The 72,089-nt window shown below is 37.1% G+C and overlaps 3 protein-coding genes and 1 long non-coding RNA gene across 6 annotated transcripts in view; 3 read left to right on the forward strand and 1 right to left on the reverse strand.

Moving 5' to 3' along the window:
* The first annotated feature begins 6,941 nt into the window (after positions 1 to 6,941).
* On the forward strand, positions 6,942 to 37,952 carry LOC131773620 (hemicentin-2-like). Its single transcript, XM_066169116.1, has 26 exons — positions 6,942 to 7,079; positions 7,220 to 7,564; positions 11,855 to 12,121; positions 12,506 to 12,766; positions 14,790 to 15,035; positions 15,765 to 16,031; positions 16,557 to 16,802; positions 17,156 to 17,422; positions 17,949 to 18,194; positions 18,548 to 18,814; positions 19,341 to 19,586; positions 20,099 to 20,365; positions 21,256 to 21,498; positions 21,752 to 22,015; positions 23,340 to 23,582; positions 23,836 to 24,099; positions 25,717 to 25,827; positions 26,507 to 26,622; positions 27,000 to 27,055; positions 28,067 to 28,215; positions 28,533 to 28,619; positions 31,408 to 31,527; positions 32,035 to 32,065; positions 32,796 to 32,970; positions 34,867 to 35,187; positions 36,236 to 37,952. Exons 1-25 carry the CDS (start codon positions 7,016 to 7,018, stop codon positions 35,170 to 35,172), a joined length of 5,154 nt encoding a protein of 1,717 aa, XP_066025213.1. The 5' UTR covers positions 6,942 to 7,015; the 3' UTR covers positions 35,173 to 35,187; positions 36,236 to 37,952.
* A 2,707-nt stretch (positions 37,953 to 40,659) lies between these two features.
* Positions 40,660 to 53,147, forward strand: LOC131789760 (uncharacterized). Its single transcript, XM_066169155.1, has 16 exons — positions 40,660 to 40,793; positions 43,993 to 44,382; positions 45,055 to 45,420; positions 45,923 to 46,189; positions 46,598 to 46,834; positions 47,322 to 47,422; positions 47,539 to 47,594; positions 47,910 to 48,118; positions 48,592 to 48,759; positions 49,222 to 49,252; positions 49,787 to 49,947; positions 50,646 to 50,919; positions 51,316 to 51,479; positions 51,727 to 51,898; positions 52,309 to 52,415; positions 53,008 to 53,147. Exons 1-15 carry the CDS (start codon positions 40,697 to 40,699, stop codon positions 52,340 to 52,342), a joined length of 2,727 nt encoding a protein of 908 aa, XP_066025252.1. The 5' UTR covers positions 40,660 to 40,696; the 3' UTR covers positions 52,343 to 52,415; positions 53,008 to 53,147.
* Positions 53,028 to 72,089, forward strand: part of LOC131789637 (hemicentin-2-like) — a 28,564-nt gene continuing 9,502 nt past the window's right edge. Inside the window, exons 1-14 of one of the 3 annotated variants that reach the window (XM_066169129.1) lie at positions 53,028 to 53,196; positions 58,700 to 59,017; positions 59,441 to 59,713; positions 62,307 to 62,600; positions 66,663 to 66,908; positions 67,129 to 67,395; positions 67,627 to 67,872; positions 68,093 to 68,359; positions 68,591 to 68,836; positions 69,057 to 69,323; positions 69,555 to 69,800; positions 69,972 to 70,214; positions 71,103 to 71,348; positions 71,824 to 71,934. In XM_066169129.1, the coding sequence (XP_066025226.1) occupies positions 53,169 to 53,196; positions 58,700 to 59,017; positions 59,441 to 59,713; positions 62,307 to 62,600; positions 66,663 to 66,908; positions 67,129 to 67,395; positions 67,627 to 67,872; positions 68,093 to 68,359; positions 68,591 to 68,836; positions 69,057 to 69,323; positions 69,555 to 69,800; positions 69,972 to 70,214; positions 71,103 to 71,348; positions 71,824 to 71,934 (3,298 nt within the window). In that variant the 5' untranslated portion in view covers positions 53,028 to 53,168. Of the gene's footprint in view, positions 53,197 to 55,157; positions 55,287 to 58,699; positions 59,018 to 59,440; positions 59,714 to 60,268; positions 60,924 to 62,306; positions 62,601 to 66,662; positions 66,909 to 67,128; positions 67,396 to 67,626; positions 67,873 to 68,092; positions 68,360 to 68,590; positions 68,837 to 69,056; positions 69,324 to 69,554; positions 69,801 to 69,971; positions 70,215 to 71,102; positions 71,349 to 71,823; positions 71,935 to 72,089 lie in introns of those variants that run through there. The other 2 variants (XM_066169128.1, XM_066169130.1) reach the window with 2 other exon arrangements.
* On the reverse strand, positions 53,678 to 55,089 carry LOC136282038 (uncharacterized). The gene is made up of 3 exons (XR_010718058.1): positions 55,018 to 55,089; positions 54,836 to 54,899; positions 53,678 to 54,360 (listed from the first exon to the last, which is right to left on the reverse strand). It is a non-coding gene; the product is annotated as an uncharacterized lncRNA (long non-coding RNA).

Genomic DNA, 72,089 nt, shown 5'->3' on the forward strand with positions numbered 1-72,089 from the left:
ATGCGAATCAACATTGATACGAAAGGTCATAACAAAAGTGGAGACTATTGCGTCCAGTCACAAAAATAACTTAGTCTGATTTTCTTATGAAATAACATTAAACAGTTTCTGAACAAGAACGAAGTAACTACTCCTACTATAAGTCGTTCGTAAAGCGTATGATAAGTAAAAATGTTTCTGTTATGAACTATTGGAACTCTCAGCTTATTTTCATTAATGTCTACGTCATAAGAAAAGTGAAGACAATTACATCGAACTCATTCTTATTTTCTAATTTTAACGATTATTAACTGTGGAGAGATCCGAAATAACACCTTAACAATTACGAAGACGTCAAGAGTGTAGCGGTCTTCAGACAACGCCCGCGCCATCCCCAATCACAAGACAAGGTAGAACGTTGCCACATGACACTAATACCCAAGATATGACCTTCAAAAAATGGGTCAAGACGGTGTAAACTGGGCGCAACAGTTCCCTCTTTATCAAAGAATTCTAAATAACGACCCTAAGGAAGTGATAGCTTGCAAAACATTCGAAATATACATTGCACGAAAGTGCAACGCCTTCAGAGAGAGCATGAGGAAAGAAATAGTAGAGTACTTAAAAAGTAATCCGTACAACAGCGATGGCTTCCCACTTTTGGAGCATTTGGCAGATGATGATTTCTCTTGCTGGGACGACTACATAACTCATATGGCGCGAGATGGGACTTATAGGGATCAGATTACGCTGTATGCAGCAGCATAACATCGACATCTGAATAGTTTCCTCTCTAGGAGTTGGTGGGCAGCATGTGTTCAGTCCGTCAGCAAGTGTTTCAGCAGCTACCGTGTACCTCACAACGACGCTGGTTAAAAAGAATACGATGCAAATGACCCAGGAGAAGGAGAAATTTTCGAGGATTATGCAAATAAAACGCATATAGAGCAGGAAGTCGTTGATTTTGAAATGGATGACACTGACGCAAAAAGTGGACCTGACAGTATCGTCAGCATTGGTGACGACACGGATATTGCTATAGATATAGCTAAGGGATATACTCATGGGAGCCGAACAAACGAGACGGAGTCTGAATTGCAAAATTAAGTCGAGAGGAGATAACGAATGTCACATTGGAAATCTTCCCAATGAAGCTCTAGAAAAAATCTTGGAAATAGTGTTTGTGTCATCGGCCATCCTGTCTGCTGGTAATGCATGCCACATATACCAGTTAAGTTAATACACGATTCAGGGCGCTGGTGCAACGTCTGAAACGATTTCTACCAAGGCTTCATGTTTCTGGTGGATTGAAGTCTTGTTTAATCGGCGCTCGAAGCCTTTTAAAAAAGTATGGTTCTTTAAGCGGTCTATTGACTGAGCTGAATAAAATCATTTCCAGTCCAAAGTGGGCTGATACTTGGCTGGAAGAGTAAGTGGATGAACTCGATTGGTACGTAATCATTAGAATTTTTTGGAAAAGAAATTGACTACAATTGATGATAAACTAGCATGCTATTGTTGATGTTATCGTTCGTGTTGAAGTTGTTGATAGTGATGCACCATTTTAGAGCGTTTGAATGACTTCGCTGTGTCACATGTTAATCCAAAGAAAGGTATTATTATCAGTAGTGCTGTTAAAATTCTGCACATCAGTGTTATTCAGTGTCAATTGATTTTAATGAAGCATTTGAGTTCATTTTTAAGAATGATTATCTTGATTTATTCAATTTTAACCTAGGATATTGCATTTCTAGCCTTCTATGGCTTCACTCCACCTCGGTAATCAGTTCATGTACCATATGACTATAAGTGGAAACTGTTGAGCTTTCTTTTTTTCATTTTTTTATTTATCTATGCATTTTCTCCCCCCACGACGGGGAGAAAAGATGAAGACAAAAAATGAGATAAAAACTTGAGATTGACTGTGATATATATGTTTTCCCGATATTTCGGTTCGGGAACTGATGAACCCGTCGCAAGGGGCTAAAGGGAAAAAAAGTGAATGGTTCATTAGACTATCAATTGACTATCGTGTGCTGTGGCTCAAGAGTTCAATTTGACTCTTGCGTGGAAAAAGCAGCATGTCGAGACCTGTGATCGTGAAATGGGATAAGATATGATTGGTCAGTGGATATCTTGCTCTGTAAGTCACTTTATCATATAGCTAACAGCGCGCGCGGGCAAGATCAAGTGAATCTTGTGTTCTGATTGGATACCTGAGCAGGCAAGATGAGCCCACCCTCGCCCTCTCGGGATTCCCCGTATTGATACCTCACGCTTGGTCAATAGGCATAGGAATATATTTCATGCAGACCCATACAAATCTGGCAAGGGAACACAATACAAAAAATGCACTTCCGAGCCCGGAATTTGTCAGACGTATAGGTCAGTGGACTTCCTTTTTCATGTAATTCGGTTCATAAAGTGTTAACTTCAGCACTGATCACACAAGTATATCGCCAAAATGTGTTACACTAAAGAGTCTGAGCCAATGATATGTCTCGACTGGGAATTGATCAATAGGCTACCAAAAATCCAGACAGAGGCGGAGTTTTCTATACTAATGTCTGAACACTTTACTGGCTTCCCCCTGTCTGACGGGACGCGTAATTATGCACACAGTGGTAAAGCGCCCTTCCGCACAAGCTACTAGACGCTGAAAAAACTTGCTTCTCTTCTCCAAAACTCATATCAAAATTTGTCCTTGCTAAATTTCAAGTGTGCTGCATGTGTCATCACCCCTCGAGTTACGCCTTTACATAAGAGGGCGGGGGTGCGCGCTGGGAATTTCGAAAACGAACCCTATAAAATTATAGAAGGTAACTGAATCTTATTTTTGTGGGAGTGGCAATAACTGATCTCTACCCCTAAAAAGTACCAATTCAAAAGCAAAAAACTGAAGAATCTCAAAAATAAAAACTCCTTGATCCATGTGCTCGAGAGGCTCAAGTCAGAACATTAAAATCGTCCTTGTAATGCTTATTTCAGGTATTTTGTTGAGCGAAAAACACCCTAAAACGTACCAGCTAGGTCTCTGGTAGTCCACTAAAGTTTGAGACACCATAAAAGGTACCAGATCGCTGATTTTGACCCCTAAAAGGTACGACAAATATCCTCACCCATTTCCAGTCGCCTTCCCCCCCCTCCCCCCGGTCAGCACCTGAAAAAAAAAGATTTGCCCTCCCCCCCCCCCAGTGAAAAGAAAGAAAAAAAAGGATCTGCCCCAGTCGCCCCCACCTCAAAAATCTAATGGTCCGTCCCTTTTACATAATTCCAAAATGAGTTTCGTTCCGGAACGAAATTAATTTCATCGGCGTTTACGGGCAAGATAATTTAGTCTGTAAAAACAAGTATTTATGTCCTTTTCTGTCTTTTTCTATGCTTCCTGCGCTCCTAAAGAGGATTCATACAGATATGAGTGTCGTACGCGTTTACATTATACAGGTACAAAAGGTCGTCCAGTGTTTCGGTGAGTGTTTCGTTCTAAAATGAAAACCCCAATAAACTTATTCAGAAATGACTCGTTTCGAATAAATTTTTACTCTGGCATTAAGTGGCAACCGGTATGAACTCTTTCTTGAACAAAGCTAGTTCCGACATCATGTAAAAGGTCCCTAAAAGTTTTTATTCCCAGAGCATCGCGCTTTGTTCTCCTGTCTGAATACTATAAATTTCAATAACGTAGAAGCAACAACCCGCTTTTAACTGCTTCGAATACAAAGAACACATATTCTAATATTTTCAATTCAACATAAACAAAAATCTTTATACAGGGTAAATATTCATTCGTGTCGGTATCAATTACTGCGTGACTAGCTTATGATGCAAATGGGGGAGGGGAAAACACAACGAAAAACCTGAGATCCTGTCAAAAAGGAATACCCAAGCGTGATATAATAATCGAAACAGCTAATAAAATCATAAATAAGCAAGATAAGAGTGTTTTGTTAGATTTTTTTACGAATTGTAGTGATTTATGCAGGTAAACGGTGGCGACGAGTAGGCACACTATGTATTTTTCATAGTCGCTAGCAAGTAAATTTTGCCGGACTTTGAGTTCGTCTCAAGATAGAACAAAACAAATACACTAGGAAAATTTGACAGTAACTTTATAACCATCCTTTTGTCTTTAAAAAGCTTAAAGCTCAGTAGATTCTGTCGTATCGGTCATTGTTAAAACTGCCTTTGTTTTGATGTTACTTTTCGACATAGGAAAAGTATGTCGAACAAAAATATTCGTCAAAAAATAAATGTTACTTTGCCAGCTTCAATAATGACAGGGGATTAAGTTTAGATGATAAAAGAAAGAATTATGTCGACAGAAATACCGCAGGTCAAGTATATCCGTTACACGAGGTCACACAACTAGGGTAATATTCATGGTGAAAATTTGCATATTTGAGTGATCGAACGAAAAAATCATTTCTCGAAAGCTAAAATACATTTTCACAAAAAAACTACACCACAATTATTAGGACATATTGGGCTACAAAATATGAAAGTAGAGTGAGGTCGACTTTTGGGCGACTTGCCAAAATATTTCAAATTTGTTCCATGGATACTGACATCCTCTCTTAAATACTTGGTCAAAAGATTTATCATTTATTGCACCTGTGCCCCATGGAAAATTTAAACATTTTAACTTTTAAGTTCATTTCATTAAAGTAATAGATTGCACTTCCTATCGGTTTACCGGCACTATAACCCACTTGCAAACTTTTCTTCGTGTTCTATTCTAAGTGGTCTATTTCCTGATTATAACACTAGAATGTGCTGCATGACTGGTATATGTAAGTGTGGTATAACATGTAACATTAACATGAAATCCTTGCACTTTTTCGTAACGAACAATGCATATCCCAAAAGAGTGCAAGCTACAGCGATAAATTCCCGGAAACCTACAAGTCAACAGGGCGAGCTCTCTGAACATGTTGGAACTCATTTGATGCATTTTAATTGTTATAGTCAGAGTTTTAGGAGTGGTAGTCGGTCGTTTAGTGTGACTGACTCGTTGATGATGCTTGTAGGTCTGATAAGGACTCTGACATTGATTGACATTTAAAATCTGGGCGGAAGTCATTTCGAGTCGTCATCAGAGCTAAAGTTAAGTCACTTGAAAAATGTGACGGTGGAGTTACATAAGTGATTTTGATTGTAAATTCTGCACTAAAATGGAGGCTCTTATCACCACTCCAACTTTTTTTTTTTCTGTTCATGACGGTCGTTAATCTCTATGCATGCATCTGGATTTACCAGGAGCTTGAAATGAGGGTTGACGAGACAAATAGATTAATCTCTGTCACACGAATTTGCTGACACATATTGATCCCTGATTAGTCAAGGGTGTCAAATTTATCTAACAGCAGTTGTTTTGATAAATAATGTACCAAGAGAGGCATTTCCACGCGTTATTCGGTATAATCTTAAAGAGCATCGATCCTACCTTACGATAGGAAATCAATTGGCAAAGAAAAAAATCATTAAACATGGACTAAGTTGAGTCTTCTGCCCGAGTCTAGGGTAAACCTCAACAGAAAAACGGGCTCCAAAATCCTGCTCTTGCGGACGCTGTGTTGCTGCTGTCGATTTCAACCCGCAGAATTTCCCTATTTTAACTAAGTGTCGTTTTTTATTTGGAACGAAGTGGTTATTGACGACACATAAATTGTAAATTATACAGAATATGCTTCGGTTGATGTCTTGTCGTTCGAGGAAAAAACATGAATTCTGAGTCGGCTTCGCCTTGTGCTTTCTCAAATTCAATGTTTTCCTCCGTCATTCTTTGACGGAGTTCTTTCATATTATTTCCCATTTACACAAAATTGTTTTGTTCAACTTAATAACTCTACAGTCATCAAGCTAAGAACTTGTCGCTCGTGTCGTCTCAGTTATTACCTATGTACCATTTCCATTAATACAGTTTTTTTACTTTCCTTTCTTACAATTTACGGTAATGAATATCAAAGAATAAGAGTGTCGCCTTACCTGCAAAGGGAACAGAAACCAATGATAGAAATAGAAATTTGACGATAGACATCATCTATTTCCTCATAGTGAGCTAAAATGGCTTCCTGTTTGAGCTGGCTTGACTGCTGTGAAAGTTAATCTATTCGGCTTGTAAAATATTCACAATGTAAGCCAATAGGTCAATAGATGAAGGTGCAGCCTACTGTTTAATTATTTCTGCCTTATCACTTCCCCACTAAAATTTGACTCTTTCTCCACCGAGTCCACCCCCCTTTCCGACCCCCCTCCTCTGTGTGTAATTGGGTTCAGCAGTAATACTCGGTAAGGAAAATAAATGAACTTTGAAGTTCTAAAAGCGTCGAAATTAGCTTTGGATTTGATGATAGTTAGATTTCAACAGTAATACTGAACCTTATGACTCCAAGTAACCCTTAGCGTCATTGGCACCATTCTATAGGTCGGTAAATATTTTTTTGTAAATGTTGATACGCAAAGTATTGTTCATTGGAAGATTTACAAAATGAATCTAATAACTTTCAACGATTTCAACACAACGCTACGCAGTTTTCTGGCCGTGATGCGTGGTAACCAGCGTTCAAGCGTGGTAAATCTATAACGCGGGTTCTGTATGCCCAGGATATCTGTACGCTTTCCACTTCTAACAGCATATCTACCACTCCTTTGTCTCGACGTATTTCACTCTTAATATTGTTTATCCTGCTCTATGTATAGTTTTGGGTAGCATGTGTTTCTCTGGTAAGCTATTGAACTGTTCTCGTTTTATTTTTGAATAGGCCGATTTATAAAGAAGCAAGACTATTGTCTTTGGCTACGCCTCGGGCAATTCTTACGCATGTTTCGTACCCTCCCATTTACTTCTTGCATGTTCCATATCTGATGGATGACGAGACACGAGGCGGTGCAGAACACAACTGAACGCGGAAGAAGCGCGATATAGCCGCTGGCTTACAGTTCGTGGGCCCCTAATTATAAAGTTTGCATATTATCGCTTTACTTCCCTACCGTCTCATCCTAAAGCGTGGTTCGCCTTCACGGCGCAGAAATTGCAATGTCTTCAATCATATCCAACGTGTCTATATTCTTATGCTTGGTTTTGTGTATTCGTAAAGCAGGTAGGTACGCGAGCTTAGCTTTACTGAGCGAGCGTTTCCCATGGCGCGAAAAACAGCTTCGCGCTGGACTGCAGGGTAATATTTCCAAACTGGTTAAAGGATCTGTGCTGTTTACATAATTTTTTTGTTTTCTTTTGTAGAACTAGTACCAACATTTACAGAAACTCCTCCAGATCCGTTCTATGTATTGGAAGGCAACAATATCACCTTTGTGTGGCAGTACAACCTTAGTGCAGCGTTTCACAGTGTTTCTTTTCGGTTCCGCAGCAGCACTTCCCGCACCATTCTGTTCAAACCTGGCTTAAACCTCGACCCAACAATTCCAAGTGGTATTTATAAGGGTCGCGTTCAAGAAAACATCAATGCTACACGAGCAGAAATTACAATCTTTGCATTGCAGAGATCTGAGGGTGGAGGATACGAAATTGAAGTGATCGACAAAACTTTCCTGCCTGCTCTTAGCGAAATGACTGTTCAAGTACAGTGTAAGTAAACCACCAAAATATTCATGAATATTATCTCTACTGGTTCTATTTGTTGAAAAATTTTTGGAATCATTCAGTAAAGGTGAATCTCGTTTCGTTGTTGGATATTTCATTTCATTTATTCTTGACGCAAACTGCTGCTATTTTTCGGGTAGCTTCGGAAGATATTCTGTATAAAGCAGCGCAAGATGGTCGCTGAATTGCTTTAACAGAACTTTTTAGCACCGATATTTACCAAATATGCGGCAAGAAGTCGAGACTAGCTGCAGTCTTATCTCGAAACAGGTTCGAGACCTATGTTTTTAAATTGCACATATTTAATTTAAACAATGAAACGCGCAGAATGCGGCACTCTTCGGCTCCTCAAGCACTGCTGCGGACATACCGCGTATTTTCGCTGTATGTCTATCATAATTTTTTTTCGTGATCCGTAAAGGCTCAAGTTACATTTTAAAGAACGCTTACAGGGTTAGTAATATTAGAAAAAAGCATACATTACACCTTTTCAAAGGATATGCAATGCCAGAATAGGTAAACAAATGTAAACCTGCGTTGCTATCTAACGCCGCTTAAATTACGTTTTATACGAAATTTTCATCGACTATTTAATGAGTGGAATATTTTCAAAGTCGTCGCTTTTTTCAAAGAGAGAGCTAAGCGTACTTAAGCTTAATATCCTCCGTTATGTGGCCAGTTCGAGAAAACTCACTTTCAGTTCATTTGCATTTAACGACTCTATACATGTTTAATGATTTCATCAGATAACTATGTGAAGTTTGAGAGTACGTATTCTATTTATTGTTTTTTCCAATCATTCAAAGATTTGCGATTTCAATTTAGCGTAAATCTTTTCTGCTGTTTTTAAGCCAGTGTGTATTTCTTGATAAGTTTCAAAGAGCTTAAGTTCTGTTTACGGGCAACGAGTGGACAATAATGGTCATTTTTTTGTCGCATGAATCATTTATATTGCCTCAATGTTTTAAGTTGTTTTGTCACGTCCCGAAATAGCGCTCTGAATGTTATGGCTACACTGTTTAGATATTGTTTGCGTAAAAAACCAAAACCATTCGTTTTCAAAAAAAGGTATTTTCCGGCAAAAGTGCAGTTTTGGAAAACGGTGTTTCTAGATTGACTTCAATCCTTTAAGGCAGTGAAGGATGACAAATTTCGTTTCAGCGCATTGCATACTAATAAAGAAAGAAATAAATTCTTCAAACCAATATGCAGTTTGTTTATAGAGAGCAATGTTTGCCAAAAAATACTTATATGTTTATCAGAGAGTATTAGAGTTCTTATTGTTTGTAACTCAACTGTTCTTAGGTTTGAAAACGAACTTCACTCTTAAAGTTTTTTGTAACTTTGGTTCCTCTGGCATAAACAAAAGCTGGATATTGGTTTGGTGATAGACATTTGCAGTGACTTAGTCCTGAATTAAAATAATTATGAGTTAATTTTTTTATTTCTTTTGTGGGAGGCTGTGTCCAATTTAGTTATAACAGACAAGCTAAAAACATCTTTTCATCAAGCACGCAACCAGCATGTAGGTTTAGTACCTCCTTTCTATTGTGTGGAATCATGACAGCTTTTGAAGTCGTGCATAGTAATGACTAATTATCACGCGGTTGTCTTGAAATACATGGAAAACTGAATTCCCAGAAAAATTATTTTGACAGTTTTTCAAGTTATCTTGGTCTCTGGAAAAATAGGTTATCGTCTTGTCTTAGTCAGCTCTTAGATGCTAGCCAGAGGTTTCAGAAAATCTGTGGATCATGTTCTTGAGAAAAATGCATGACAGCATTTGGAAAGCAAAACTGAAAGTAAAACAAATGTGATGGGACTTTGCCCCAATATGCTACCAGTAGTTGATCATGCACTCTGATATCATTAGATCAGGCATTGTTCTAATTTGTAAGACCTCTCTGTCCCATTTCTTCATGTATTTTACATATTTGTTTAAAACCTATAACTCAATTAAGGTTTACATTTTGTGAATATGCAAATCCTGGCAGAAGTAATGTTTGTGAATTCTGTTAATGCTTTTAAACATTATCAAACCAACTGTAGTCCACTATTATCATCGGAAACTGCAGTTTTTGTCTAAGATAATGACTTGTGTAATTTTACTGAATTTTTTCAGTTTTGATGATTAATTTTGACTCCAGCTGTCATAGTTCAGTAATGTATGATCCCGCACATCCTGGCAACTACCAATTATAGGTTCATGCTTGATGCTGTCTATTAGAAAGATGTTAGTCTCTTTTGTGAACATTTATCATCCAATTAGAGCTTTTTATCCACTTGTTAGCGATACCCATCCTGGGTTGGCGTGTAGCAACAAACAATAATATTGTTGAATCATATGTGAACCAAAACTGCACATGGAATTTTTCCTTTAAGGAGAACTACTTTGAAGAAGTGAAGGATATCTAAATTTCTTGCAGCACAATGGTTATTATGATGAAAAGAAATTTTTTTTTCTTCAAGACTATTTTGGTCTTGAAAGGAAAACAATTTTGTCTTCATGATGTTATGTCTCAAAAATGCTCAATTGTTCCTTTTGACAGTGACTGTGCAAATTCTCATCATTTTTCCCTCCTTGTCTATTTTGGGTCTTTATGGAGAAATTGCTTAAGCTTAATGTTATTTGCATTTTTGGTTCCTATGGGGTAAACAAAAGCCTGATATTGATGTGACCAACAGACATCTGCTCTGATGTAGCTAATATTACATTGACAGAAACAGTTATGCCTTTATTTTGAATTTCTTTTGAGGGAGCTTTTGTGCAAATTACTGCAATGAAAAGATAAATTAAAAATGTCTATAGTCACAAGGTACCCATCTGTGAAAGGTTGCAGTGCCTCTTTTGTCATGTAGAGCAATTAAAACAAAATTTTTTCAAATTAATGACTAATTAACTTTACTGTAGGTTGTTTTCAAAAACTCCCACAGAAATTCATTCTTGGTCATATTGGTCTTTGGGAATAAATTTTTGTTGTCTCTCAATTCATGGCAGAGGATTCTAGAGCTTTCACAACATGTGGGAGTTGTTTATTGGAGACAAGTCATTTACAGGGTGGTATTTTAGAAGAACATCTGAATTTCAAATAAATGTACATGAAGGACTTTGAGCTGATATATTATTTGTGGTCATGAATCATATTATACTCACTCTGTATAATTCATTGATTGTTCAAAGTATAGGAATCACAGACTTCATCTCTGCCTCTATCTCTCATTAAGTTAACGTGTTTTCATTAAAACTTGAACTGAAAAACATTGCATAATTTTTATAGATTTGAATAAAATGTATGTGGTGTTTTTTGAAAAGCCATAATTAGAGTTTCTGAAATGTTTATTTGATATTTTGAAATTGCACCAAACCAACCACCAATGTTATATTAACAACACATACAATATATTTTCTAATCCACGAGATAAATCACTATTAGCAGATACAGTGTGTAGTATAATGTAGTGTATTTTACTAACTCTTGTCTGGTGAATTGTGGTTTATCTGCCAGATGGCAAGATACAGTTTTTATGGATAGCCACTCTGAGTTACAATACTACAGATACATGTTGGCACATAAAGCATTGAAAAATAAATCATTCTTTAAATATTTAAATCATCAATCTTCAGTTATTTAAGGAGTTTTGCTTTTAGTTCATTACTTAAGGTTTGTCCTTTTATTCTTTACCTTATCCACTGTACATGTACACTGGTGTATACTTCTTTAATCAGTGATCAACATTAAAAAAAAAGTATTCTTCATGCAATGAAGGGAAAAAAAAAATATGTGTACATGTAAAAATATCCAATGGCAAATATTACTGGCAATTTTATTTGATAAGCGAGCACATGTATTTGTGAAAAGTTATCTGGGATTGGACAGGTTTGCTGTGATTTCTCTCACATGCAAATCTTGTGCAATTCTTTCAACCAATCATTGGCAGATTTAAACATTCATGCTATTTGTTTGCTAAATAGAAGTTTCCATGTTTTCACATTGTATTCATTGTCAAAGACATATGTTGGCATTTTCCTTTGTGCTGTTTGGTTGTTGTGGTTATGTACTTGAAGATTAAGTTTGGGTTTTGTAACACTCATCACTGGAGAAGCACTGTAACTTCAGTTGTTTCCAAGAAAGTTATGTGACTCTCTGCTTTAAACATCTGTGTTTTTAATAAAACTCAGGTTATTTTTGAAAAACACATCTATAGCAAGTGTATGGTATGTTACGTTACTCCAAACATGTGTACAACATTTTCTGTTTGTCATTTATTTAACAGATCCACCAGAATTCAACAGCTTTAGTAGTGATGTAGTTGTTGTGGAAGGTGACCCAAGTGTTACATTAGAGTGTATTGCAGATGGTGAACCAACACCAAACATCACCTGGACCAAAGTCTATACCAATGGCAATGACAGTGGTGTACTGGGAACTGGGAATCAATTTGTCCTTGAAACCAACAGAAATAACAGTGGAACATATCGCTGTACAGCATACAATGGAATAGGAACAGCACCAAATCGCACAGTGAAAGTAGAAGTTAATTGTAAGTAGATAATTGTATATTGTACCTATGGTTGATTTTTTATTTTTTACAGAATGTTAGAATGATTGTCATGGTAGGTTAAGATAATTAAAATGAAACTCCAAAAATGTGGGCACTTTTATTAAAGTTGTGAGGATGCAAGCAGGGTATGAAAAAGCCATGCAGCCTGGCAGAGGGTGTTGTGAGATTCAGGGTGAATAATAATATTAAAAAAGAGCTGCAAGTCAATAAGAAAAAAAAAGGAAAGGAAAGGAAAGGTGGAGCAATCAGTCACCTATGGCATTGGACTGGAAAGAAAAATGTTTGGCTCTTGCAACATGATGTACAATGTCACATGCTTTGATACCAATGCGTTATCAAATATTGTTGTTTTCTTCTCTTTAGTCAAACCAGAGAATGTCAAGTTAATGGTGAATGACTCAGTTGTTTGTAAAGGTGATGTTATCAGTATCACCTGCTCAGCAGATGGTAAACCTGTAGTGCACACTTATCAACTGTTTGAGAATGAAATACCAGTTAATGATGGAAACAGCTCAGTTGGGGTATGGATGAGAAAAGATTTAATAGAAGGAGACTTTAGCTACAGTTGTGTGGCTAATAACACTGTTGGTACAACTGAGAAGACTGTAAATGTCACAGTGAAAGGTACAATATGAGAAGTTGTTGTTATCTGTCACAGCCATTAGCTTACATATGGTAAATGAATACTGGTGTAGGGTGTAATGCTTTAATACCATTTTCCCCATGATGTATTGTGTATTTAGCTTCAAGTAGCAACAGCAAATGAGTATTTTTGTTGGTGAGGTTGCTTTTGATATTGTGTATTAGTACCATAGTTTCATTTAGTTTACATTATAATGAAAATAATAGTTTAACTACAGTACATGTAGGTGTCACTTACATGTGAGTCAAAAAAATTCAACACCTGTCCACTTCAAGTGGAAAGCAATCACTGCAATCTACAGTTTTGTCTTATGAAGGCTTTTGTATTCTTACTCTGTTGAAACAATCCTGTTTCTTCAACCGTTAATTGATGGCTGTCTGGACTCAATCCTATCCAGGGTTCCAATTGATAATTGGTCACCATAAAAAAATAAGAAAAGAGAAAAAAAATTTGATCACCCCATCCACATTCCATATTATTCTGCATGAAAGTCTACTAGTCTTATGATACTGTACACGTGCAACACTTTTGTTTGCCAAATTGGCAAGTATGCTTGCTTGCTGATTAAGGGAAGAGAGTGAAGAATTTCAGTGTATTAATTAGCTGAGAAACATCTCTCATTTGAAGTGAGCTGAAATATTCATATTTATAACTACCATATTGAAAATAACATCTTGACTCACGTGACAGTTCATCACCAAACTTCCAAATGCAAAGTTGATGGTTAGACCTAAATGCTGCATGTACAGGATTGTTATATATAACGTAACCAACAACATAAGTGCCACTTAATTACCATTCACTTTAAGTGTTTGGGTATTTGGGAGTTATGGAACTGCAAGAGGGGAAAATAGAAAGACAGGGGATACAGGCATTTATTTCTTTCATAATTGGACCAACAATCAAGAAATTTTTTGTTTTTGTTTTTCTTTATCTGGTGGTCGCTAATAGACCACTTCTGCAGTTCAGTGATCTGGTGCTAAAATTACGGCACAAGGGTAAGGCTAAGAGTGAAGTCAACTGTATAACAAATTTAGTGCCATGGTGGTTAAAATGAGAGAAATGGGAGATGGTATGTCCAAGTAATAAAAATTTTTGATACTGGAAATTTGCCCTCACTTGTTTGTAATTTGTCTTTCAACAGCTTTTTGCAGTCTTGAGCAGAAGAGACTATTTTGATCTGCTTCATTGTTGTAGCTCTCTTGCTTAAATTAAAAAGTTCTGCTTTTTTTTCTTTGCCACCATCACTTGTAGCTGAATGCCTCTCTCCCACAAATAATTTTTTGCTCTCCCACAATTAATTTTGAGAAATTTTTTCACCACCATGGTGCTTAATTCTTTATATGGATGAAAGCAACTTCTCACTGAGCCTCATCCTTGCACTGTAATTTTGGCACTAGATCACTGAACTGTGGGAACTCTGAAGAGGCCTATTGGTATCTTTTGTTGAAATTTTAGTCCAAAAGATACATTTATTTTCACTTAAAATAACTTGGGCGCATCTTAGGCCCTGTTTTAGTGAGTTTTTTTATGTGCCATTTCCTTTATTTACATGCTATAATTATATTCCCATGGTACACAGCCCTCCCAATCTCATGGCAACTGTGGCTGAAATGCACATGTACAGCTAGAAATCACATTTTTCTTAGCCAGTGTATTTAGCTGGAAGCCAGCACTTACTGAAAACCCTAATGAAGGAAAGAGAAATTGAAACACATCTGAGTCTTAGAATAAGTTACATGTAATCTCAAAAGTCATAGGCTCAAATTTTGATATTACATTTATTTTTAATTATTTTATTTGTTTGTTACTGGGACTAATGATCCAATAAAGAATGATTTTCTTCTTGTGAGATGAACTCAAACTATAAAATGTCCTTAGTTCTTTAGAATGCTTTTGCATTTTGAAAATGCATTTTAAAATAAATGAAGATCTGATGAGTGCATAGGTTCATAAACATGTATGTGTATACTTCTAATCATTTTTATCTTTTGTTCTGTGCAGTGCCCTCCAAAGTTTATCCATTGGAGAACATCACAGTTATAGAGGGTGAAAACAAAACTTTAACCTGTAATGTTTCTGGAAGTCCTTTGCTGAATGTAACATGGACAGAGGTTAGCAGCGGGAGTCAGTCCAGTGGAGTCATGCGTTATCTTACAAATATCAGTAGGAATAATGATGGTGAATACAAATGTGAAGCTACAAATGACTGTGGAAATAGCTCTGCCAGCACTTTCCTCACTGTGCTCTGTAAGTGATTGCTATTTAAATAATAATCATCAGGTAGTAATATGCATTAAGGTCTAGAGTGTTCATCTTGTAGCCCACTTTCCACTTGTTGCTAAGTGTGAAGTGCTAGATTCTTGAGCTGTCAGGTATTCCTTTCTCTTTTGAAATTAAGAAAGAGTAAAAAGCACTTAGGAGGCTGCCTTTTTTTTGAATAGATAATAAAACTAGATATAGAATTTCTATTGAAGTGTCCAACTTGATATGATTTTTATCGAGGTCCACATAAGAAGACAAATTTATATCCATAAGCAACCATGCTCTATTTTGTTTCTTATTTTAACAATCTCAGTTTGGTTATTAATCAAAAGAATTTGACAAAAAACCTTGGATTGAGAATTCTGAATGCTTTTTCAGTCATTTATCAACCTGACAGAATGGTGCAAAAGGCAAGTGATGTTTTGGCAGATTATTGGCGATATCAAAAATGTAAAAAGTTATTGTAAATTTACAATCATATACAGTTACAGCTTTCCCTAGGGCTAGAAATCATTGTAAAAATCTGCAGTTTATGCAACAAAACATTTTGCCTGACAATTCGGGAGAACTCTAAGTGACACTTATAATGCAGTGAACTGTGGCATTCCATTTCTTACAGATAAACCTGAAATGTTCAAGTTCATAGTAAGTAAAATTAATCAGCTGTGTGCCAAAGAGATATTATTTATTAATGGTCTCTGTCTTCTATTCTAGACAAACCAGAGAACGTCCAGTTAATGAGTTCTGCCATGAATGACAAAGCATGTACAGGAGAAGTCATCAGCTTTAACTGCTCAGCTAACGCTAATCCAGGAATGATGTCATACCAGCTGTTTGAGAATGGAACTGCCATTTTAAACACAAGTGCCTCTGGGATGTGGAACAAGACTTTGGAGAGTGAAGGGACTTTTGTTTACAAATGTGTGGCCAATAACTCTATAGGATCAGAATACAGCATGAGTATTACTGTCACTGTGAACGGTAAGCAAAATAGTCCAAGTTATGTTTGTTTGAGAACAATTTGAAAAACTGCACACATAAAGACAGCATTTGCATGAATGCACAGACACTCGATTATAAAAATGTTGACACTTATAAGACAGGATCCATGATTGATGAGACTCAACGGCCTTATAGGAAATGTTTGCTCAGTGGCATGCCATTATTTATGGCAAGTCTCTGTTGATGATGATTCTTTTCTATCACGAAAATGTTAAGGCTACTATCATTTGCTTCATGTAACAATATGTAAATAAGGTTATTATGCAAATTTTTAGCCATAAAGATGCTGGGTCTCGTCACTTATTGCCAACATTTTTTTTAGTGTCAATGTTTTTGCAAGCGAGTGTATATGTGCGTATTTTTATGTTCTTATTTGTAAAAGGCAATGGAGTTGAAGAGGACTAAAAGCACATTTATATTAGGGAAGCTATGATCTATGTGCTTAAGGCCACAAGCCAATGGCAGGCTGCTATTTACACCTGTCCTCATTTTCACATTTTGCAGTTCCTTCTTCAATTGTCCAAATAACACAAGATCAGAATGTAACTGAAGGTCAGAATCTGACTCTTATGTGTAATGTATCTGGAATTCCTCCACCAATGGTTTCTTGGATGACACCTGATAGTCAACGTGTTAGTGGATACAAGTTGAACGTTACAAACATTAACAGGACTCAAGCTGGTGAATACAAATGTGAAGCCAGTAATGAATGTGGCAATGCAACAGAGACAGCAAACATTATTGTGCTGTGTAAGTTTGACAGTTCCTTTTCATTAAAAGGTTACATTTATCTGTATGTTAAGTAAATCCATACACTGACGGTGGCTATTATTAGATGTATAATGTACATGTGCACATTTTGTATGAATTGTGATTAAGGTATCGGTAATTTTACAAAGATTAAGGAATGTAATTTGTATTGCAGTCAGACCTCTTTTATGCAAACACTGAAGGGTCATTGGAAAGTAATCTCTTCATCTTACGAGTTTTATCATATTACATTCAGTCTTGTTCTGCTACTTAATACTCCTTGGCTACTTTGTAATATGTAACTTACAAAGGCCAATGAAATTGTATTTATAAATTGTGTCTTTTGTCTTTAGACAAACCTGAGAATGTCCAGTTAATGAGTTCTGCCATGAACAACAAAGCATGTAGGGGAAAAGTCATCAGCTTTAATTGCTCAGCTAATGCTAATCCAGAAGTGACGTCATACCAGCTGTATGAGAACGAAACTGCCATTTTAAACACAAGTGCCTCTGGGATGTGGAACAAGACTTTGGAGAGTGAAGGGACTTTTGTTTACAAATGTGTGGCCAATAACTCTCTTGGATCAGAATACAGCATGAGTGTTACTGTCACTGTGAACGGTAAGCAGAATAGTCCAAGTTATGTTTGTTTGAGAACAATTTGAAAAACTGCACTCATAAAGGCAGCATTTGCATGAGTGTACAGATACTCGATTATAAAAATGTTGACACTTATAAGACAGGATCCATGATTGATGAGACTCAACGGCCTTATAGGAAATGTTTGCTCAGTGGCATGCCATTATTTATGGCAAGTCTCTGTTGATGATGATTCTTTTCTTTCATGAAAATGTTAAGGCTTCTATCATTTGCTTCATGTAACAATATGTAAATAAGGTTATTATGCAAATTTTTAGCCATAAAGATGCTGGGTCTCATCACTTATTGCTAACCTATTTTTTGGGTGTCAATATTTTTGCAAATATGTGTATATGTGCATATTCTACTTTTCCTATTTGTAAAAGGCAATGGAGTTGAAGAGGACTAAAAGCACATTTATATTAGGGAAGCTATGATCTATGTGCTTAAGGCCACAAGCCAATGGCAGGCTGCTATTTACACCTGTCCTCATTTTCACATTTTGCAGTTCCTTCTTCAATTGTCCAAATAACACGAGATCAGAATGTAACTGAAGGTCAGAATCTGACTCTTATGTGTTATGTATCTGGAATTCCTCCACCAATGGTTTCTTGGATGACACCTGATAGTCGACGTGTTAGTGGATACAAGTTGAACGTTACAAACATTAACAGGACTCAAGCTGGTGAATACAAATGTGAAGCCAGTAATGAATGTGGCAATGCAACAGAGACAGCAAACATTATTGTGCTGTGTAAGTTTGACAGTTCCTTTTCATTAAAAGGTTACATTTATCTGTATGTTAAGTAAATCCATACACTGACGGTGGCTATTATTAGATGTATAATGTACATGTGCACATTTTGTATGAATTGTGATTAAGGTATCGGTAATTTTACAAAGATTAAGGGATGTAATTTGTATTACAGTCAGACCTCTCTTATGCAAACACTGAAGGGTCATTGGAAAGTAATCTCTTCATCTTACGGGTTTTATCGTATTACATTCAGTCTTGTTCTGCTACTTAGTACTCCTTGGCTACTTTGTAATATGTAACTTACAAAGGCCAATGAAATTGTATTTATAAATTGTGTCTTTTGTCTTTAGACAAACCTGAGAATGTCCAGTTAATGAGTTCTGCCATGAACAACAAAGCATGTAGGGGAAAAGTCATCAGCTTTAATTGCTCAGCTAATGCTAATCCAGAAGTGACGTCATACCAGCTGTATGAGAACGAAACTGCCATTTTAAACACAAGTGCCTCTGGGATGTGGAACAAGACTTTGGAGAGTGAAGGGACTTTTGTTTACAAATGTGTGGCCAATAACTCTCTTGGATCAGAATACAGCATGAGTGTTACTGTCACTGTGAACGGTAAGCAGAATAGTCCAAGTTATGTTTGTTTGAGAACAATTTGAAAAACTGCACTCATAAAGGCAGCATTTGCATGAGTGTACAGATACTCGATTATAAAAATGTTGACACTTATAAGACAGGATCCATGATTGATGAGACTCAACGGCCTTATAGGAAATGTTTGCTCAGTGGCATGCCATTATTTATGGCAAGTCTCTGTTGATGATGATTCTTTTCTTTCATGAAAATGTTAAGGCTTCTATCATTTGCTTCATGTAACAATATGTAAATAAGGTTATTATGCAAATTTTTAGCCATAAAGATGCTGGGTCTCATCACTTATTGCTAACCTATTTTTTGGGTGTCAATGTTTTTGCAAGCATGTGTATATGTGCATATTCTACTTTTCCTATTTGTAAAAGGCAATGGAGTTGAAAAGGACTAAAAGCACATTTATATTAGGGAAGCTATGATCTTTGTGCTTAAGGCCACAAGCCAGTGGCAGGCTGCTATTTACACCTGTCCTCATTTTCACATTTTGCAGTTCCTTCTTCAATTGTCCAAATAACACAAGATCAGAATGTAACTGAAGGTCAGAATCTGACTCTTATGTGTAATGTATCTGGAATTCCTCCACCAATGGTTTCTTGGATGACACCTGATAGTCGACGTGTTAGTGGATACAAGTTGAACGTTACAAACATTAACAGGACTCAAGCTGGTGAATACAAATGTGAAGCCAGTAATGAATGTGGCAATGCAACAGAGACAGCAAACATTATTGTGCTGTGTAAGTTTGACAGTTCCTTTTCATTAAAAGGTTACGTTTATCTGTATGTTAAGTAAATCCATACACTGACGGTGGCTATTATTAGATGTATAATGTACATGTGCACATTTTGTATGAATTGTGATTAAGGTATTGGTAATTATACAAAGATTAAGGGATGTAATTTGTAATACAGTTAGACCTCTCTTATGCCAACACGGAAGGGTCATCATAAAGTAATCTCTTCATCTTACGAGTTTTATCATATCACATTCAGTCTTGTTCTCCTACTTTATCAAATTTTTCCTTAATTTTGGTTTTATTATTACACAGATTTATGTACATTTAATTACCGACTCAATGTTTTACATCATACAGAGCTGTAAAGTATGTTGTTCTATTCATTCCTTTGTCAACGCCCCATACACATTTTCATATAAACAATAATAAAAAAAAGCCGCAGTGAGCTTTCTACCGACCACAATATTTGAGACAATTTATGACTATGACTTTTGATTGTGTAACTCTTGTAGACAAACCAGACAATGTGCAATTGACAACATCTGTCATGGATAACAAAGCATGTAAGGGTGACATGATTGGCTTCAACTGCTCAGCTGATCCAGGTCCATCAGTGACGTCATACCAGTTGTTTGAGAATGACACTGCTATCTTAGACGCAAATCCTTCCGGAATGTGGAAGAGGAACATGTCAAAAGAAGGAGTGTTCATGTACAAATGTATGGCCAACAACTCTTTAGGATCAGAAGTCAGTTCATCTGTTATGGTCACAGTGAATGGTAAGCTCTTAACTTTGCAGTTTAGTTAAGTTGTGAATCATTTTTCTCTGCACACATTCGCCAATTTACATCATTCTGTTAGCTGCGCTGCATATTAGAACAAACTCGTTCGATTGTTTACTCAGGACTCTTAAAGAGTCAAGTGAGGAATGGTAATTTTAAAGGTGTGATAAGGAGCGGAAAGCGTTTGAACAGTATCTTTTTTCTTATCAATCGAATTTGATAGAAAAAGGGTAACTTTGCAATAAACTGACGCTGTAAAGCTGTTCTCTTACATATACTTGTTCTCTTACATCATCGAGTTTGCTGTACTGCATATTGGAACAAATTAGTTTAAGTGAATGTACACTGAAAACATATACAGTGTAGAGTGAGGAGTGAGGTGTTAGAGATGTGAATAAGTGCGTTTGGATATTGCCTTTTTTCTTGTCAACTGATGTCAAAGCCTTTCCTTTTTAAATAATGCGTATTTCGGTACATTTAGTTCCACCGCGGTCGCCTGAGTCACCTAATCAAAGAAACGGAGCAATCTGCAAAAGCTATGACACTAATTAAAATCAATTAAAATTGACCAAAGAACGCAAAAATGACGGATGTCTTGGATACAATCATTCAATTAAGCAATTTAAAAAAAACTGTAACACCAATTAAATTGTTTTTATTCCCAATAAGTGTTTTCGACCAAAGAAGGCAGAAATGACGAATGCCTAAGATACAATCATTCAACACATTGTTACAAGGGACCCCAGCAACGGCGATTATACATGTATTTGAAGTTAAATGTGTTTGGTAGATGTAATGTTTTGGTAAATGTAAAGTTTGATGAACACAAATATTTATTTACGGACTAAAGATTTTGGTACAGTATTTAATTTTGTGTTTGTCCACAGTGCCTTCAAATATCGAAGCAATTCAAGATCAGAATGTAACCGAAGGTGACAATTTAACCTTAATATGTGCTGCATCTGGAATGCCTCAACCAAAGGTGTATTGGATTAAGCCCAATGGTCAGAGTGTTGCTGGAAATGTGTTGAAGATTGTGAACATTAATAGGAGTGAAGATGGTAAATACAAATGTGAAGCCAGTAATGAGTGTGGCAATGCAACAGAGATGGCAACCATTGATGTGCAGTGTAAGTAGCTAACTATAGATTGAATATAAATGGTGAATGCTTGTGGGTGTTCAAGTTTTATAACTATATGTAAATTAGTCACTTAGAGGTTTTCTTATGAGCCCACCTGTCCATTACTTGTCCTTGACGTGTGTAGAAAGATGTTAAGAAAGGTTAATGATGTACATACAGCGTTTTGAGACACCAACATGTATCAAGTTGGGATTATTGGATGTTTAAACTGATGATTGTAATATTCTTGTAACTCTTGTAGACAAACCAGAGAATGTGCAACTAACAACTTCTGTGATCGACAACAAAGCATGTCAGGGTAATACTATTACCTTTAACTGCTCAGCTGATGCCGAGCCAGGAGTGACGATATATCAGCTGTTTAAGAATGACACTGCCATGACTGTCAGCCTTTCAGGGATGTGGAGCGAGACACTGACAAATGGAGGAATGTTTGCCTACAAATGTGTGGCTAACAACACTTTAGGAACAGCATCTAGTACGAATGTTATTGTTACTGTGAATGGTAAGCCTTGATCTTTGTATTAAGGTATGTTAATACTCTAGGTTTAAAATATCGATGTGAATACTCACTGGACTACTTTTATAGTTGTGGAAAATAAGAAATCATTCACCGTTTGTCTTATTTTAAGATATTGATGTAAATATAATATATTAAAGTTCACACGGCAACCAGGTGGACAATCAGACATAGTTTGATGCTACACTGGTTTGCAGATTTAATGAATGTAACCGAAGAAGTTACAATTCATAGACCCAACGTTTCGACACTCCTGTCTAGTGCCTTCATCACGGGTGATCTAAACGCTGCAACAAGAGGTCCTTTTATGTGATCACTAATTAGCGGCCTTTTTTCTGACGAGGTGTAAATAAGCGTCAGGAAGCAGACCGCCATCGTCACGATTTAAGGAGGGCTGACTGTCTACCACCATCACTCGATTCGAAGGCTGAGGAGAGGAAATATGTTTCCAATGTCCTAAAGGCAAATGGCTATACAAAAACTTTTCTCCGTAACTGCCAAAAACCAGTTACAAATAGTAACGCTCTTGATGAAAGGGAACCAGCGACTGGTTTTGCTGTTATTCCTTACATACAGGGTGTTACTGAACCCATCAAGAGAATTTTGAATCGCCACAACGTTAAAGTTGCTCAAAAACCTTTTCAGACTTTGGGGCATATTTTCGCCAAACCTAAGGATCCTGTCACGAAAGAACAACGAACTGACGCCATTTATTCTATTCCTTGCAATGACTGTGACAACGAATACATCGGACAGACCAAACGCCAGTTTGGTACACGGTTAAAAGAGCACCAAAAAGTGGTTTTTCTTTGCAAAAAGGAAAATTCAGCTTTATCGGAGCATACTTGCCTAACCAACCATACAATAGGGTGGGATAATTCTAAAATTATCACCACTAATCGGCGTTACCACCAGCGCCTTTGTTTGGAGGCTTGGCACATAAACTCCGCCCACGCTCCTTTAAATCGTGACGATGGCGGTCTGCTTCCTGACGCTTATTTACACCTCGTCAGAAAAAAGGCCGCTAATTAGTGATCACATAAAAGGACCTCTTGTTGCAGCGTTTAGATCACCCCTGATGAAGGCACTAGACAGGAGTGTCGAAACGTTGGGTCTATGAATTGTAACTTCTTCGGTTACATTCATTAAATCTGCAAACCAGTGTAGCATCAAACTATGTCTGATGTAAATATGTTGGATGAATGCAACTTTTGGTAAATGTAAAGTTTAATGAATGAAATGGTTGCAAAAATATTTATTTACTGTCTAAAGGTTTTTGGTGCAGTATTAATTTTGTGTTTGTCCACAGTACCCTCAAATATCAAAGCAATTCAAGGTCAGAATGTAACCGAAGGTGACAATTTAACCTTAGTATGTGCTGCATCTGGAATGCCTCAACCAAAGGTGTATTGGATTAAGCCCAATGGTCAGAGTGTTGCTGGAAATGCGTTGAAGATTGTGAACATTAATAGGAGTGAAGATGGTAAATACAAATGTGAAGCCAGTAATGAGTGTGGCAATGCAACAGAGATGGCAACCATTGATGTGCAGTGTAAGTAGTTAACTATAGATTGAATATAAATGGTGAATGCTTGTGGGTGTTCAAGTTTTATAACTATATGTAAATTAGTCACTTAGAGGTTTTCTTATGAGCCCACCTGTCCATTACTTGTCCTTGACGTGTGTAGAAAGATTTTAAGAAAGGTTAATGATGTACTTACAGCGTTTTGAGAGATCAACATGTATCAAGTTGGGATTATTGGATGTTTAAACTGATGATTGTAATATTCTTGTAACTCTTGTAGACAAACCAGAGAATGTGCAACTAACAACTTCTGTGATCGACGACAAAGCATTTCAGGGCGATACTATTACCTTTAACTGCTCAGCTGTTGCTAAGCCAGCAGTGACGACATACCAGCTGTTTAAGAATGACACTGCCATGACCGTCAGCCTTTCAGGGATGTGGAGCGAAACATTGACAAGTGGAGGAGTGTTTGTCTACAAATGTGTGGCTATCAACACCTTGGGAACTGCTTCTAGTACGGATGTTACTGTTAGCGTGTATGGTAAGCCTTAATCTTTGTATTAAGGTATGTTGATTCAATAGGTTTAAAAATATCTGATGTGAATTTTATGGCAGTAATCTGTTTTGTGAGAAATGTCTCATGTGTCTTTTGGAACTTTTGGATAATTTCTATACCATTTTCTTACTCATTGGACTACTTTTATAGGTGTGAAAACTAAAAAATTATTACTGTTTGTCTCATGATATACCCACTTTCGTCGCGAATCGCGACATATCAAATGCCAGTCTTCTTTTCGAATGCACCCTGCCATTCTTCTTTTTAAAATACTCGAAAACTCGCGCCATCCTCTCAACCAATCAGATGCAAAACTAAAAACCATCGTGTCTTGGTCATTCGCGTTTTCCCGCGCTTTTGTTTGTTTTCAATTCGTGTTCTTATTGGCTTATGACAAGGTTTACCTTATTGATCACTGTGATTATTTTTTTCTTGGTTTTTCGACACTTGTTTGAAAACTGCCCCTTAGTAACAAAAGCATCAAGTCCTTGAGGCTCGTTTAGCTTCCTCGCGTGGAGATTAAAACTTTTGTTGTTTAATTATATACATGCATGTCTTTTGGTAGTGTTCTGGGCCCATTTGTATAAAGGTAAGATAACGTTATCCCACGGATAAATCGCTATGCAGCGGATAAGTGATAGCAAAACGTATTACACTATCTACCGGAAAGAGATTTATCCAGCGAATAGCGTTGTCCAACCTTCGAACAACCAGGGCCTGGTAAGTGTCACAGATACATGTATGTGTTGGTACGTTTATGTAGCGAAATTGTGGGCAACAGTAAAGTCACCACTTACCCAGAGTACAATTGGAAATCCAAAGGAAATCCAACGGGTAAACTCTAACTTGTACAGTACAGGTACAGGCATGAATTAGTTCAAAGAGGGTTAAGGATTGGAGCTTCAAAAGGTTATGAGAAATAGTCCTGGAATTTCTTTACATATTTATGCAGGTTGTGTTTGGTATGTGATTTTATGCTAAAACTGAGAGGTGGGTTTTTTTTTGGTCTCGTCACGAGCTTGGGACAAAGAAAAAATTTTAAGTTCCCATGAGGATTCGAACCTCAGACCTTCGGATTCCGGAATTCTTTGGGAAAAAAAAAATCTTTCTCTACCTTTATCTTATATAAAGGCGGGTGAGTCAAGTTGATATAGGAAATGCTTCTCCTACAAAACGTAGAGAAGTTATTAGCTGGTATTGCTGAGTTACTAGTAAATACATGTTTGATATGAAATTACCTGGAACCTGATTGGTTCGAACCAGGCATGGGAAGTGCTGGTCCCCGGGTTCAACATATTTTCGATGTGATCACAGCTCTAATAACGTAAAAATATTTTATCTGTAATGAAGACATTTCGGAGAAATATAAAGGTTCTTCCAGAACTCTGTCAAAATTTTAAAATAAAATTACAACTCTAAACTGCTTCGTAAACTGAAATAGTTTATTTTTATCAGTTTTAGAGTTTTGGATTTATTTTTTCCTTCTTGATTAAATTTAGCATCTGTACTTCCCCTATGATTTTTACTGTCTCCAAAGAGCTTGAGCATATTTAGAACGTAGAAATGTAAATTTCTCGCGATTTTAACTCTCGTTCTTTACAGGTGGTTTCTGTGGGAAACCATGTACCAATGGAACATCATGTAGTAAGTTTGGAGACAAACACCTTTGTATCTGTCCTCCGAGAAAAAAAGGAACAAACTGTCTGGAAAAAGGTTAGAACAACTTTTAAATTTGTAGCAGATAAAAAGCCACTCCCGTTGCATTTGATTCATTTTGCCATCTTCCCAGGCTTGCACACTTTAAATATACTCTTCTTTCACCAAAATCTTCGTTTTACACGCGGTTGTGCACATTTATTTATTGATACCCCGCATGAAGATCACTGTTTTAGAAACTTAGTATACCTGAAACTTAGCATACCTGATATATATGCGACATACTTATAGGCAGATAGAGTAATCATTCAGACTTGATGCTGATCTCTAATGAATCCGCCTTTAACACTCCAAAGAATAGACATACATTTAACGAAGCACATACTTTGTAATTTGATGTTGGTCTCGAATGAATCAGCCTTTAACCTTCCAAAGGACAAAACTGCATTCAGCCATACACGCATACATTAAAATTTTGCACATTTGCTTTTTTTGCAACTACACGCCCAGTGGAAACCAAATTACCTTTCTTCTTGCATTTACCATAGTGGCGGTACTTCGTTAAAGTGGATAAGCAAATGTTCGTTCAATTTGTCTGCTGCGCAAAGCTTTGAGATAAACTGAAGGTGTTCGATGTTTTATCCCTTTCTGACGAGTTATTTTTTGTGCAATGCAGGTTGTACAGTAAATGTAGTTTCGCTTTTTGTAATGTTCATACTTCTCTTGCTCCTAACAGAGGAACTTAAGAAAAACGTTGTTGTGGGACTTAAACTCAAGGGAGAGTTCAAACAAGTATATGACAACTTGGAAAATTCAGAGACGAAAACACTTGTCCAAAATATTAAAAATAATGTGAGTGCTTTGGTAAAAATAATTATGATTAACTTGAAGTTAGTATTGTAATGTTTTAAGGAAAGAAATAATTATTTTGGAATACAGCCCATTGCATATCATGATTTAGAATAATTTATGAAGGTGTAGGTATGCACCAGGCTACTGCAAGGCCCTACCCGATTTCTACACGGATACCTTCTTACTCAGAATTAGGCGAAGTGTGGTGCTTTTCCTATAGAAATTAATGTTTCTTTTACTGGGATAAAAATTTCGTACGAAGGGCTTCGCTCTTAGTGTCGTTTTAAAACAGCAGATCGGGGCATAAATTTCTCCTTGTCAGTACATAGAAAGTAGAGAACATAAAAATGGAAGTTTTTTTGTTTTGTTTTTTCCAGATGATGAAGGAATTCAATGGCACTGGTCTCATTAGCGTTAAGGTGATCAAACTGAGGTAATACGTTTTCAAACTTTGTGTATTTTAAATCAGAAACTTTATGGTTAATTTTGTTTATTGTGCAGTGTTAGCAGTTCCGATGCATATGAAGCTCTGAGGTCACAAACCAATCATTATATTAAAGTCAAGAGATTATAAACTAAGCGAACTATAATCTCCTGCTCAACGTACATGTCGTACAGGGGAGTGCGTGTGATGCCGGAGGATTTTATCGCTGGTATTATTTATAGATCACGTAGAACGTCCTTCTTAAAGCTGCACTAAAATTTGTGAGTAGTATCTCGTAACTAAATGTATAGAACAGGGTTTGTTAAGAAATACAGTGAGTCATATGTGTACTTTAGACGCCCAGGATAACAAGTTGTTCTGGAGAACAAACCTTAAATAATCCACAGTTTGTGAGCCAGATCCTCCGGGTGATTTTTGTTGTTTCAAGATTAAAATAAATTTCAAACTCACGAGGAATTTTTTTAAAGACAAGATGATGACATAACTCATGCCATGATCAGTTTATTGTGTTGTATCTTTTAACTTACATTTTAGACGTTACATAAACAGTATGCTATCAGTTTAAATCGGTAGTTCAATTGGTACCGTTACAATAGTTGACACTGGTCTGCGCAAATGTAACACTTGGAACGTTAATCTTTTTTTTTCTCTTTTTTTTTTTGGAAGTGAAGTGAAGTGATCTTGCATCTGAGTATTCAGCTCAGGTTTCAAGCGGCTCATGTGCAATGCCTCCTTTAATTTTATGCAATGAGTTGTTTGGGCTGAGTCTAGAATCTTAAAGCACTCAGCTGAACATTTTGACTTAGAGCTAATGAGAGAGAGAAAATGAAATATCGAAATTTGGGTATTGAAAGGATGGGAGGCTAGATTGGAAGGAGTAGAGCTAGAAAGTTTATCGAGGAAGTCCAGGTTTAAATTAAATCCCCTAAAGCCCTTCGGCACATCACTATTTATTTGTATTTTTATCTAAAAGCGTTTGATTTCTTGCTTACCTCTCAGGCGAGGAAGTATTATTGCTGACTTGGAACTAAACTTTAACAATTCTGTCGGAGAAAGTAATGTAAATGCATTGCTGACGCAGGCAGCGAATAAGGGAAAAATTGGCGATATGGAAGTTGAAGAGTTTAGCGTTGGAAATAATTTCCCAGGTTAGTTCTTTTTTCTTCGTCAATTGTTGCTGTTTTGCAGATCACAGCATTTTGCTTAGTTAATCTCCATTATCCGACAAGCCAGATTTTGGGAGACACAGTTGATGACTTTGTACTTTGAAAGCTAACTTTTTGAGGCGTCAGAGTCAGAGTTTAACATTTCGTAGCGCTGGCTTAACCGCATTTGGAATTACTAGGTCCGAGATTTCTTTTCCCTTAGCATCCGTAATGATGAGCGAAAATGTGCCTGGGTGGCTTAGAATTTAAAACTGAATGAAATGAGGCTTTTTTTTTGTATGTTTGTATGTATGTTTCAGGGCCAACTACAACCTCAGGGCCGACTGCAACTTCACAACCACCCGAGGACTGTGGAACCTTCTTTGAGGGAGAAGATTGTAAAAAAGGTAGGGATTAATTTTTTTTTCTAAAATCAACCTATTGTGTGAAAATATAACGTTAGTAATAGTTTTTTGTAAATTTTAGTGAAAGTGGAGATGGCCATGACCTTGGAGCGAAATCACGAAAGACAAGATTGGCATGTAAATTGTCAACCACTATTTTAATGATATAGCGTACTGATTGACCAATCAGAGGGCGCGTATTTCATTAATCACGTTGGTGATTTCACTCAAAAAGACATTCTCACCGATTGTATAACAAGTTCAAATGATTGCAAGCTTACAACTTTTTCCAAACCTTTTTTTGTTTTCCAAAATAGTACATTTTTGGATAAATCAATGATTTTTCTCTGCATGTTTTGCTAATCTCTTAAAAAATTAATAGTCAAATTTTGCAGACAAAATTTATAATGAATTCAAAATTTATGTTTCCCTCTGCAAGATTTAACATGTCCGTAAGAAAGTATGTTTTAATGGTCAACTATGAAAAGATGTAGAGGTAATCTATGTAATCTGCAAACAGTCGGTCACTGGATGTTGCAGAAATTCTGCGTCCACTCATATACTGGATATCGCAGAAATTCTGCAACCACTCGTACACTGGGTGTTGCAGAAATTCTGCAACCATTCATACACTGGATGTTGCAGAAATTCTCAACCATTCGTACACTGGGTGTCGCAGAAGTTCTCAACCATTCATACACTGGATGTTGCAGAAATTCTCAACCATCTGTACACTGGGTGTCGCAGAAGTTCTGCGACACAATTTCAGTCCAGTTCAGAACAATTTTAAAAGATTTTTATATGTCATGAATAGAACACAAATATATTATTTAAATCTTGCATGGACTTGGAAAAGATCACAAGGGAAATTAATGCTCAACTATCTAATGAAAGCCTCAGACCCTTCACTATCCAGGGGAAAAATGCTAAATTGACAGAATCACAGATTTTAATTAATATCTCTACCAATGTTTACGAGAGGGAATTATGCTACATGTGTATCACAATTAAAAGGGCAAAAATAAGCTTCTAGAAAAAGTAATCCTCTTTCTCAGTTAGCTGTAACTGTTTCCAAAATAAGAAAAATCAAACCGTGCAACGTTCCCTAATAAGTCACATAATTATGAAAGGGAAAATATGCGGTAGACCCACTCTCCAAAGCCATTTTGAGGGCGCCATCTGGTTTTTGCCGGATTCTACACTGAAAACAACGACGTACTCTAAAATCTGGTCAACTCTTGTCGCTGTTCTCCACCATTTCTCGAAAATAATCGGTGTCGAATCTTTGAAAGATATTCCTTTGCTGGACCCTTTGGAGTATCACCTCCTGAGAGGAAACTTAAGGTATGAACAAACTGGTGCATCTCTAAGGGTTTATACATGACTCGTGATTAAGACCAAAATCAAATACGACGCGTGAATTTTACTGAAAGGTTAACGTTATTCGTGAATTTATGAAACTGTGTAAGGCGAGATTTGATATCCTGAAGTATACTTGAACCCTGAAGTTTTTGTTTTGATGTTGTTGTTTTTTTTCCCATTACGTGAAAACCTCAAGATTTCAATAAACCTTGCACACAAGATGAGAAATTAGAAAATTTCCCTTTTATATCCGTGACGCGTGAACTGATTTTTCGAAAATTCGCCAGCAATACCTTACCGGTCCTCTTTCAGCTCGAATTGTTTCCAACGAATTCCAGGGGTGCGTTCCAATTTGTTTCAGTAAACTCATGGCCAATGCTATTTTGGAAAACACAAAATAGTTTGGAAAGCGTTTGATATGATACACACTCTGTTTTCTGTACCTTGCGCTCACTGCGATGACATCATGATAAAATTAGTGATCAGGTACCCTGGATGGTGTAGTGATGAGAGAGCTTGCCTGTGGCCTGGGTTTGATTCTCGGAAAGTCTTGGTAGTTCCCATTCGACAAACAGGTTTTATTGTGTTTGCTGTGTTCACATTCAACATCGAGGTATATAAAAAGTGTAATTCGAACAGCTAAAATTTCGGGAAATTTTTCAGCTAGTAGCCTCATTAGTAGCCTCAGTTTTGATTTTAATCAAAGTTTCGAGCCCGTTTTGTTAACGTGACTATCGAGAAACCGGAACCAAGTTTCATTTTTTTGTGAAAAGTTTCGTTCGCTCTCATTCTGGCGAGGATACTTCTCCTTCCTCCAATCCCCACGTCAAACTCCAATTTGACCTGGAAACAAGGAATGGGAAGGGCTCCTATGCTCATATCCACTCGGAACTTGATCGAATTTGATAATCAATTTATCAATTTTCTTGTAAGATTTACTGGAGTTTATTACGTCCATTTTGAAATCACTGGTGGTCCTGGTCGGCGCGATTTATTTACGCATCGCACTATTGTTTGCTCTAAATCGCATCTTTTCCTAGTCAATGAGAAAGCTTTCCTAAAACGCAACAACCAATCAGATTTCATGTTTAAAGTAACCAATCAAATCGCAACAAAATAAAAAAGGCAACATTGAATCATCTACAAACCAATCATTTAAAGTAACCAATTAAATCGCAACAAAATGAAAGGCAACATTGAATCATTTACAAACCAGCTCAGTACTGCATCAGTTGAATATTGGTTACATTTTGCGCTTCACAAACGGATGTAATAGAGCTGTAATTGAACTCTGTGTTGTGCAATCTTAGTTGTGATTTCAAATGACGGGTATGATTTCAGACCAAATTGCACTCCATTCACTTAAATTACAATTATAAACTGTGCTAGGCCATATAACTCCATGCTATTTATTCGTGATCTTTTCCAGCGAAGCCTGGTTTGATTGTACTCTGTGTGATTGGAGGTGTAGCAGTTTTGGCAATCATCGTAGCAATAATAGCTTACGGTTTGCACAAGAAAAAATCAAACGTTGCATCCTTTTCAAATGGTAAGTTTATCAGAATTCTTTTTTTTTTTTTCTAGCGGTGATTTTTTTATTTATTTACTTTTTACTTTTATCATCATTTCCTTTCAGTTCTGGCCTTATTGTTGATGATGTTTCTCTCTCTCTCTCTCTTTTTTTTTTTTTTTGAGGGGGGGAGGGGGTAGAGGAAAAGTTATACTTTTTTTATTCCCTGGAGAAATAATTCGGTACCGGCAATCTGTTTGAGATTTGGAACAAAATGCCAGAAATCGGACAAACGTGAGTGTTCCTAAGGGGAAATTAGTTCTAATAATCTAACTGGGATAGAAACAGCTGGTAAAAATGGGTAACAAATTGTTTTCTTTTCCGATTCGTTTGGGTTGTTCCACGATGCCGAAACTGTAATAATGGATGCCACAGAATTTTGAAAAATAATAATTAAAAAAAAAATGAAGGGAGAAAAAAAAGAAACAGATCAATTCTGTTCTGGAAGTAGAAATGACCGTTTTTGTCTTTGTTTTTGACTCGTAGGTAACTATACACCAAGGGCCGCTCCAGACGGGTGAGACATTTGTTTTGGAAAATGATTTATAATGTATAGTTGCCGCAATGTTTGTTAAATACGCAGTAATGGTAAAAACTGAAATCGTCGTGCTCTTTTGTTATGTAAGCCTGCTAAAGCAAAGCAAGCGCTCCTTTAGGCCGTTAGCAAGATCACAGGCTGCGATATATTTTAGGAGGCGTTTGATCAAAGGTTCCTCTTCATATACGTACATACAAACAAACAAGTCAACACCCCCCCCCTTCCCCCCTCAAAAAAAAAAAAGAAAAAGAAGATTGAGCGACGAGTTTAACGTAATAATCGTTTTAACGTGAGATTGAAGACCACCTTGGGTTAATTATCTCTATTTTTGGTCTTGTTTTTCTACCAACTTTCCCGTTCTTGACATTTTGGATTGAGCTAAAATATTAGGGAATTAGGGACTTTATTGTTGTGAGAAAGGAATGCTACAATTAAAAGAACGACGTAAACTTACAGGTACATGGTAACTTGTGATAGGGACAGTCACCTTCGATATGGCTCCGGCCTTGGCTTTCTGTGAGATTCTTTGTCTATTTCCTAGCTTTTCTTGATATGAATTGTGAAAGTCAAATACAAATGAATCTTCTGTATAGTCAATTTCCATAAATCTTCTATCCTAAGTCATTAACATACGTGGACTTTTGACGACGACAAATTAATTTCACTAGTTTATATATATATATCAACTTACCTCTTTTTGGTATGATAGCACTGCTGGTTCAGAAGAGAGGACTCTTCAAGGGAACAATTATGGAAATGTGAATTCAGGATACGAGTATGACAAAACGAATGGCCAGAACCACTCCACTGAAATGGTAACATTCAAGGGGACAAATCCAGCGCAGACTCCTGGGATTGCAATCAACGACTCCAGTATGACAAAGGTAAGGCCTATGTACAGCACTAGTTACTTCAATCTCATATTCGTGAAAAAGTTAATCATAGTGGATCCTTTTTCGGTTTATTTTAGTTTTTTTTTGTGCCTGTGTGTGTTCTCCCACCTTGAACAACAATTATTTTAAGACTCATATTTAAAATGCCGTAACTTTGCGGTGACCTACTTATGCCCACGTCTGGTACACTACTCAGGGGTGTCATAAAGCCTCTACTGCACGCTTTTCACTCCGAAACTCATGTTTCATTCGTATTCAACTAAAACCTTAATTTGCAGTTCATTTTGCAACAAACGCATAAATTGAGCCATGAAATGATAACGCATTAACTTACATCTAGCGCTAGTCTAGTGTCAAAACAAGCCTGGAAAAGTTGTCGTGTCCGGAAAATTTAAGCAATCAATAATCAATGAATGAATCAACGTTGTGCAACCGCACATTACAATCCTCGTGAATGCCTTTTAATGTTAACTAAACTTCACGCTGACTTTGAAAACTTAAAATGGCTAATGATAGTAGCCATCTTCAGATAATAAGATATGCCCAAGACTAACGCTTCTGTGGTCAGGATCGCCTATTCCCAATCAAGTAAGAAACTTTTTACTGAATTGAACCCAGTCTTCGCATCCAAGCAATAATCAGCTGGATACCAAAGCACAATAATGGCTTATTGGAATTAAGAGGATGACAATCACCGAAGCAGTCCAAAATGTGACTCAAAGCCCCTAAGCACACATTTCTGAAGATAAAATGCCAGATTGGAGCTCAGTTCTTTCTATTCCAAAAGCTGGAGGACCTGTTCTTTTCGTAATGCACAACACAGAAAGAAGACGAGATTCAGAGCCAGCACATAGGGAGCAATTCATCTTGTGTTCACAATGCCACTCGACAAGATTCAAGATTTGTTATCCACTCATGATATAACTTCCGTCACTACTTAAAGAAAATTGTTGAACAAGAATGAAGATAACATGTAACAGCTCTAACTTAAGTTTTGAACTATTAGATTAGCAATAGTTTTTAAAAATTCGATTCAAGTTATGAAAATAAATTTTTTTAGTACTAAAGGTCAAAAATCTAAATTCAGAAAAGTGCACTGCCTATTTACTAAAAAATGCTGAATATTACATTTTAAGTACTATTGTCGGATTCAGATTTTATTCAGGGCCTACGTGAAATAAACTGTTGTTTCTTTCAGTTTGCTGCCTCAATATATTGATAAATACTAATTGCAGTCGAGAGTCATCAGCTAATTGTGAAGTCTTGAAGTGCAACATAACTATCCGCCAAAGAATCTAATAAAACCATGTGTTTCCATACATTGTTCATTTTCATTTGTGTTCTTACTTGATTTCCGTCAAAAACATATTACATTTACTGGTGACCTTTTGAGTTTTTAGGTTGGTGTCGTAGGATCGAAATAAAGAGCATTAAAGTTAAAGCCCGCTTGCTTTTAGCGTTTTGGGGTTATTTCAAAGCAGTTTGATCCCAATTTTGGATTGGCATTCAATTATATTAAAGGATCACTCATTGCCAAAGGCTCTGTTTTTTTTTACCCTTCCAAATTCTACAGGGAAGTGAGAATTGCCGTTAAATAGTGCAAGTGGTCACAGTTTATAATTAGGAAAGGAGTAAACTACAGAAAAGTTGGAAGATGAAGAAGGAAGATATATTCATGTAGCTCGGGCTCAAGATAGAGAAGAATCGCACCCTTGACCTTTTTTTCGGTTACTCCTCTATTTAGTCCCAGGGTAAGAGGAAGACCTGCTAGACCCAGAAAACTTTAGAATCACTGATCGCTATAGCTGGACCTCGCATGTTGCGAAAACCTTTTAGCCAAAGATGGCCGTCAGGGGTCATATTAGTCCAACTCTGTTTTATCTACAGAAAGCGCAACCTGGTGAAGGGATGTACGCTGATCTTGGGGAATTTTATCAGAAGGCACCCGCCCCTCCAACCACACCGGTTAAAATGCCTCCTGAATACGAGACAACAGAATATGCAGAAATAAGTCAATTCCTTCGCGGACCAGTCAAGACAGATGAAGAGAAGGAAGACGAATCAAATAATGACGGAAACTCGTCCCCCGACAAAGATTCATCCCCTGACAAAGGCGAAGATCCATCACCTGATATGGGCGATGCTGGTGACAGAAACAGTAGCGGACCGGTAGAATTTCTAGTGGACATTTAATGGAAGATGACAGTGGTAAGATGTTGGAATTTGCTTCTCTCTCAAGTATTTCAGAGCTCAGTATCGACGTAACCGTTCTCCTGAGGGATGTGTTAGCTATTCCAACATGAAGAGCACTTGTGCATCTGCTATAATAAACCATAGTTAAACTGTCGGCATTGCTGTCGTAGCGCCTGCAAAAATCGCAAACCTTGTCGAATTTCTGTCATTTTTTGCTTTTCAGCAGCCACTTGCCTTCCTCAATGGGCTTAGCAGTGTAAGCAAATGACGAAAGCAGAATGTCTTCATAGCTCAAATTATAACTTTACCTTTAGTTGCCTTTTGTATCTCGTTTCAAATTCATCACCTTAGCTCAAGAGAAAGAGTAATTGAAATTCTGACTTAGTTCATTTTGAATTACAACACACCTAACGTTTCGTACATTTTGGTTTATGTTGACGTCCATCTCCTTCACTTGTTTATTCATGTGTGATTGTTTGTTTACTTTTGAGCCGGCGTTTGTCGGTCTTACTGATGAATTGTCATTATTTACTTGAGGTTGTGGCTGAATTTATACCCTAAGTGGTAAAACAAACCACTTTATTCGATAATTAACTTGTGATATTTTTTGTTTTGTTTTGTTTTTTGTTTGCTTGTTTGTTTGTGTGTTGTTGTTGTTGTTTTTTTTGGCATTAATTACTAAGTCGCAAGAGTGTTGTGAATCAGATAATTAACGTACTGTAGTCCTGATGTACCTTAGCTATAATGACCCATTCGCTCAGCGTTCTTCTTGAAAGAACAGACAACACTTGGCAACCGATAGCAGCAATAACTCAGGGTGGCCTTGTTTGTTCTATTTTGTTCTACCATGTTGCAATGAGAAACAGATTACATAACAATAAGGAGTAAACCACGAACAATTGTCAAATAGTCTTTATTCTTTAGAGTGCAGCTATTGTAATTCTTGTCTTTTATGAGGTTTTGAGTGGCTCATCTTTTCAAAATTGAAGAAATATTTTTTCTTTCGTAAGCAACTGTTGTTGGGCGTTGTTATTTCTTCTTACACATTGTATTTTCCTTGCAGTGAGCAAGAAAGACGAAGCCAGTTCTGGCTTGGCGGATAAGCAGTTAACTCTAAATAAACCGATCTTTAGAGTAATATTCGTACACCTTAGAAACAATTTTTAGAATTTAAAAATGTTCTTAAGTGGTTTAGCACGTTTGCATAATTTTTACTTTTTGCAGAAATTAAATGCATTTTTTAACTTAAGTTAAGTCATCAGTAACGTTATTTCGAAGCAATGATATAGATAAATGTTGGATAAGAAGGCACATTGTTTGTTAAAAGTGAGAAGTACTTGCCTTGAGTAGGAATAACTTAAAACTAATGATTAGAAATTAAAGGAAAAGAAAAAAAGGACGTGTTTGTCGAAGCAGCGAGATAGAGTCGGGTCCTAGATGGACAAACTGAACAATTTGACTATAAACCGCAACTAAATCTACCGAGGTAGTATCCATATACGAGGCATCGTCTGAGAAACCTTTCTTGAGCATACTGAGATATTTTCGTAGCATGTGAGTAAGTATTTTTCTAGGTTTAGAATCTAAGGGCTTCTGTCGTAGTTTCGTTTCGCTCCTTGTGTTCTTTTTTTTCAAGTAAACATCAAATTACATCTTTTTGCCAATTTTAGCACACGTAAATAATTCAAGATTAGTGTTTGTAGAGTAACCACTCAACTGTGCAGTGTGTGGTGAAGTTTGAGTTTTAACGAGCAAGCTCCTGTATGTTGCATTCCACTTCATTCACAACTTTAGTTCTCGCAAATCAGTCTTTTTCATGTCTTAAACTTGATGTTTTATCTAGTGATATAAGTGTTTTAAATCTTGTGGGTCGAATAAAATCTTACATAGTTAATTTTCATTGGCAGTCCAGGCCACTAAAATTGTGGTCGTAAAAATTTTGAGATAAAAGTAGCTTGAACTGATGGTATAATGTTAAAGGAATAATGCTACAACAAGATAAGGTCTAGTTTTAACGATAGCAATACAGAAATAGCTGATTGCATTTTAATAGGATATTTATAGCATTCATTTAATGAGTGTCCTAGGTATTATTTATTCAACTAGTCGCTAGGTGGTAATCATAATTTAGAAGGGAACACGACATAATTTTTTTTCATGTACGTAACAGTTAGATTATGAAAGCTCTCCATTTCTATAGCGTGATAGTTGATGAAGGAGAGGTCCAAATCCATTATCGTGCATAGTAAACGATATTGTTTTGGTATCAATGTACCAGTGGTTCAAACCTTAATAACAAGTTAAGCTTATGTTTTCATTGTAATTTGTTTGCATTCGCGCACCAAAAGGCTTCGAACTGTACTCACTATCTGTATATTATTGAACAGATAGCGAGTATTGTAACCGATCAGATTGCAACATTTGCGATGAAACAGCAATAGATTTATACTAAAATGTTCAAAGTCGTAACCCTTTTTTAGCTGTATAGTATTTGTGCATCGGCACGATAACATTTGTGGTAGTTAAAACATAATCATAATTATGATCATATAATTATATTATCCATTTTTAGCAGTTTTCTCGGTGAATGATTTTTAATCCTAAGAGGAAATTATTAAGAAACTTACTGGTCGACGATTAAACATCTTTACAGCGTGGTGTGTTATCAAAAAATATATCAGAACTATAGTTAATTCGTCAAACATCGAAGTAAGTATATTTAGCTGATTTTGTATCATTAAACTTGAGATTCGTCAATTAATTAAAGCAGTTTAAATGCATCTTTTTATGTTTATTTGTTGAGGGTTTTGGCATAGATGCTGTACCTTTTAAATGTGACCTGTGGGTCTGTAATTGTTGTTAAGCTCAGCACTGGCCATTGACTTCGTTTTTTTTGGTTATTATTTTGCATGCCTGTATTCTTCGCAGAGCGTGAGTTAACCCTTGGACCCTAACCCATGTAATTTCTCTTTGAAATATCACCTTTAACCACACAGTAGAACACGAGAGGAAAGGAAAAGGAAGTGATTGGTTAAAAAATTCTCCTTTTCAGCACCATAGGTAATGTATAGAGCACAGCATAGAGACTATGCATACTGATGTTCGAGTATAAACGGTAACGAGTGAGGGGTTTTGAAAATATGTTCAACTTTTAAGGAGGTGACATTTTGATAAAATTGAGTCTTTCATCAATCTTTTTGTTGCCTGTTTCAGATTTCACAGGCTCCGCATCTTGAGATTGTTTTTTTCCACCCTTCATTTCAAAAATAGTACGCGCAGTTACCAAAAGTAAGGAATTTTTTGAACTGTGGAGAAAGGGCCGTGTTAACTATTTAATTCCCGAGTGGCTAGTATCCAATTTCCACTCACGATATCGCCGTTGAATCCCAAGGAGGCTGTGTAGTTAGGGCGCTGGTCTTGTGTCTGGTGGTTTCGGGCTCTAGACTCCTGGCCCTCCATCCTGCCACTCACTGGATTTGTTCTCGGTTGCCCCAAGTTCAACTCCTTGGCTGCACTTTGTACACATGTACAGCCAACTGGCCTGCCTCCTTCCCGTTGGGGTTTTTTTAAATCAGCACGGTTCGTTTGCTTCCAATTTGTCCATATTGGCCCTTAAAAGAGGTCAGTTAAGTAAACTTACATACATACGATCAGGGTCTCGAGAGGAAACAGAATGAGAGCCATTTAAAAAGTTACGATTGTTTTAAAAAAACAAAATCTTTTTGTTAGTCACATAGGGAATGTGTAGGGAACAGTATAGAACATATACAGGTATGCAGGTTGACGTCAGGATGTTTAGGGTAAATGGATTTGACAGATCAAACAATTTCAACAATAGTATTTTCAACCATGTTTGGAGCTTTTTAAAACAGTGCGAATGGTAATCGCGGTGAGGCCGCAAAGAGGAAAAGGATGGAGAGGGCAAAGAGTTATAACAGGTAATTTGCACTGAAAAAAATTAGCCTCCCCCCTCTGGAATCTTGTTAACATTCTTGCAAATACTGTTGAATGTTGTTGATACAAAAGGGGCTTTCTTTATCTCTGTCCGGTGCTCTAGATCTAAGGCCAAAGCTTTTAGCAAAAGCTACACAGCAAACTCTCTGCTAATGGCCAGCTCTCTGCAGCCATCTCATTATGTCAAGTCACTTGTAGATTTTCTTTTGGTATGATTCTGTTTCTCTAATATTTGTTTCTTCGCAAAGCTTGAAACGATTTGTGCACTACTTAAATTAGTCTTTGTCAGACTTTCTTAAATGGAGATATACGAAAACGACGGCGGGCGAAAAATGGTGGGAATGGGGCCGTTTCCCAAGATGACCATCTAGCGTTGTTTGCCCGCCACCGACGAAGGGTTTAGAGGAGATTATAACCTTGCGACAGTTGCCTGGCAGTAAAGCTGACGTGTTGCAACATGCGATACCCTGCGCGAAATTGAGGGTGATCCTTTGGTATCGTCTATTGTTCAGATCGCTTTGACAAAGTTGGATTGATTCAATGCCTTTTGCTGATTCTTCACCACCAGTCTTCCAGTAGTTATAAGTCTCTTGATACATTGTTTACGACTTTACATAATAATGTATCTGTGTTTATGCTGTAGCGTCCTTTGTGTGAAAATCTTTGAGGCGCGGTTGTCGTAAAGGAGGTTGAGATTTCTTTCCCTTGGCCTAGATCCTTTGTCCATATCGATAACTTTAAATAGATAAAACAAAAACCTAGTTCATTACTTCATGTCAGTCCTCGTCAGAACTACATGCCTTCTTCTTTCGGTTAAATTTCCTAACGTGTCTCAACACTTTTTTTCTATCAAGATAATCTGTTTTAACGGGATATGGAAACGTATGTGTAAAGCGTAACTAGGAGGAGAAAAAGCCAATTACACTTTGTTGGATGGTTCAGAACGATAACTAAAAGTTGTCTAAATACAACTACCTTTTTCATCAATGATGGCACCGGCTGGAATGATATAGGAGTTATATGCCATCCTGGCGATAACATTGTGATATATAATAGAAATAATTAAAAGACGCTATTTAATATCAGTAGAAGTGATGAGGCCACCCTGAAAGTTTAAAAAGTGACTGAAGATGAACAAACGACTTTCCAGTGCTAGCTCTCCACACTAAGAAACTCTTGGACCTACAGGATTTTCCTGAACTTTACAAGTAGGTATCAACTAGGTGGAACGCCGCGTTCGCCACCTAATTGATACCTATGGCATCTTTTCATAGCGGTTTATTTTGGTTTCCTATGATTTGGACACACTTTTTAACTTTTGCCAGGCTTTTATTTTGTTAAGACAAAGGAAAACGTGTGCGGACGAAAAGTAGCGGAGATTTAGCCCTTTCCCATGGAAACCACCAAGCATCGTTCACAAGCCACCGACCCAGCACCTTTGACAGGTTACGCGCGCCTACTCGCTTGACGCTGACGGTTGCCTGGCAGCTAAGCTGTTGTAAAAGTAAAATGTGATACGTTGCACGCCATTGAAAGTGATCTGTCGTCTTGTATGCGTTAGTTGTAGAACATGGCCTCGGTTAACATAACTTCGGCTCTTAACAAAATTGGATTAACAAGGTTTGGTGGAATATTTCTCTGGCTGATTCTTCATCGACAGTTTGTCGGTAAGCTTAAGGCTTTCAATGCTTTGTTTATCACTTACATGGTTTTCGTATCTGTAAGTTTTTGTGATGTAGCTTTGATATCAGCGGGGATCATGCTCCAAACAGGGTCGCGAGCGTATGGCTGTTGAGACGGTGTAAAGCATATAATTCTCATCTTGTGTACTTGATTCATACATAAGATCGTAAATATTCGTAGATCACATGCATTTGCGATTCATAGTTTTCGACTTATCATTGGGAGATAGATTCTGTCGAAGCACTGAGGATGTCTTAATGCAAGGTCCAATATATTTTGATAACAATTACATTCTTCAAAGCAGAAGAAAACTAGCTCACATTTAAGACGCTTTTTCCTTTAATTGTATGATCGTTGAGTCATACAGGCTGGCTGGCTTTGTATTTATGTTATCGGATTTCACCCGTGAAAGTCATGTTTTTGTTTAGTCAAAATATAACACTGGCACACAAGGAGATAATCTGTTTTATTTAACGGAATAAGGAAACCGAGAAAACTTAAGCAAAGGGGCTAGGAGCCGTAGATTGATTTATTACTCTTAGTGATCAACTTGATCAATGATTCGAAATGACGACAATTTCGCCGAAACATTCCAGGTTCCTTTGTGCAAATTAGGATGCCATCTGTGGATGTAGACATAAATAAGGCGAAGATAGGCGTAGAACTGTTATTATGTTTAAATTTTACCACCAAAATATGACACAATCCGCTGTCTGGAAAGATTGAAGCTCGAAAAGGAAAAACGAATATACACATTGGGTTGTTGAGTCTTGCGTGACTGATGTTATGTTACGCGTGATTGTTGTCATGCTTTTAGCTTGAACACGATTATGGTTTCTGTGATCTGTCAATTTCCCTTTCTTCTATTGGGCGAATTGTTATTGTGCGTAAGATGATATGTACTCTAAATCCTTAGCATCGCTCGCGATTTTGAAAGATGAACTCCAATGTTTGCTAACGCTTTCACATTTGTTAATGTTTGTTTATACTGAGGTTCTGCTTAGAGTTAGTGTTAAATTGTTACCAAAAATAGAGGTAAGCTTTGTTGTCAACTGCAGCTTTTCCGTGCTCAGCACTGCAAATGCTAAATGAGCCTAACATGAGTTTTAGTTTTCTTTCACTATTTTTAACTTTTTTGATGTTACGCAGAAGAGAATTGACTACGTAACGTGCTTTCATTTAGCACTCGCCTAAGGGAGGCTTACAGGCGGAAATGGTTCATTGGCTTTTAAGAGCTCGACAACAATGTGTTGATGACGGCTAAATATTATTGTTTGAGATTTCCTGCGTAATTGGAGGTGTAAACTTAACAATTAATTCTTAGAATCATTGTGGTCAGAAATAAATAATTTAGTTCTCTGGCGTCTTCACGTCGACCACATTAATATCCGGAGTGTTTGGTTTGGCGCTGTGTCACAAATGTGAAATGCAAAAGCAATGCCGCTAGCAATGTTTTAATGTGTCTGCCTTTATTGTTAAATTTGAAAAGATCCGAGGCTGTTCTTGATCAAACTGATAAGAGCTTCAGACAGGCACAAGGAACTGAATTGCCCTTTGTACTAAAAACCAAAAGAGAACGTAAGCTGTCTCTACGAAAAGTTTTCCTTCTTTCGAATATTCAGAGCCTCAGTTCATTTTTATATTGTTGTTATTTTATATTTTTTAACTCCTTGGACATCCCGAGGGCAAAAGACAAGAAAGGCTCTGGAATGCTCTTAATAACGCAAACATATTGCGAGGGCTTTTTTCTGCCAGAAAATGGCTTTATTTTAATTCATAGATATATTAATTTTTGCAACGTCACCCTCTAAGTGTGCCTAATCAAGAAAAACCGGCTATTTTAATTTCCCATTTATGAAAGGCTCTTTGTCGTTGTTAAAGTGTTCTAGATCTTACTGATTGCTCCTCGATCGACACCTCTCGCAGTCTGAGATAATCGCACGCGATAAACGTCGAATAACTTGCCGTCGTGATTCTTGCCGTACCTCTTTAGTTAAATACAAGTTGAATACGATGTCGTCGCTTTTATTTGTAAAGCATAGTTTCAGTTATATCCAACTTGAAAGAAAAATGGAAGGAACAACATCCTCAACTTCTTATCACAAATCATTCTTCTCTCTACTAAAAATTCTAAAATTACTAAGCTATCGTTACAAACGAGAAAGTTGGTTTTTTCTTTTCCTTCTTCTCCCCTAAGGGCAAAATTAGTCTTCCTGCTAATGAATGTTTTCTTAAGTGTCTTATTCTTTAACCCCTGCCCGTCTTGAAACGTTCTTTCAGTAACGGCTTGATATTTTCCTTCACTCTTACGATAATTTTCACCTTAAATTTGTGAATTTTTTATTATTGAAATTGAAAAACAATTGCTGGACTGACAAGAACATCTCTTATTGGGGGTAAGGGGGATGGGGGCTTGTGGTAAGAAGTCATATTGTATAAAGTTCTCAAAATGATAGATAAAATTTTGGGCGTGCAGTGATATTACGTAATATCTTAAAAGTGGCTGCCACTTTGGCTTACAAAAAGGAAGCAGTTTAGAGATCAATAATTTTACCACCCCTCTGCTAACACAAGATTCATGGAAATCAAACTACACCATTCTAGAAATGTAGCGAACGAATATTTGAACAAAAGTAACTAGAAGTGATCGAATATTTTGCAAAAATAAGTGATTTAGGGTTATTCAGTTTAAATCCATTCTTCAAAGAACAGTTACCTCTTAGTTCAGGATAAACAAAATTTGGAGTGAGTGAAAAGTTATATTGGTGGGAACACTCTTACTGTTAATGTCAATTTTACGTTCGTGCAGCTGAGAGAGGAAAAACGAGTACTTAGAGGGAAAAGAGGGCTCCCTTGGCACTGCCATAACCGTCATTGTATTTGTCAGCTTGGGTAGCATAGCATTGGGATTACTTCAAGTTGCTTTGTAAACAGGTCAATTGAAAAAGGAAGTGTGTTTACACTTTAACTCTCATGAGTGATTAAGACAGAATTTCTCCTCCTTAATTGATCCAAAATTCAATTTTCCAAACTGACATAAGGCAAACAATAAGGAGAATTCAGTCCTTATGAGATCTTGGGTGTGAAAGGGATAATAATATGGTTACCCTCTAAGGAGGGTAACCGTTACTCTTCTCTGTATGATAAATTAAAAGGATTATGTCTTACTTCAAAATGTTGTAGCCACTACAGTACTGTGGACAAAACCAGCCCCAAGTTGGACCCAAACGGATTCAAATGACTTCAGAACAGTTGATATTCAAGTATTGAAGGGCAGCACCCACATACATCTCAGTTGGAATTACACTTTGTCAGAAGGTTCAGATCTGAAGACAACAACTTTTTCCATCAATGATGGCAGCAGCTGGAATGACATTGGAGTTATATACCATGCTGACAATGACATTGTGATATATAAAAAAAATAATTACAGGACGCGATTTAATATCAGCGATAGTAATGTGGCCACCCTGATATTAAAAAAAGTGACTGAGGATGAACGAGCGATTTTCCAATGCAAGCTCTCCACGCTAAGTAACTCTTGGACCTACAGTATTCTCGTGAATTTTACAAGTAAGTGTCAGTTCGGTGATATCCATCTTATTGCATCCGACGCATTGTGTAAAACTCCAGTCTTAAATCACTCTCGTTACTTTTTATTGTTTAATTTACCAACTATCCCCAACTGTGTCTCTTTGATAAAAATGTCTGGTTTTGGTATCCGTACTTCCCCTCTGTATTCAATCTGTCCCAAGATATACTATTACCATGACCCAACTTTCAAACCCAGTGTCGAGCTTTGGAAGGATTTCCTATTTTTGATCTACAGTCAAGACCCTTTATAGTTACAGTAGCTGGTAGCCCCACCAAAATGTTATGGGGTCTAGAGTTACCCGGAGTGATCAGCAAGCTACAGTTATAGCACGCATAGCTGTTCGCATGTCTGAGAAAGTTGACAGAAAAAGCGCCCAATTTTTCTTAAAATGACCCCAAGTGCCCCAAAACTATGCAAAACAGCAAAACCCAAAAACCAGCTTTAGCCACATTCTTACAACCTCGCCGGTAAGGCAGTGGTCTTTGTATTATCTCCTTTAGAGTCAAAGAGTCTTAACTGGGAGTGTACGTCACATTAAAAGTAGAACCATGTGCAATTTCCGCTTTAAAGGTGCAATAGCCTGACGTATGGGAAGAATGGCGGTTTAAATTAATTTAGAATTGACGATTTTGGGTTTTTTTTTTTGCCAGAACGACATCTGAATTGGGTGGAGCGACCGTTATCTGTTGTTGCTGTTGAACGTCACAACCTCACCCTTCGGTGGACCTATATGAAAACACTCGGCCTAGCGTCGTTATTTCGAGGAGCAGAATTTACTAATCTTAGCAGCAGGGAAAAAACCATTGCAGAGAAAGTGTTAAATACTGCACCAATCGTACATACAGCTTATAGACCTCGATTTCATGTGGATTATATACAAGATACTATGGCGTCTATAACAATTGTTGGACTGAAAAGATCAGACAGAGGAAGATATAGATTTGATGTTAAAACCCTCAGGGAGGACATCAACGAACTTAACACGCTCTCCAGCATCATGGAGCTCACAGTACATTGTAAGCAAACAAACAAAAGCTGTGTTTGGTCATGTAAGATGTAGCCTATATCTTTAAAACTAAGGTGTTTTTTACTCAGTATAATGCGTATCATAACCAACATAAGTTGCAACTTCATTGGGATGGATCATCATTATTGTGATTGTGATTATCGTTATCCTTTTTGCTTCGTCATTATCGTAAAGGTCATCGACATCATTATCGTTACTGTCGATTCTTTTCTGCATTCATTTTTTTGTTGTCGTCGTTGCTCAATTCTTTGTCTTCCTCCTGCAGAAAGTGACAACGTCTACATTTTGGGTGATACTTGTCGCTGTCAATTTAGGATCATTATATATATACGTAGCTTTTGCCAGACAGCTTGTTATATAACTTTTTCGTATGGTGTTCTTTAATTTTTGTGTTAAATAAGCGCGGTCGCAACGTGTGGATTTGACTTAAACGATAGTTTAGTCGTTCTCTCTCTACTTTTTCTACCTAGTAAAATGTGATTTATTTTCAGATGCGGCGAGCATGGCCAATGTTAGCGACCACCAAACTGTGCAAGAAGGATCTTATCTTCAACTGTTATGTCAAGCATTTGGTAATCCAACCCCAAACATAACGTGGACCAAAGTGCTTGAAAATAGTAATGATAGTAAAGTGCTGCATCATGGAACCCATTGGAATTTAACAAAAATTAACAGAACTGCTTCTGGTTTATACAACTGTACAGCTGACAATGGAATTGGAAATCCAGTGTGGCGGCTGATAAAAGTCAATGTTACCTGTAGGTGTATCATACCTTGTCACCGCTTTGATTAGCATTGAGAATTTTAATTCCCATTATTTTTCCGTCTCCCAAAACAACTGGTAAACCAAAAAATGCCTCGGTTGACGTTCAAGAAGTATGAGTGATAAATATCTTTAATAAGGTACTTCAAAAACCTCTTGACCGGGTGAAAGCATTTGTGAAAAGTACTGTTGTCAGCGTCAAGGACTGACGTTTCGACGACATATACAGAAACTGAAAAGTTGCTCGTCAAAGATAGGTGAAAGGAATATGGCAAATGTTCGGCCAGTTTTACTGTGATCTTGTTTACTACAAAAGTTAATCAGCGTCGGTAATTCATCCTAATAGCAGACGCTAGCTGAAGTGGATTATTTTTACTCTTCTCTTCTTGTTTTTGTTACTTAGATTCTGCTAAGGTTGTTAAACTTGCTAGCGAACATCACGTTGCAGTACAAGGAAGTGTGCGTCTTCACTGCGAAGCCGAAGGAAATCCTCCGCCTGCTTACACGTGGTTCCCTTGTGATTCACAGACCCAAGCATGTCATGAGAGCACACTTACTGTTTCCAACGCTCTTAACGACGCTGTGTACTCTTGCAATGTGGCAAATGTTTTGGGTAATGATACAAGAGAGACCAAAGTTGGTAAGTTTTAATTAAGCGATGCTAACTTAGAGTTATGAGGAATTTTTACATAGCTTCCTTTATGAAAATTTAATAACAACTTCACAGATCTCCTTTGGTATAACAAACGATCACTGAATGCAACTTGTTCCTACATGTATTTAAACCTGATCATCACCTGCAAGTAATTATATATATTCAAGGAAAGTTGAATCATACTCAGCCAAGTACTGGAATAGCTAATATTATGAAATGATTAAGATTTCACGGGGTCATAATCAGTCATATCTTTCTTTGTGGAAACCCATAAGTCATCATGCTAGCCATACCATGCTGACGAGGCTCAGCAAGACTGAAATAGCTGACATAGTTGTTAACTCGGTGTCTTAATTTTCCCGCTTATTTTCTTTGAAAAAGACCTCACTTGACTTCCATTGTTGCCGCTGTGTCGCCTCCAGTAGCATAACACAGCTTTAAACTAATGTTGCTTGTTTGTTTTATCAAACAGTTATAGCAGGCAATGTGATAAATGTGACACTTTTCATCACTGAACAGTGTCCTGATGAAAATTTATCTGAATCCGTGTTGTGGAAGAACCTCGAACAAAAGGTAACTATTAGGCATGTGACACCACCACACACGTAAATAGATACCTTTATTCAGCAGAACGGTGATGATGTGCATATGGGATTCGCACTGTATAATTTTGTTATCGTTTCTTGTAGATCGAGGACCTATTTAAAAATGAAGGATACAGGAGCACAGAATTAACAAATTACAGGTATGTAGGCGAAATGAATTATTACCTGGGTAATCTGTCCTTTTTATGTATTTAGAAAGATGTTGCTGTGGACTTACTGTGACTCAGGCAAAAACATGATGTATTACAATAGCTGGAATTCCTACCCTACTCTTTACGAAATGTGTGCAGGTTATTTTTCAGTCCTCTGTTGAACTTATTACATTGAGGGTGCACGAGAAAGGGGCCTAAGGTTTGCAGCCAGTTACCCTGAGATACTAGAAAGTCCTAGGATTTACAGCTGTTCTTATAAGTAGACCTGTTTTTAAATTCTTGTTTTTGTTCTGACCCTCCTAGGTGTGGTAGCGTGATTGTTGATTTGGCCTTGAAGTTCAATTCCTCTGTTAAAGAGGAGAAGGTGCTTTCAATGCTAAAAGATTCTGCAGAGAATGGAGGGCTGAAAGAGTTGGGTGTGAAAGCTTCAGAAATAGTAGGTTGGCGACCCGGAAGGCCAACTGAAGGACCCAAAAGCTCAACGTATGGCACAAAAACTACTGAAAATGCATGTAAGTAGGAATGAAAAGCGAGGATATGACTAGGACCAGTCCAGGACATTATTAGTTGCTGTAAGATGTGGTGTGTTATAATTTTTTTAATCACCTTTTAAAGTTGATAACTTACAAGTATAGATAAATCGATGCCACTATTGTCTCCGGAGGGGAATCGATTCGTTGGTAAGGCAAGCTCCTGACGTAATTATATTTGCCAGGATATTCCGAAGTGTGGCCAACAATATCAATTTTAAAAACCACTACATGATGGACGATTTTTTTTTCTTCTGTCAGATATAGTAATGTTAAAAGTAGAAAACATGAAAAACTGCTGAAAGCTTTGGTTACTTAACCTTTTTCAGCATTGTGATTTGCGACTCGTGACTCTTTACATTCGCTAGCCAGTGAATTTAAACTTGTTTGTGCTTGCATTAAATTGAATGCCTCAGCTTTACATTAGTTACATTTACATTACTTCCTTTCCTCAGCATCCGCTGTACCTTCCGAACTCCCTGCTCAGAGCGGGGATAACCAAGGTCTTAAAGATTGGATGATTGCTGTTATAGCTGGTGCTTCTGGTCTTGTCCTCCTCTTTGTCGTTATATTCTTACTTTGTTGGATCAGTAAAACTCAGAAGAAGAAGAAGGGCTCCGGAGGTAAGAAAATCACGCTATAAGTATTACCATTAGTGTAACACTGACACCACTATCGTTTCATCTCCCGCGATTTTGAAATCTTTTTAATTATCAACCCCGAACCCCGAAGGTTCATGTGAAAGTAAAAGCCGCTACCCGGTCAAAGCTGCTTTCCTCGACGTTGAACATACATGTCCAATGTACTTGTATAAATCAAGTTGGTGTCGATTATATCAAAAGCTAAGAGAAACGCGACTTAAGTTTGTGCCTGGTTTTCTCTTTACTTTGGGTGACAATACGAGAGATGGTTTCCCTTTGCTGATACTCCACGACCACATGAGCTTCATGCTAATTACTTTCAGACCTCTTTTTTATTATGAATAATTTCTTCGAGTTTACGATGTAACATAGTTTAATCTGATGATAGTAACGGGCATGTCATATTAACAAATACTTATACATTTCTTTTTGCTTTCTTTCAAGATGAAGCCGTTGACATGTCGACTACTTCGAGGTAAATTTTACTTTTTTCTGTTGTGATACTTTTCATGCGAAAGAGCGCTGTCAAATCTGCTTTCGCTTTTTACAGGTAAGGTAAAGTTGGTTACCGGGTTTGATCGACTAGTTTTATTAATTCACTAACAGACGCACCAAATTGCGGTAATTACAACGTTTGGCTCGCAATCAACAACTGATTACGTTTGTGTAGCTCCAAATAAGCGATCAAACGGATCACTAAGAGATGAAAAGTACGGCCAGGTCGCTTAGCTAGAGTGACATTGGCGGCGTTAAAGGGTCAATTTCCCACTTTCAAAGGCGAATTTCATTTGGTGAGCAGGATCTCACGCTGATAAGAACACTCTTGAGGTTACTTTGTTATACATCATTTACTTCATACAAATTGAAGTTGGTGGAAGGCAATGTTTGATATCTGTGATTGTAGCTATTTGATACTGGAGAGAGCCTTTTTGTTGGAGTCAAACACATTCTCCAGTTTTTGTGATTCGCTTTATTCATTCGTCCGTTTCTTTTTTCTTTTTTTGTTTAGGTATGTAAAGAATGGCCCCCACCATTCTGACAAGCCTAGCTCTAGCAGGGAATCTATTGAAGATGATCCATTCATTGCTGCGTCTACTTATTCCCAGAATTCAGTCGATAGAAGGGACAGGAAGAGAGATTCCAGTGTCAACTATGGATACCAACCAGACGGTAGAGAACTTAGACTTAAGCCAACATTCTTGATCCATATGATGCCTTATAGGGTTAACCGTACAGAGTTTTCTTGATAACGTTGAATGTGGCTGTAATTAATGTAAAGTGTTTTCATAGGAACATAACTCAAATCGCAGCCATAGTTTATTCCGGTTCCTGAAGCGTGAAGTTAGCCGGTTTGTTTGCTGCTTTCTGTGGATGGGATGTTAGCTCGTTGAAGTTATCCCCTTTACCCAATATTTCGTCTGGTTTCTCTGACTATTCACCGGTTATCCTGTGTTGTTATGTAGACAACTGCCTGGAGAGGGGTACCGCGTGAAGTACGTGTCTTACCTTAAAATACAACACATTGACACAGACCATACTTTGAACCCCAACCTGTTGATTCTCTAGGGTTTTTTTTAAGCGTTACTAACGTGCCTAATGTAAACGGAAAATTGGTTTGCCTGATCAACCATTCGCGTAAACAGACGGCTCTTGTTGCAGCCATCTCGACAATATATTTCTTTTCTTTCCTTCCCACGAGGTTGTCAATTTAGAAAATAGGTTAAAATTCTTTATGTACAAATAATGCATCATTGTGTAAATACTCTTTTACAGTCGAATCTGGTTTTTGCTAAATATCAAATTCGCAAGCAGTTATAAATTTCTCTGTTTTCTTCCCCCCCCCCCCACCACCTTTTTATCTATCTTAGATTCAGATCAACCACAAGGTGAAATGCTGCTAAAATCAGGCTCCCGTCTCCCCAAAAATGACAGTCTTACGCAGAGTACAGGAGAGCTTGATGTGACCTCCACATATTTAGCGAAAGGACCACAGAGAGATTGCAGTACACTTCCCTCCTACCACAGACCACCTTCTTATGAGGAAGCCTCGAAACAGAAAGATCGAATAATGATGACTGAACCAAGGCCGAGTACATCCACAGGCGGCAGGCAGAAGCGACGGAAAAGTCCCCCGGAAGACAGGTTTCTGTATCACCATGTACTACATTCACGTACTCTCTATAAGTACCTCTATTCAACTCTCTTTTCTAAGACCACTCAATTTTTTTGCGTCGCAGTGAGTGGCTTCATTCTTCCACGCTGTACTTTGCGGTGCTTTGTTATGCTTTGCTGTGTTCTGTTGTGTTTGCTCAGGTCAGCTGTACTCCGCTTTTTCATGCTCTCTTGTGATGTGCTCCACAGGGCTGTGGTAGGCTGTAGCTACGTAAGCCAACCTGCTATCACCGAGACTCCCATCAATTTTAGAACATACCATCCCAATGATCTTCCAATTTTCCTTCACAGACGTTAGGACAACGTCTATCATCTCTTGGAATCCCTAATGCATATGTCGAATTATGATTGTCATATTGTACACAGGGCGGAAGAAGCCAGTGTAGCACCAAGTGAAATGAGTTCTAATCAAGACGGACATAGAAGTGACAAAGACAAAGGACCTCTTGATCCAACGGCGATATATGCCATGCCAGACAAGAAAAGGAAGTTAGATAAACAAAGTCCTGCATCCCTTGAATCGGTTTTTGGTAAGATGAACTGAAACTAGAAAAAAGAATAAGATTAAATTGAAAATTAAACATTTTAATAGTGCTGGAAGGAGAGCTTACTACTCTAAGGTGTATGGCAGACGTCTTCTCGAATGCATCAAACATTTCCCTCTGCCTGGTGTTACTTATTTTACCCACTTTTTACTTGGATCGTCTTACTTACAAATCTTCCTTAAAGAATTTAAGATGTTCATGATCGTTTCCACCTACTCTTTTTTATCGCTAGACCCTTTCAAAGCGAAGGACAAATCTGCTAAAGGACCAATTCTACATAATCCTGGCAACTTGGATCTTGATGGCCCCGCTAATGTATCTACAAGTGAGGGGCCAAGAAACTCAATAATCCCCATTGAAAAACCCAGCAACCGCCAAACGCCTCAAAAAGATGATACAGGAAGGTAACCAAGTGTTAAATCTACGGGGTCGACTAAAGAACTCAAAAAAAAAAAAAGGGAGAGAAGTTCGAGAGTATATTTCCTGCGTTAAGAAATATCTCATGATAACCTCGAGCTGTGGTGTTATAACTTAAAAATATTTTCCATGGCTTATCTGTTCTCTTCTGGAGCCCTCCGTGGTCGCGTGAGGGCTCTTGACCAACAAGGGTCAGTGTTATAAAGACGTCGTTTGATATCATGGCCACATATGACACAAAAGTGAAATATTTCCATTAAGGAACGATCCAAATTTGCAGTCATACTTTCGACTTTGCAACTACGAAGACACAGTGTGTGATAACTAAGTGTTATTGTTCTTCCTTTAGCCTTGACAACTGAAAAGTTTACTTACATCTAGTGTTATTTCCGCGCAGAAAATGGAAAATCAGAGCCTTCATCACCTCTTGATTTCCATTTGGAAAAACGTCCACGGAACAGTTCAAGCGGTGCTGTACGTTATCAGCTGGAGCGGAGTAAACTGGTAAAGTTCATGGAATAAGATAGATTCTTCATTTCCGAAGTTAACGTTTACTCCACATACTCCAAAATAATTATGTACTTTGAAGTTGATCAAACACAGAGACGATTCTCTCATAAAAAAAACATAGCTTTGACATACGATGCTCTGATGTTTATGATATACCAGCCAAACAAGAAGAGAAAATTGTATTTCTTTCCTTCACCCACTGCGCAAAATCTTGCGTTTAGCCGGCAAGCTTCTCTATTCTATGGACCAGAGGAGACATACTTACCTTTGTAAAACTCTGTTTATGAAACATGGAGTGTATGAAAGAAAGGAACACCAATTTTCTTTTCTGCGCTTATCATAAAGAAATAGTTGGGGATGATAATTGTTCAGCCCTGTTATCCTCGTGAAGGGAAACGCCTCTTGTAATGTTTCCAAGGTTTTTCTAGATCCTATCACCTAAATTGTATACGAACAATTGGGTCCTAACACTCCATGTCAAAGTGGCCCTAGTTCTTTTGTTGTGGTAGGATATCACATAAATTTGCTTAATTATTGTTGACATGTTTTTGTCATAAATTCCGATCTTTTCCCTTTAATCCTGCAGCCATATAGGAATGTCCGTGGAGAACTTGTGAGACCAGATACACTATCACGAGACTCGCACGACATAAAACCAGAAACACTACCAAACCAGTCGAAACCCGTTGGGTCCCAGACTCACAGCAGGGAATCTTCGGATGCAAGCTACATGACCTACGTGGTCTGATGGCGCGGCAATCTGTCTTCCAAACAGGTCACTATTGTTGCTTTGAACCCGAGACATCTAATTAACTTCCATACAACTATCAATAACGGCTATGAGCCCATCTGAGTAAATAGCTTTCAGAGCTGTAGAATGACTTCATTCAAGGAAGACAACTTACGTCCACATGGCCAGCCTTAAAATTCCATCTTTGGACCTGATTCACTCAACTGGCCCGATCTAACGAAAATCTAACGAAATTCAAAAAAGACTTAACAGTGAACTTAGACATAGTTATGTACAATTAAGTTACCGAGGGAATATTGCTTGCCAATATATCCCACGTAAGTGAACGGTGAATTTCATAGAATGGCTAAGTGCTGGTTACTGCTAAACATTTCGAGTGTTTGCCGTTACATAGTCGAATACAGCGGCTTTAGGGTATCACGTTTTTCAACCAAAGGGATACAATGCATTTTGACCTTTCCGTAAGTTAAAATGTCTATATTTGTGAAAAATGCTTTGTGTCGCACATAAATGCGTAACAACATCAAAACATATAATTAAGAAGGAAACCGACAACTGAAGAAAAGGTAACATTCATTAAGTACATCAATTTGTGGAATTTTCGGTTTCATTAATAGAGACATTCTTATTCTCTCGGTAGTCAATATTAAAAAGAAGCTTCCAAATATTGTTTCTCGAACAATTTGACTGATGTTAATAGTAGAGAGGTGATTAACTTAATTTTGTAGAGCGTTTCTTTCTTTCGGCAGTTAGTATCAGGCTTTGGAAGCCGTGGTGAATAGGAGGCAATTGAGAGAAATTCGACCAAGGGTTTTTTTTTTGTTATTCGTTTTGCTACTATTAAGTAGAAGCAGTATGTATTGAAACAGTTTATTCACCTCCATGTTGTTATGATGATGGATATATTCTTCACTTTTGGTATATTTAATTTTGATAGGAAGCGTTCGAAGGCAAATGCCTCAGTAATATTCTGTCAGCTGCTGCTGAAGTTTGTTTCAATCACACTATCAGTTAGAGATAACCATAGGTAATTTTGTGAGATTATATTGCTCAATAGGAAATATTTATTTTTGATCAGTTCGAAAAAGGGCACTTCGCTGAACGGATTTCTTCTTAGCACTGAATGGGTTTACAAAGATTATTTCTCGGCAAAAAACGGAATCATGTTCCTCCGTCCAGTTCATAATCCTGCAGACAAAAAGAAGCGATACATGTTTTAAATATACGTGTACAACTACAAACAACTTAAAGCAAACCTGGAATTATGTGAAACTGATGACTTCTAACAAAACTTAAATCTAACTCGCCAATTGAAGTGTATGTCCAGTTATAAATCCGCTAACGGCTTAAAGCAAACATTTTGCGGACAGAAGCACTTAATTGGCAAACATATTCTTCTACATGTATATAGTTCTGTTTCTTGTCTTTGTGAAACTGCTGTGCCCGTAGCCTCTAAAATTAAAATCTCACTGAAACAATTTTTGCGGAAACAGTGTGTGAATTGAATTGCCGCAAAATACAGCACAGTGCTGGTAAAGGACTCAAAATAAATTTTCAAGGTAAAGGAAATACTGTAATCGGGAACAACATTGCTTTTATACAACAAATCAGTATTTTTTTTTAGCCGTAATTCACTGAACGAACAACGCAAGAATCTACTCACTGCAGTTTGGTGTTTGAGGCCATGAGAACTGTCTTGTCTTGTCTGTTCAGAAATATGAGTGAGCCTGACAAGAAAATGCCAAAAGAAATGACGAATGCAGCCGGGATGATAAACTTTCGATATACAAAGAAAAAGTGCCAATTTACTGTGTTTTTGTAACTGAAATAAGTCGAAATACTTACAGTTTGTTGACAACGTGAAAATGCTGTCCAGCGCGTTCGTCTTGAGCAAGGACGTGACTTGTTTACGTCACGGTCATGCGCTGTGGTAATCATTTTGATATTTTTACTTCCGGTGAGCTTCAGTCACGTCCGCGTTGTTGGATCTTAAAGTCCCTATTTTCTTGTTGAAAGCAGCCGCAAACAGACATTCGGTAATCTAAAGCCTATGGAGTTCCTGACAGGAATATGCAACTTTTATCTGCTGCTACATATCCTTGTTCGGGAAGTATGTAAGTATCTTCAACTTATGAAGCAAATACGTGCACGTAATGTGAGACCCTATTCGTTGAATGGTGTCACGAAGACTATTGGTTTTTTTTTTTTAGTTGACATTTCTGACATTCATACCGTAAGTAATCATTCGATACTGAAATACGAAGCACTTCCTTACCATGGACGCAGCTTGAGAGCCCTAAGCGACTATTTACTACTGTATTTTCCAAGCAACGAAAATAAAAGTATGTTTTCGTTAGCCTTTAAAATCCAAGAATTTCGATGGTATTTTCGTCATGCGGGACGGAATAACCACGAATTCTATTTGGTCACACCACGTAATATTGGAGCGTACTGAACGTCATAGTCTTGAAAGTGTGGCCTGCTTCAGATTTCACTTCGTAGGAAGTGACAAAAACATTTTCAGATACTTGTTCGTTATGTTTCACATTTTTTGCAAGAAACACTATCTTACCCCGTGGAGTTTTTCTCAAATATATCACGCGATAATTACAAGTATGCGAGGTAAAGTAGGGAAATCGTTTTATTTTACTGTGGCAAAGTAGATGCAATCTAACAATTAGTGTCTATTTATATCTTTTAACTCAACATGTTATTCAAAATAAATGATTTGCCACAACACGAATTGTTGATTATCTCACATAATCAATTGAGGCCATTCACAGAAATCTGTGTTCAAAACTGCCGTTCATTCGTGTGATCGTCGCGAAAGTAAACAGTTAATTATCTCGTATCATCAATCAATGCAGTTCACTGAAATCTATTGATAGTCACGAAACGTCTCACAAGAGTTTCAAACATCAATCGAGTTTTGACGCACTATTTCTTTTTAGTTAGTTTTGCTTAGCGCTTGGCTGATAGAACTTCATCTATTGTAAAGTTTATTGGATGCATAAACGACACAATCTTTTTTTTGTAAAATGAATCAGACTTTCAAGACTATGGCGTTCAGTACACTCCAATACGTGCTTCGTATTTCAGTATCGAATGATTACTTACGGTATGAATGTCAGAAATGTCAACTAAAAAAAACAAATAGTCTTCGTGACACCATTCAACGAAAGGTGTCATAAAGAGACTTTTGCCCATTCCATCGAAAAACCACGTTTTCCATCGGAATCTATTGGTGTGTATTGGAAATATATGGAGGAATGATGAATAAAGAGACTTAGATTCGACCATGAAAATATATTTGTAGAAACCTAGAAATAATACCTGGATTTCATTTGTCGCTCAATCTAAAACAAGAGGATATCAAGAGAATATCAACTGTTGATATTCTCTCGGCCTTGACATTGGCATTGCTGACAGATTTTTGGGGCCGGTTATTTAAAGGAGGTCTAACCAAAACCATGGTTTTACATAAGCGGCGCGCCTTAGGCCTTGACTCTAGCTATAAGAGGGTTGATTTCATTAAATGAATGTTCCTCCTCTGTTAGATTTCGGCCCTCTTGACTCTTTTCACAAAAACATATGTTTAGATAAAAGGTCCAGCTAAATTGAAGATTGTTTAGAACATGGTTTTGTTAAACTACGGCTAAACTTTGTTGAAATAACTGACCCATGGTGTTTAGAAATGACAATATGGCACGGCAATAGTTGAAGTATCAAATTTTAACCTACATGTAGTTTCCCTCAAACAATGCCTGAAGAGATTAAATTCCATTTCCAAGAGTTTTGTGACTAAAACTCTCAATTTGGGAAGAACGTTCCTAATTCAACTGACATGCTTTGTTTGTATCAATGATCTCAAATGGCACTCCGCTCATTAAATATTTTTATCATGTAGCTTTAGTTAATGGCGCTCTGATTAGCTAAGAGCAAGATACAGTGGTATTACGGATTATGTAAATTAGGAAGAGCTCTGCGGTGGCCATCTTCTGTTTTCTAAAATTTGAGCATATGAAAATGATGAGGCTCGATTAAGAGTCTGAGAGGGTAAATTTAATTACAGGCAGTTATGAATTTTGAGGAACAGGGTAGAAACAGTTTTGAATTTCCTTAGAGATTGTGCTGGTCATGGACAAGGTGATTAAATAAGGAGATATTCAATCTCACATCTAATACTTGCTTTGGAAAGCTGTTAGGGACAAGATAACTCTTCAACGAGATTATTGCGTAATAAATTTTGTGATTAAGTTGTTTTTGACTTACCAGCTGGTAACCTTTGTCTTGTCGTATACAAAGCAGTTATTTGTTTGTTTTAGATTCAAGAGCATCTCACTAAGTCTTCTTCAAACCTGCAGCGAATTTACACCGCGTCTATTTTGTATTTGCCTTGTAAACTCATTATGCAGCATGCTTTTGTAACGATAGTGATAAATTTAGCAACTAAGGAGTAATTAGATGAATAATTATATATTCGTTTATTTGAAAGTGTACAGCCAGTTTGATTTCCAAAGAGTCTTGCTCCAATGTAAACCAAACAGGAGTGATTTATTCATGGTGATAGTTATTATCATACAGAAATGTTAAGCAGTGACAGCAATGGATCACTTGCCATCGGCTTTGGTGACCAGTAAACCCCTTATAACAAAATGTAATTTATTTTTTATGCCTGTACAACTGCTGCCTGGGAACCAACTTAGTCAAACCATTTTACCAAACACTTAACACAAGGACCGTGCAGCTGTTACAAATGCTCTAATGATATTACTGATTAAGTTTGGAATCTGATTAAAGTAAATACAGGATTGCAAACCATAGCCAGCCATAAATGTTTGGATAATTCTTGTAGGCTATGAAGAAATTGATCATTATGCTACACTAGTGCAAGATTCCTCCAAGTCAGCTTTAACAGATTTTATTTGCATTGTGTTCAGCTAAAGGAACAGTTTTTAATCATCCAATGTTCATTTTGCACAATTCTTGCATAAATTGTGGAAATGTGGCACAGGGTACCCATTCCAGTCCACCAATTCAATTTCATTCCAAGATGACTGACTTTCTTTTGTGAAACATTTTGATAAGTAAGCCCGCTTCATCTTCCCAACATACAACAAAATTAAATGAGTTAAGTGTTTTAGTAGAAGAGGGAATTTCTCTTGGTACAACTTTTAAAATACCATGTTGAGGATGTTAATGAAACAGTGTCTTCATTGAAATAAAAAGCACTCAGAAAGTTTTTGAGAGTTCTTTTGTTAGGAGGTTAGAGTTGTTTTCACCTATGTAAGCAGCAACTCTTACCCATGGGAGTTAAAAGTTAAAATAGAAGAATACTTTAACTCTAAAAGATTGTCATCTCCACCTTAAAAAAAAAACTTGATTAAAATTCTCTACTTTACCATGTTTTGAGATTTGAGTTCCTAATTGGCACCTTTGAATAAAGCAAGCTGGAAATTTCTCTTGATAGTCTTTTATCCTTAGACAGTCATTAAAACTTCTTTTTTATTCCTTTGTACATTTCCAGACAGTCAAAGTTTCACAAGTAAACCAAACAGTCCTGAGTATCAGTTGAAGGGTCAATCTGCATCCTTGACGTGGAATTTCAACAGCAATGGGAAAACAGTCAGTCAAATACTGTGGTTTCACAATGATACTTGGGTTGCTACTAAACCATCAATTGGACCAGCCACTGTTCTCAATTCACAGTATCAGGTATTAGGGGATGCAACACTTAGAATATCCAACGTTCAGGCAAAGGACAATGGTGATTTTGATTGTCAAGTGTTTTTCACCAATAGTCTCCCTCCTGTGATTAAAGATACTGCTACACTAGTTGTTGTCGGTAAGTTCCTCAACTAAGGTAACTTGCTATTAATATTAGTGGCATAAACATTTCCTAGTTTTAACATTTTTAAACTAAAGCTGGTGACACTCTTGGCGATTTTTTCCACAGATTATGCGTAGCCAATTTGATCATAAGCAAAGATGAGTGATATCTGACATGCCAGACATCAGCAATCCTACTGTACATGCCCATCATAGCAATCCACGGAAATTGCCATTGTTGCATCAAGCATGCCTGGTGATTTTCACTGATAACCACAATCAGAATATAAAAATTTTCAAGTGTGTCAAGGCTTAAGGACAGATTTTAACCCCAGTACTAAAACTCTTCTATCTGGTGATTCAAAAATATTTTAGGATACTGTAATAATCCCTTGATTATCTTACCTTTGTATTAATAAAAATTCATTGTTTTACACAGTGAGCCCTATAATTACACTTAAAACTACAACAGCTCCAACTTTGGATGAAGGTGCCACAAGAACATTGTTGTGTGTTGCCAGTGGTAACCCCGAACCCACTTACATGTGGTATAAAGATAACATAAAGATTCAGGAAGATCGAAACAACTCCCACTACACAATAACATCAGCCAGCAGGAATGATGCAGGGACATACAGATGTGAAGCTGTTGTTAATGTTCCAACTCTTGGCCAGTACAGTGACTCTTACACTGTTCAGGTTACAGTTAGATGTAAGTCAACTCACAATACCTACTTCTATTCTTTTCCCTGGATAGCTCATCTTATGCACTTTGTTTACTATTATAATACAATGTTAAATAGATGGGTAATGAGATTGAGGAAATTACCAGCTTATAAGGTATCATGGACAAATTCGTAGAAATAACCAACAAAGAAAGGTATGATAAACTGCTTAGAAAAAATATTACCGTATTTACCCGTCTATAATGCGCGCCCATGTATAATACGCTTCCTAATTTTTGACCTCTTTTTTCCGAAAAAAAAAAAAGATTTCACGACAAATACCAAAATGAAAACTTCCATTTTTTCATTTAGTTAACTAGAGCTGGGAATTCATCAATAATATGTTTACAACAATTTCTAACTAGTTGCTACTACAAATATCGCACGCACCGACTTTTCTATTCAATAACAGTCTAACGTTTTACAAATGTTGTAACTTGAAGTCCTTATTAATATACCTAAATTCACAACTTGAATTATTATCATAACAGCCATTCATAAACATTATTTCTACTCACAGCACTGCTGGTAGCTTGAATATCATCACTGCATTGCAATTGCGTGATTTAAGTAAAATGTTCAGTGTCTTTAAACAACGAAACCTTCAAATTCCGACTCGCAGTCCAATTCGAATAGATTTTCGTTGACTGAATCATCAAGTTCATCAGTGATCTCGGTTGAATTGTAAACCAATTCAACTTGTGATCCATCCGAATTGTTTGTGATCCCATAATTCAGAAAGAGGCAGCGATCATTTCTGATTGAGCACGCCCAATACAAAATCATGCTAATAACCATGCAAATTGTTTGAGCTCTTCTCTCAGCCGCCTCCCTCAGAGTTGTTTTGAGGATCTGCCCGTATCTCTAAACGGTTTGTTCAAAGATACATCGAGCGGCTGAAGAAGGAAGCGGTCACCGTATCTGTCACGTGAGCTTCAAATGAGTCGTAAACAAGCAAGCTCTTTCTCATCCCCTGGCCACCGATCCGCGCACTTTTACTTTCTTTGTTGTCTTTTTAACGTATGCAAATTAGGACGTGCTTGACAAACAATTGAATCCGTGAATAATACGCACCGCGATTTTGATGCTTATTTTTATAGAAAAAAAGTACGCATCATACACGGGTAAATACGGTACTTTGGAAAACTCAGTTACAATGCATGAACACATGCATCCAATCACAGCTGAGCACAACAGGTAACACATAATCAAACTCCTAAAGAAGACAAGCAGTATGCAGTTGAAACGTCGCGATCCACAACTGCAGTGACAACATCATGAGACAAACAATCATACTTCTCTTTTAAAATTGTACATATATGTCCAAGATTGAATGCAGTAAATGTTGTATGATGTTCATGTATAGTCAATATACACTACATTAAAGGGGATCATCGACATATTCTCAGAAATGGCCAACAAAAACATATACAAACAGTTACTTGTTGAAGAAGTTCTGAAATTTCAGACCTCTGTTTCTTGTGAGTTCAGGATTGAATGCAAGTTCATCTAAATTTTTTTTGGTTTGTTGTGTAATTTCATAACCAACAGCATTTTCACAATACTTCAGTTAGAAGTTAAAATGATGTGGTTCTTTAATTGAATTTTTTCTATGAGGATATTTTGTGATACCTGTTATAAATAGAATAAATGTCATTGACAATCAGTCCTGAACATTATCTCCCAGGACGTGTTGAAACATTTTCTACATGTTCATGGGATCATTTTGTCAATTGTTCATGTAAAGGTAATTTTGAGAAGGATCCAAAATTGTTGTGACTATTCCTGTTTATTAACCCTTTAACTCCCTGATCAAATTTTTAATTCTCCTTACTGTCAACCATACAATTCTTGTAAGGTTAATTAAGAGAATTTAGCATTAGATCAACTAATTATCTCCAAGTTGTTATTTTTCTTTATTCTCATGATTTATCTGGTTGATAATTGTATTGATACTCTAAGGAGAAATTCTGTCTTGGTCACTCATGGGAGTTAAAGGGTTAAATAACTGAGATATTACAAGATATTAAGATATTATTACAAGGTACAAGATATTATTGCCCTGGTTGACTGAAAAATACTATTGATTACTGCACCCTTAAACCCTTAAATAGAAAATCTAAACATTTTGATTTCATTTTGTAAAAGCAGTTTACCTGGCTTTCTATTGATTAACCAGGTGTAATAACCCTCTTGGGATGTTGGAAAAACACAAGTAAAGTTCTTAAAACTCTTGCCTTTAGCTCTTGGTTGATAAACAATTCTCTTGAATTTGTTACATTCTGCATGGGTTATAGGCTGGTAAACCAATAGAAAGTCCAGTCTACAACAGAAGTATACATTTGGGACTGTTAATTGTTGGTATGGTACGTAAAGTGTACTGTAGCTTTATGACTGTTTTCCTTACAACCATTGTGGGTTATAGGGCCAACAAACCAATAAACCTCATTACTTTAGTTTACATGTAGGACAGTAAACTGTTAATATGGTGCATACAGTGTACTGTAGCTTTGTGACTTAATCCTTATGTAAGCCAATGATAAAGATTTCCTTTCATGTTTTCACATTTTTACCTAACAGTTCGTCCTGTGCACAAGAAAAACAGTTTGTGCAGTAATCAAACTGTCTTGGAAGGTCATACTGCCACATTTTATTGTCTCACGGAAGCATTTCCCACTGCAACCACAAACAAATGGTTTAAGGATGGTAATGAGATATCCAATTCGCAAGATTTTGAAACTTTGAAAATTAGCGATACAGAAAGCAGACTGACAATCAAGAATGCTACGAAGGGAAGTGCTGGGCAATACTCGTGTGATGGTACAAATGCAGTAGGAACTGGAGATAGAAAATCTGCTTTCTTATTGGTCAACTGTAAGTTATGTTATTTGTTATGGACTGGACAATGTTGTAGATTTGTTAAATATGTTTGCTGATTTTGCTGTCCTGTGCAAGTCATGATATTGGTTTAATTAAAATGTGACCCTTAATGGGAAAACGGACACTAACGCTTTTCCATTAGAAGGTCTTGAAAAACGGTTGTAAACGGATAGTAAATGGCTATCTCGAGCGTTTAAACGGATGCCATAACCGTTTAAACGGATGGCAAAAAATTTAAACGTTTGATCAAAGTCCAAAAACAGATAGCTTAGGCCTTCAACCCTTGCGAACTGAATTCCCAGTTTTCTGGGAATTCCTAGGAATTCTCAAAAATTCTCAATTATGCAAATGACCCTTGCAAACTGAATTCCCAGTTTTCTGGGAATTCCTAGGAATTCTCAAAAATTCCTAACTGTGCAAATTAACTCTGATTTAAAAAGCTTGGAATTACTGGGAATTTCTAGGAAAGGAAGACTCCAGTTTTGTGAGGACTTGGAATCCCTAGGAATTCCTAGGAATTCCTAGGAATTCTCAGCTTTACAAACTACCTATAATTTAAGAAGTGTGGAACTCTTGGGAATTTCTGGGAATTGAATTTGAGGCAATTTTAATACCCTGAGGTCCACATAAATTCTAAGAAATTCTCAATACCTTGAATGTGAAGGTTTTAAGTGAAGGAGTAATTTCAGAGGCTTAAAACTTTGGCTCAATGAAAGGTATGCTTTACAAAACTTACCAAGAGATATACATACATGTATATGTTAATAACTTAAAGATCATGAAATTTATTATTCAAACTAAGTTTTAGTAAATCTTTACATTAATATGGATTTTCTCATGAACCAGCTGTCAGTTATGTGGAAATTGCCAATTAATCCAATGTACTCATATCACAGATTTGCTTTCTAACCTCAAAGGACTCTTAGATTCTATGATCAAAAAATATTTTTATTGTGATGCAAATTAATGTCTCATGTTCACTGATGTGCCAAAATCATCAAACATTCATTGACTGTTCCTTGGTACACAACTTCCACAATAATTAACAATGATTACATTGTTATCTACACTTAAAGAACTTTGTTAGCTATGAACATAAGTTACTTCCCTAACCTACATTACTGGTTGCCTTTGTTAGAAAACCTTGGAACAGTCAAGCTCAGTTGCCTCAAACACTGTCAGAGACTTTTTGTTGACAATATTTTTAGTAGAAATTTCATGCCTTAGACAAACAAATTCAACACCTAATTAATCTTTCTTTTTTCATGATTGTTGTTGCTGGTTTTTTTTTCAGTTTTTTGCTCTGTTTTCGTGACTAATTTCTTTAATTTGTTTTGCTGTTTTTATTCTTACAAAACATTTTTGTAAGAATTCCAATACTTGTGGATCATCCACACACTTTGCAAACATTTGGCATGCAGACAAGACAGAGGTAGTCAATGTTCCCTTTGAGAAAAAACACCTTTTAAATGACATCTATATATCAATTTACTTTATTAAAATATTTGTCAACAAGATTTGTTATTAGTGAGAAGTATCAACCAAGTTTCCTTTCATAACTTAATTTCTTAAATGTCCCAATCACTGGATCTCCCAAAAAATATTACATCTTTTTATTTTTGGTGCAAAATACAAGTCCTTCTTTATATAAAAATGAAAATTGCAAGTCACAATACAATAATAACAGCTCTAAAGTTTACTTGTTGTTCTTCTCTGTCTGTCAGCTATCAACAAAATTGTTTTATACTTCGGACAGTGCATAACTATTTGTGGACCAGAGTTCCAACGCACCTCTGTAATCGCATATAGTTACTTCTGTCTCTTGTACAAATGTTTCTCCTTTGTAAGACGCACTCTACTCTGTTGTCACTACTGCTTTAAGTTCAGTGGAAATGACTGACTGAGGAATCGAGATGGCGGTGTTGGAACATGTTGCTGAACGCTTGCTACGGTCAAGCTTTGTAGATTTAGGTACTGGTACACTGGGATCATCTATGTATCTCTTATACTTCCTAATGTGGTATCCTTCTTTTATAAATATGAGGGTAAAAGACGATTTGTAGTCGCATTCAAAACTGTGATTGGCTTGTGTTATTTCTCACCTTTGCCATGAACACAACTCAAGTGAGTTTCGAGTCTTTGTTTCCTCGACAACTTTCGGCCACAAATCGTGCATTTGTAATACGATCGATTCTTGTCGATTATTTCTACATAGAGTGAGCTCACATCATTATTTATATCATCAAGGTTTCCAACCTCTAGAAGCAGAGAACCGGTCGGAGAAGTCAGAGTAGAGTCGTGCGCTTCTCATAACACTGCAATCGGCAAGCCAGCGGATTCACTTTGCTAGCCAATTACAAGTCCTAAAAGATCCACGTGATCATGCCCGTGATCGGAAACAAAGAAGACTCCATTTGGCGCTCATCTTTGAATGTACTTTTCATCGGTTGATCGTTTTTCTCAACTGTTTTGCTTAATACAACATTTCTAAAGATAGCTTTTATTGTGGTTCAATGGGAAAACGAGAACAGCGTGAGTGTTCATTCAAAAGTTCAAAAGTCATTTCGCAAGGGAAACGGTTGACCAAAAATAAAAACGGTCAGCCCGAAACGTTAAACAGTTGACCAAAGTCCAAAAACGGATAGCTTAAACCGAGAAACGGTTGACCAAAATCGACAAACGATGAGCTAAAAATTAATGTTTAACGGCTGTGATTGAGCCGACGAGATCTTCTGCGGAAAAACTTTCAGTGACAACGGGAAATTATCCTTTAAAACGAAAACAATGAGCATGATAATTTGAAAAAAAAAATCACTAGCATATACTTGCGCATTTTATTTCTGGGTTAATTACTGCCGCTTTCGTGTGACATTCATGAAATAAGCGCAATTTACTGAGAATAGTTTCGCTGCCGAATATCCTGAACGCAAAACAAATTTGCATATGCAATGCCGCCACCTTGTCTGAAGCCGAAACGTTTCAAGGTCAAATAACGCAATGAATTTCCATTGCAAATAAAAGGTCGAATTGGTGTCACGCACCAAGCGGGGCCGTTAAAATGTTTGTCAATAAAACCAAGAGAGATGAATCAAGATGATATAACCAGAAAGAGAGAAGCCGATTTAGCAGTCCATCAATGAGGAACAATTTAAAACTATGTGACGGGAACCAAGAGAGGGTTATCTCGATTCCACTAAACCTGTAATCAAGATCAGTCGCACTGTTCTGATCGAACAAAGTCGATGGCAAGGTCATGGTCAAATGAATGGCTTCATTGCAATTGGCTCTCGATGCTCTTGGTTTTTACAAACGGATATTTCAACTTAATTTGTTTGTCAAAGGATGCGACGGAAACTCGCTTACTATGATCACGCAAAAGATAAAACCGAAAATATGATACGGTCTTTCTGTATTTCAAGAACCGGCGAGTATCGAGCGAACGTAAGATTTATACTTCGAACTGCCCGTAAAAGAATGATAGGCAAACAGTCCAAAGCTTTCCGTGAAACTTTAAACGGATGGCCTTTTTTTTTTAAACGGATAAGCAAACCGTTTAAATGTTTTTGCTAGAGCGTTGAACGGATGCAAATTTTTTTAAACGGATGAGCAAACCGCTTAAACGTTTTGGCAAAAGCGTTAAACGGATAGAAACTTTTTTAAACGGATGCAATTTTTTTTAAACGGATAAGTAAACAGCTTAAACGTTTTAGCTAAAGCGTTAAACGGATGCAAATTTTTTTAAACGGATAAGCAAACCGTTTAAGTGCTTTCACGAACCGTTTAAACGGATATAAACGGATAGTAAACGGTTTTGCAGTTTAAACGGAAAAGCGTTAGTGTCCGTTTTCCCATGGAGGGTCACATTTAGCAACATAATTTTCGTATACGTGCATGATCTTAATTATCTTGATGTTTATCAGGGTGTTTATTAAGTTAATAAGAATTATACGCACTGTACATTGTATTTTGGGAGTGAAATGGTGCTTGTGTTAAAGTGTACAAGCTGGTCATTAATTACTTTTGAAATTCTTCCACATTTTCACTTTTCTTTTACAGTACCTTCTTCAATTACCCAAATAACACAAGATCAGAATGTAACCGAAGGTGACAATTTAACTTTGACATGTAATGCATCTGGAAGGCCTCAACCAAAGGTGTCTTGGATTAAGCCCGGTGGTCAGCGTCAGTATGGACACATGTTGGAGTTTACAAACATTAACAGGAGTCAAGCTGGTGAATACAAATGTGAAGCCAGTAACGAGTGCAGTAATGCAACAGAGACAGCAACTATTGATGTGCAGTGTAAGTACATGTGAAAGTCATCCATGGTTACATCTTGTTTCTTGTTTCTTTCTGTCACAGTATACCAATTTGCTTCTCCATCACTTTATTGATGGAGAGACTTGTTTATTCGTAGCTTCAGCATCAGCCAAGGAAAGAGGACGACTCCTTGGCCAATTCATTATACGTAACTTGCAAAGGCCAATGAAATTATAATATAAATTATCTCTTTTGTCCTTAGACAAACCAGAGAATGTCCAGTTAATGAGTTCTGCCATGAATGACAAAGCATGTATGGGAAAAGTCATCAGTTTTACTTGCTCAGCTGATGCTAATCCAAGAGTGACTTCATACCAGTTGTTTGAGAACCAAAAGGCCATTTTAAACACAAGTGCCTCGGGGACGTGGAGTAAGACTTTGGAAAGTGAAGGAGTGTTCGTCTACAAATGTGTGGCTAACAACTCTCTAGGATCAGATTACAGCATGGATGTTCCTTTCACTGTAAATGGTAAGAAAATTAGTCGCTAACGCTTTTTAGGAGTCTACCATCAAGCAACATAATTTTTGTATACGTGTGTGATCTTAATTATCTTGATGTTTGTCAGGGGTTATTAAGTTGACAAGAATTACATGCACTGTACATTGTATTTTTGAAGTGAAATGGTGCTTGTGTTAAAGTGTACAAGCTGGTCATTAATTCCTTTTAAAATCCTTCCACATTTTCACTTTTCTTTTACAGTACCTTCTTCAATTACCCAAATAACACAAGATCAGAATGTAACCGAAGGTGACAATTTCACTTTAACATGTAATGCATCTGGAATGCCTCAACCAAACGTGTCTTGGATTAAGCCTGGTGGTCAGGATCAGTATGGACACATGTTGGAGTTTACAAACATTAACATGAGTCAAGCTGGTGAATACAAATGTGAAGCCAGTAACGAGTGTGGTAATGCAACAGAGACGGCAACTATTGATGTGCAGTGTAAGTACATGTGAAAGTCATCCATGGTTACATCTTGTTTCTTGTTTCTCTCTGTCACAGCATACCAATTTGCTTCTCCATCACTTTATTGATGGAGAGACTTGTTTATTCGTAGCTTCAGCATCAGCCAAGGAAAGAGGATGACTCCTTGGTCACTTCATTATACGTAACTTGCAAAGGCCAATGAAATTTTAATATAAATTGTCTCTTTTGTCCTTAGACAAACCAGAGAATGTCCAGTTAATGAGTTCTGCCATGAATGACAAAGCATGTATGGGAAAAGTCATCAGTTTTACTTGCTCAGCTGATGCTAATCCAAGAGTGACGTCATACCAGTTGTTTGAGAACGAAAAGGCCATTTTAAACACAAGTGCCTCGGGGACGTGGAGTAAGACTTTGGGAAGTGAAGGAGTGTTCATCTACAAATGTGTGGCTAACAACTCTCTAGGATCAGAATACAGCATGAATGTTCCTTTCACTGTAAATGGTAAGCAAATGAGTTGCTAACACTCTTTAGGAGTCTAACATTAAGCAACATAATTTTTGTATACGTGCGTGATCTTAATTATCTTGATGTTTGTCAGGGGTTATTAAGTTGACAAGAATTACACGCACTGTACATTGTATTTTGGGAGTGAAATGGTGCTTGTGTTAAAGTGTACAAGCTGGTCATTAATTACTTTTAAAATCCTTCCACATTTTCACTTTTCTTTTACAGTACCTTCTTCAATTACCCAAATAACACAAGATCAGAAAGTAACCGAAGGTGACAATTTAACTTTGACATGTAATGCATCTGGAATGCCTCAACCAAAGGTGTCTTGGATTAAGCCTGGTGGTCAGCGTCAGTATGGACACATGTTGGAGTTTACAAACATTAACAGGAGTCAAGCTGGTGAATACAAATGTGAAGCCAGTAACGAGTGTGGTAATGCAACAGAGACGGCAACTATTGATGTGCAGTGTAAGTACATGTGAAAGTCATCCATGGTTACATCTTGTTTCTTGTTTCTCTCTGTCACAGTATACCAATTTGCTTCTCCATCACTTTATTGATGGAGAGACTTGTTTATTCGTAGCTTCAGCATCAGCCAAGGAAAGAGGACAACTCCTTGGCCACTTCATTATACGTAACTTGTAAAGGCCAATGAAATTGAAATATAAATTGTCTCTTCTGTCCTTAGACAAACCAGAGAATGTCCAGTTAATGAGTTCTGCCATGAATGACAAAGTTTGTACGGGAAAAGTCATCAGTTTTACTTGCTCAGCTGATGCTAATCCAAGAGTGACGTCATACCAGTTGTTTGAGAACGAAAAGGCCATTTTAAACACAAGTGCCTCGGGGACGTGGAGTAAGACTTTGGGAAGTGAAGGAGTGTTCATCTACAAATGTGTGGCTAACAACTCTCTAGGATCAGAATACAGCATGAATGTTCCTTTCACTGTAAATGGTAAGCAAATTAGTCGCTAACGCTTTTTAGGAGTCTACCATCAAGCAACATAATTTTTGTATACGTGTGTGATCTTAATTATCTTGATGATTGTCAGGGGTTATTAAGTTGACGAGAATTACACGCACTGTACATTGCATTTTTGAAGTGAAATGGTGCTTGTGTTAAAGTGTACAAGCTGGTCATTAATTAATTTTAAAATCCTTCCACATTTTCACTTTTCTTTTACAGTACCTTCTTCAATTACCCAAATAACACAAGATCAGAATGTAACCGAAGGTGACAATTTAACTTTGACATGTAATGCATCTGGAATGCCTCAACCAAATGTGTCTTGGATTAAGCCTGGTGGTCAGCGTCACAATGGACACATGTTGGAGTTTACAAACATTAACAGGAGTCAAGCTGGTGAATACAAATGTGAAGCCAGTAATGAGTGTGGCAATGGAACAGAGACTGCAACCATTCATGTGCTGTGTGAGTTTGGATGGTTTATTGCTTTTACTGTCGTTACTTTGAACTTGAGATCTTAATTGGCGTACTTTAACAGTACCGCTTCGGAAATCTGACAGCATTTTATCTGAATTTGTATCAGAAATAAAACCCTTTAATATCTTATGACTTTTTGATGATTTGTTCCTTTTAAAGATAAATCAAGAATTACAAACATTTCTGGTGAGCAGATCGTGAAAAAAGGTGACGAGGTGAATTTGTTTTGTTTGGCGGAAGGTAATCCAGCACCAAAGATAACTTGGACAAAAGTTGCTGATAACAGTCAAGTGAACTTTCCTTTGACCATCCGTGATAGTCAGGATGAAGGAATGTACAGATGTACAGCTGAGAATGGTGTTGGAAGCCCTGTAACTAAGTTTGTCAACATGACAGTACATTGTAAGTGATGTAGTTTATGGCAGTTATGATTGTCTTTTGTTTAATCTCAAGCTTTTACATGTTGGCCTTCAATAGGTATTGGTTCAGACTGATACCTTAGTTTTGACATAAAGAAATTTTCAATTGAGTGTCGATTTTGGTTTTACGTAACTCAGCTCACTGATTGGTCCAGCAAACTCGCGCCATTCTCTCAACCAATCAGATGCAAAGCTAAAATCAACCACAACTTTGTCTTTGTTTTCCCGCGCCTCAAGAAGTCTGCTTGTTTTCAATTCGTGTTCTCATTGGCTAATGATAATGTTAACCGTATTGGTCGCTGTGATTATATTTGTTTTGGTTTTTCGACTCACGATTAAAAACTGCTCCTGAGTAACAAAATCACCAAATCCTTTTTTGCTTCTTTTGAGACTCATTTAGCTTCCTTATGTTATAATTTAACAAACTTTTGCTGTTAAATTATAATTATACATGCATGTCTTTTGGTAGTGTTCTGGGCCCAGTTGTATAAAGGTCAGATAACGAAATTCAACGGATAAATCGCTATCCAGCGGATAAGTGATAGCAAAACGTGTCACACTATCCAACGGACACAGATTTATCCAGTGGATAGCGTTGTCTAACCTTCGAAAAACCAGTGCCCGGTAAGTGTCACAGATACATGCATGTGTTGGTACGTTTGTGTTGTGAAATTGCGGACAACAGTCAAGTCACCACTTATCCAGAGTACAATTAAAAATCCAAAGGAAATTCAACGGGTAAACTCTAACTTGTGCAGTGCAGGTACAGTTATGAACTAATTCAAAGAGGGTTTAGGTATATGATTCTATGCTAAACTCCCTTCTTAACCAGAGGACTACTAACTTTGAATCTTTGTAATGTGCCTTATAGTTCCAGCTGCAATTGTGGCCATGGGTAATCACACTGTCGTTAAGAATGGAACTATTGAACTTTATTGTTATGTGTCTGGAACGCCACCTGCTACTGTGTTATGGACTCATGTAAAATCAGGCAAAACATGGAACCAGAAAAAATGGACAGTTAGCGATATCCAAGTGGAGGAACTTGGAGAATATAGGTGTAATGCCAGCAACAAATATGGAGGAGATATCAAAAGTACATTTATCTTATATGAAGGTGGGTGAGTCAAGTTGATATGGGAAATGCTTCGCTTACAGAATGTAAAGAAGTTGTTTGCTGGTATTGCTGGGTTACTAGTAAATACATATTTGCTATGAAATTACTTGGAACCTGGTTGGCCCAAATCAGGCATGGGGATTACCGGTCTCTGAGTCCAACATATTTTCGATATGGTCACAGTTCTAATAACTCAAAATTATTTGATCCATAATGTAGACATTCCGGAGAAATATGAAGGTTCTTCCAAAACTCTGTCAAAATTTTAAAATTAAATTACAACTCTAAACTGCTTCTTAAACTTAAAATAGTTTATTTATGTCAATTTAGAGTTTTGTTTTGTTTTGATTTTTTCTTCTTGAATAAATTTAGCATCTGTACTTGCCCTACGATATTTGTTGTCTCCAAAGAGCTTCAGCATATTTAGAACATGGAAATGTAATTTTTCGTGATTTTTAACTCTCATTCTTTACAGGTGGTTTTTGTGAGAAACGATGTACTGATGGGAAATCGTGTCTTAAGTTTGGAGCCACATACGTTTGTATCTGTCCTAAAGGGAAAACAGGAGAAAAGTGTGAGAAAACAGGTTGGAACAACTTTTAAATTTGTTGCAGAGAAAAAGCCACTCCTGTTGCATTTGATTCATTTTGCTATCTTTTCAACCTTAAATTAAGTGCTTGTACAGTTTAACCATACTCTTCTTCTACTGATATCTTCGTTTTACACGCGGTTGTGCCTATG

The sequence above is a fragment of the Pocillopora verrucosa genome, chromosome 6, assembly GCF_036669915.1.
Source record: "Pocillopora verrucosa isolate sample1 chromosome 6, ASM3666991v2, whole genome shotgun sequence".
Lineage (NCBI taxonomy): Eukaryota > Metazoa > Cnidaria > Anthozoa > Scleractinia > Pocilloporidae > Pocillopora > Pocillopora verrucosa.

Coding starts and splice junctions, on each gene's coding strand:
- LOC131773620 (XM_066169116.1), top strand. CDS start 7,016: ATGTCTTCAATCATATCCAACGTGTCTATATTCTTATGCTTGGTTTTG. Junction 20,366..21,255: donor TGTTATGGTCACAGTGAATG/GTAAGCTCTTAA, acceptor GTTTGTCCACAG/TGCCTTCAAATATCGAAGCA. Junction 26,623..26,999: donor TCCAAAATATTAAAAATAAT/GTGAGTGCTTTG, acceptor TGTTTTTTCCAG/ATGATGAAGGAATTCAATGG.
- LOC131789760 (XM_066169155.1), top strand. CDS start 40,697: ATGGCCTCGGTTAACATAACTTCGGCTCTTAACAAAATTGGATTAACA. Junction 46,190..46,597: donor GATAAAAGTCAATGTTACCT/GTAGGTGTATCA, acceptor TTTGTTACTTAG/ATTCTGCTAAGGTTGTTAAA. Junction 46,835..47,321: donor TACAAGAGAGACCAAAGTTG/GTAAGTTTTAAT, acceptor TTTATCAAACAG/TTATAGCAGGCAATGTGATA.